Source organism: Macrobrachium rosenbergii, chromosome 3 (genome assembly GCF_040412425.1).
Source record: "Macrobrachium rosenbergii isolate ZJJX-2024 chromosome 3, ASM4041242v1, whole genome shotgun sequence".
In the NCBI taxonomy this organism is placed as follows: Eukaryota; Metazoa; Arthropoda; class Malacostraca; order Decapoda; family Palaemonidae; genus Macrobrachium; species Macrobrachium rosenbergii.
In genome coordinates this window covers 66,564,377-66,621,876 of record NC_089743.1, presented here as the reverse complement: position 1 = coordinate 66,621,876, position 57,500 = coordinate 66,564,377, and the positions used below count along the sequence as shown (strand labels likewise).

Genomic DNA, 57,500 nt, shown 5'->3' with positions numbered 1-57,500 from the left:
CCACATTATAATGAGATATGAATTTCTATCACCAGAAATAAATTTCTCTAATTCTTCATTGGTCGGTCACAGGATCAAATGTGGCCCCAGCAGAGTGCTAGCCGATAACAATACCAACCCGTCCAATGAGGAACTATACCAGACAGTAAGAAAGAGAGGGATGCCTATAGACCTAGGAGTGATAGGGTTTTGTCCAGTAAGTGTCTCACCTTTTCTGGGAGGGGTTTTTATAAGTCTCAAGAGGAAACACATGTGGGGGTAGAGAGCTGTTCCCTGTCTTAATCTCAAAATTGAATTTATCACCTGCTAAGTTTTCGACTTTTTGTGCTGGCCAAGCCTTTTTTCATACTCCCTGGTAAACACTGCAGCCGTGGCCTAAAGCGATGCATCCAACAACAACCGCCACCCAGTGAGTTCAAGACAGATCAACCTAGGAGACGGTCAGAACGGGTACCCTCTGCCCGACAGGCCCCAGAGCCAGGGCGACTTTTGGAACTCACAATTTCTCACGCTGGACAGAAGTGCCAGTTCCCGGGCGTCATTGCTAACTTGGATCACATGGACATAAGGTTGTGTTTGAACACAAAACCAGGAAGCAACGAAGGTAATGTGCCCCAGTAGGGGAATTGGTTTGCCAGTATCTTTTTCTTTGACTCATTTTATTGTCTCTCTCTCGCATTTCATTGCTCAAGTAACTTCTTGTCTCATCAACTTAAACAGTGTATCTACATCCCATGTGTAATTTCTTGACTGTGCATAACATAAGTCTCACTTCTTGTTAGCAAGTGAGTGGAGTAAAGAATCTCCCTCCAGTTCTTGCATTTATTCAGTTATTGAGAGTGTAATCTCTGTGTTAGTATTACCAGGAATTTTCTCACTTCCAGGAGTGTTATTAACGCTGTGTTTCCCGATTGCCTGAGGAAAACAGCCCCTACTGGGTAATTAAGAATTCTTGCGTAATTGGTTTATGGGACTGCTTGCAAGTGTCCAGTATTCATAATTGTGACGCGCTATCCAATTCACTCAGTGATTGCTGTTGTGCAAATTCTCAGCCTAATTAATTTAGTGAGGGTGTCCAGTTTCCTTGGCAATTTCTTCCATGGCAACGTACCATTTCTTTTTTATTTTTGCATTTCTTTAGGTTATGGAGTTATGAGGGGTTTTCTTGTAAGGATGAATTATTGCTTCATGGCCCAGTACACACTAACCCTCATCTAAGCCCGTAACTATATATGTAATATATATATATATATATATATATATATATATATATATATATATATATATATATATATATATATATATATTATATATAAATAGAACATTTTTTATATTTTTGAAAAGTAAAAACATTTTTTTCATTTTTGAAAAGTAAAAAAATTCTGCTTTCAGTTAAGTTCAACGAGTCATTCTGTCCAAATAAATTTGTTGTTTTCCTCTTTCAAAGATACAACAATAAAACAAATTTTTGACCTTGACATTATCAAATTCTACATTCTGTACTGAAAAACAAATATGCAATAAAAAATAAAGGCAACTTAATCTCCAAAGCTTGTTAGCAGTAACAAGCGTAGTTCTACAACAGACTTGTTTTGAACTCCCAGAAATCTCAAATGGTAAATCAGCCATGGAGACAATACGGCCCTGAATTTCACTGATATCTGTTACCCCTACCCAAAAAAAAAAAAAAAAATTCCCAGTGCGGTGACCCAGTAATATTAGACAGAGATGTGTTTTTTATGGGTTAATTATTATTCTCTTCGAAAAATAATATCAAATTCGTCTAAATTCAATAAGGGTGTCAATCTAGGCAGGGAGTTTAAGTCCTTTCATTCTCATCTAGATGCCTATGATTACTTTATTGAATCTACTTTGAAGAGTGCTGAAGGCTCGATTCCAAAAACAAAAGGCAAACCTCGTAGACCTGTGGTTCCCTGATGGAATAAGACATGTGGTATTCTGAGGAAAGTGACTAGGAAGTGCTGCAGACGTTACAAAACTAGTGGCTCCCCTCAGTCCAAATTAATCTACGAACGTGCTTTAGCCAAGCAGCGGCGCTTTTATAAGAAAACCAAAAGAGAATGTTGGCTTTACTATATTAATGGAATAAACTCCAAGACTCCACTAAGAGTTGTGTGACGCAAAATAAGGAAACTGAGTGGAAAATTTGTTGCGTCACCATTATCCTCATTAAAAATAAATGACTCTCTAATCACAGAGCCCACCGAACTTGCCAATGAGCTAGGAAAACACTTTTCTAAAGTTTCCAGCCCTAACAATTATTCTCCAGAATTTCAAAGAATTAGGAATTCTGAACTGACTCTGAAATTTGATTCGGGAAAATCTGAACCATACAACTACAAATTTTCCTTAAGAGAATTTCGTGAGGCGCTCTCCTCAAGTGAATCCACAGCTCCAGGTGAGGATACAATCATATATGAAATGCTGAAACATCTCCAAGATGATGCCAAAAAATATTTACTCAAGATTATATACAAAATATGGGAAGCAGGAATTCTACCCAAGGACTGGAAAATATCCATAATTGTTCCTACTGAAAAGCCTAATAAAGATGCTTCCCAAGCCACCAGCTATAGACCAATAGCTCTTACCGGCTGTGTGTGTAAGCTGATGGAGAAAATTATCAATACCAGACTAGTTTGGCACTTGGAAACCAAAGGATTAATATCGCCATTTCAGTTTGGTTTCAGGAAAAACCGCTCCACTCTTGATCCCTTGCTGAGTCTGACCAACCAAATCCAGCAAGGATTCGCCAAACAATGTCAGACCATCGGCATATTTTTTTACTTAGAGAAAGCATATGACACTACCTGGAGAATTGGCATCATGAAACAATTGCACAAGATGGCCACATGTGGAAGAATGATCAGGTTTATATATTCCTTTTTAACAGGCAGATTTTTTAAGGTAAGAGTGGGAAACTCCCTCTCCCAGCCTTTTATGCAGGAGGAAGGAGTTCTCTAAGGAAGCATTTTAAGTGTAACACGCCTTTCAGTGCCAATAAATAGTGGTTAAAAAAATCTCGCCCCCTGTTAAATGCTCGCTTTTTGTCGATGACCTTGCAATATACTGCACAGGGTATGATTCCTCGTCTGTATGTAAACATTTGCAAAGGTCTATTAATGCTATTACTAAGTGGGGTGATGAGAATGGTTTTAAATTATCCTTTTCCAAAACAGTTGCAGTAAGATTTACCAGGTGCCGACGTGTGGAAGAGGTTCCCACACTTAGTCTAAAAGGGTCTATTATTCCTTACGAAAATGAAGTAAAATTTCTGGGGATGACTATAGACCATAAATTAACATGGGCCAGCCACATAAATGGCCTAAAGATTAATATTAAACAATCTTTGAATATTTTAAAGATTGTTTCTGGGTTTAGTTGGGGGCTGATAAGAAATCCCTTCTGAGGCTATATGACTCTCTGTGTCGATCTAAGGTAGACTATAGCTGTCAAATTTATTCCTCAGCTTATAAAACCAAGCTAAAGGAACTGGATGTTGCACACAACGGTTGAGAATATGCTCAGGGGCTTTTAGAACTTCGCCTGTTGAAAGCATATACGTTGATACAGATAATTTTCCCCTTGATCTAAGAAGGCAAGAGCTAGGGATGCGATACTTGGCTAGAATGAAAAGTGCTCCCAAAAATCCCTCCTTCCAAGTACTAAAGGAAACAGACTCTCGAATTTTTCTTGTACAAGAGCTTCTAAACCATTCCAAATTCGACTGAATGAGGATGTTAGGAATAATTATCTTAAATCTCAGAAAGTCCTGGAAGTAGAATATCCTGTAAATCCTCCATGGCTTATTCCATAAGCATTAGTATGTAAGAAATTGTTTAACAAAAAGGACTGCACTGAAGAAGAGATTAGGGGAAAATTCTTAGAGCACGACGTTACCCATGCTAATTTTACAAAGATGTATACAGACGGGTCAGAGTCAGATAGTGGTTGCGCTGTTATCCTTGGTGATACAGCGTACACAGCTAAATTACCTGACTGCATCAATATTTACTGCCGAATTAACAGCCGTAGTCTCTGCCCTAGATTTAGTTTTTCAAACTAGTGACTCTAATTTTGTCATATACTCAAGACTAAAAGCACCTTAGAAGCTATTAAAAAATTTAATAGCTTTCATCCATTAAATCAAAAAAGTTCAGGAGTGGCTTTTTCGTATCTATTGTAGGCGTAAATCAGTCTCTTTCTCTTGGGTTCCTTCTCACGTGGGGATTCGCGGAAACGAGATGGCAGACAGGGAAGCGAAAGCTGCTAGTATTTTATCAGAAACCTCTTTCAGAAAAGTGCCTCATACAGACCTAAAAGGTCCTATTAGACCTTATGTTTTAAGTAAATGGCAAGGAAGGTGGACTTCTCTTCTTGCCAATAATAAAGAATATAGAAATATTAGAGATAATATACTGCCGTAGTCTTCGTCATTCCAGCTTGACAGACGAACAGAGGTTATTTTAACCAGATTAAGGATTGGGCACACTTGTTTAACCCATCAGTTCATTTTAGAAGGAAGCAGCCCTCCAGAGTGTCCTTACTGTGACGAGACACCAACAGCGGAGCACATTCTGGTGGTCTGCCCCATATATTTTAACCAAAGAGAAAGATCCTTCCAGGGTAAACCCCTCTCTGACATTTTGGGAGATGAAGCTGATATTTCTGCTATCATCTCTTTTTTAAAGTGTATAAAAATTTTTAGCGATATTTAATTTTTTTACCAATATATTTATTACATCACACAGAATTTTAATGACATTAAATTTTTTATTATGTATACGGTATATCGCACCATTCATTAAACTCCATATCTTTATTTATTGGTCACATCACTTAATTTTATTTATTAATAATTTCCTTCATTAATTCATAAATTCATTTACCTTAAAAAATAATTTATTTTCTCTTCATTACGGCCCTGAATGGCCTTCTTGGTCCCAGTGCCTGGGGTTTTGCCCTAAATATCATCCATCCATCCATCCATCCATCCAAAATTCCTTTCTCGTATTTTCCTTTCTGCCCCAAAATTTCTTTCTCATATTTTCCTTCCTGCCCCTAAAGTTCCTTTCTCATATTTTCCTTTCTGCCCCCCAAATTCCTTTCTCATATTTTCCTTTCTGCCCCCAAAATTCTTTTCTCATATTTTCCTTCCTGCCCCCAAAATTCCTTTCTCATATTTTCCTTCCTGCCCCCCAAAATTCCTTTCTCATGTTTTCCTTTCTGCCTCCAAAATTCCTTTCTCATATTTTCCTTCCTGCCCCCAAGATTCCTTTCTCCTTCATGCCCCAAAGATTCCTTTCTCATATTTTCCTTCATTCCCCCAAGATCCTCCCTGTCCTTCCAATTCTTGTTTCACTCTCGTCATGTAATAGAATTCAGAATTTGTTGATATCGTTGGCAATAGTGAGTAATTCTCTGCCGAGTTAAGCTCATGACCCTACTGTTACCAAGATTGGAGAAGTGAATCGGTTGCTCGATTAATATTTTTGGCAGTTTGTCGTTACATTTAGAAGTTCGAAGTTCGCCAGGAGTGGTTTTGCAAAATATTTCATGCAGTGAAATATTGTTTTCCTTTTGTAAATATGGTTTATTCCACAATTACAGAGTGGTACAATACCTTGAATTTAATTTCGCAATAATTTTACTTATTTTATTTATATTTCGCATATGAATTATGGATCAGATTCTGATAGTATTTGAATAGGTCTTCGAAGCTTCCTGAGCCTTTGAATATGGTTTTAATGAGCTCCAACATGACAGAATCAGGTTTGACACTTTTATATGGTAAATTTTTTGCTTAATTTCATTTTGTAATTTTCCCAGTTAAAGAATGCAACTTAAACATTTTCATTTAAAGATTTCTTTGAAGTATGTTGTTCATGCTGTAACACCTTCGTTATTCATTAGTCGCAGTTCATCTATTACCAGTATGCTCTAATATAATTAACTCTTAATTTGTTATAAAAAAAAAAGTGGCATAACAGATGCTAGGATCAAATCAAGTGCAGATGGTCAAACTCGCCTTTTCCAATTTCGTGGCTGCCTTTGATGCCTTCGTTGTTATCTTTGATTTAAAGCAATTATATAATTATAATTAAAACGTCCAAGTGCGATATGCGGAAATTGCTATAAGCTACAACCCACATATAATACCGATGTTAATTTATTAAAAAGCAAAATTCTGGAATTCCTGACACTCAAGTTCATTTCCATAACTTCATTTTCCCGTTGCAATGCGTATAATCATTCATTTAACTTGGTTTGTATATACTTAAACGCGTACAAATATCCGTTTGGTTGTCTTCGTAGAGAGAGAGAGAGAGAGAGAGAGAGAGAGAGAGAGAGAGAGAGAGAGAGAGGAAAACGCGAATATTCGGGCGAGAGGTGGGCGCAGGAAAAGAAATTGGCAGGTTAGAATACAAATGAGGATTTCCCTCAATTAAAAGGCACGTCTAGTGTTCCCTTCGGAGTTGGTTTCCAGCTCTGCTTTCTTTTCCTTTTATCCGTCTCCTCCTAAAGGCTAAGTTAGTTACGGTAATTGAGATCTGCGTTGGTATACATGTATATATGTGTGTGTATGTATATATATATATATATATATATATATATATATATATATATATACTTTATATATATACTGTATATGCATACATATACATGTGTAATAAATATATATGGCTATGAAATATTTTCTGTTAAAACAGAATGTCGTCTAATAAAGGGAGCCCATAAAAATGCCAAAAGGTGGAAAGTTAATGTATTAACTTTTCTACTTTTTGGCCGTTATATATATGTGTGTGTGTGTGTGTGTATTATATATATATATATATATATATATATATATATAAATACATATATATATACATATATATATGTGTGTGTGTGTGTATTATGCAACAGAAAGTGATTGTGTCTGGGATAATATAGTGCTTGTGGCGTCGGTGAGAATCTGGGGACCAGTGGAAGAGTACCAACGAGTCAGTACGAGAAATTATGGGTAAGTGTGTCCATACCTCAGTAAACCATGTCATAAGCACACGTCGATAACTAACGACAGAAACATCACAGAGGTAAAATGCAAGTAAGTGACTCATTGGTAGTCCTAACCAGTGCTATGTAAGATTATCGAGCATTTGCCAAAGATTCGTTCGCCCCTTACGGTCGTTTGCGTGTTGTCAACCTGTTTGTGTTATGTATATGATTAATTTCAGTGTCGTAACTTATCACGCAAATATCACAAGCATGTTGAAAATAAGTCAGCTACTGTGAATGCAGAACGAATCTTTGTCCAGGACTAGGGAATCATATGAAACACTGGTTGGGACTACCAACAAGTCGTTAACTTTTATTCAACCTATTCATAATGTTTTTGCAATAAATTACAGACGTATGTTTATGACGTGTTTTACTTTGGTGTGAATGCAACAAGAGTAATGCTTGTAATACTGAATGTGTATAGGTGACGACTGTAAAAATGTGTTACTATTTTGAGGAAAGTTTTAATCTGTGTAGCAGAGTCAAAATTTTCATGTAACTCCCTTGATGGTTGAATACATAGTCACTGTAACCCTACTACCAGCCCTAAAAAGACTTAGGTTCAGGTGCCGGTCAGGATACAAGGACTTTTCTTTTATACAATTCCTTTTAGTTTTAAACTGAAAGAGATTATTACTACCAGGCTTTATGATAGCCTTAGTAGCTAGCTGACTGTTTTGTGTTGACCAAGGGTAGAGAACGGCATTTTGCTAACAATATCGTACTAAACGTCTTTCTGAGCATACAGTATGACCTGCTAAAACGTTTATAACATATATATATATATATATATATATATATATATATATATATATATATATATATATATATATATATATATATATGGCAGTAAATATGTGAAATCAAGGAATTTCACGAAATCCCTAGGGAATTTGTGAAATGAGCAACTCGCTTACGAACATTTGATCCCCAAGTACTAGTACTAAACACGGCAAAACAGTGATTCATCTACACTGTTTTGCCGTGTTTAGAACTAGCCCCTAGGGGTTCAAATGTATATTGCTGTGTTTAGTACCAGTCCCTGGGTGATCAAATGTCCCTAAGTGTTTTTGATCCCTAAGGGGCTAGTATCACTGTTTTGCAGTGTTTAGTACTAGCCCTCGATCCTTTGTCCCTGTCTTTTTTGTGCAAAGAACATACTGCCCAGATTAACAAACTGTAACCCCGTCCCCACCTTCTGTTTTTGTATATAAATCTCTGTCAACTTCTTTTGTATTTAGTGTGAACTTGAAAATGTAGAATAAACTACGAAAGTACTTGTTCAAAGTACCGGTTTTCACTCACCTTCCTACGTGGATTTAGTGATATATATATATATATATATATATATATATATATATATATATATATATATATATATATATATATATATATATTTATATATATATATAACGTAAAGAACGTTATGCCCTCGTCCTTTTAATCACTTCATCGAAGTAACGTTGTGTCTTGTCGGTACTTGGATGGGTAACCACCAAGAAAAGACAGACAGTCAGTACAAAATCACCTTGATCTTCCGTCTTTAGCTACCCCTTCGTAGGGGAAAATGATGTATGGTGATATATATATATATATATATATATATATATATATATATATATATATATATATATATATATGTGTATATATATGTGTGTTGTGTGTGTGTGTGCATATCTCGACTTCTGTAGTCGTAAGTACCAAATTATGTAATATCACTGGTTACGTTAGTAAGTTACTGAAATGGCAGTGTAGACAACATCTACTGTAATAATAATACATCATTATGCAACGTTGACGGTTATATCAATGCTTTCACTCCCATCGAGACCGTGAATTATAAAATATTCCCCCCAGTAACATTTTTCTGCTCCATGCCATATCCATAGTAGTATTTAATAAAGAATAATGACGTTCACCTAAGACTCGTAACAGAAGTCTTACGTCCCCTTCAAAAGCGCGGAGAGGAAAGTCGACTCTCATGATTGTCCTGTTTCACTTCCTCCTTAGCAGGACTTCAGAAACTACTGTTTTTGGATTATTTCATACGGTGATGTGGATAATCTTAACGAGGTAGCTTATCATTGGGTAGCAGAGGTATACCAACGATAACGTGGTAATGTTGTCCACCATTAGTGATCAAAGCAATTCCTTTGTTCACATTTCGTTATTTGAGTTACAAGTAGGATATCAACAGATTCTTCCCTTTAAATAATCACTTTTTAATTTCGCAGTTTGTCTTTATTCCATAATCGTCCACGAAATAAACTGTGAACCGAGTCATTCTGCTGAAAATAATGCTATCTATGCTAATTGTGTTTGACGCTGAAAGGCACCTGTGTCAAGAACGTGGAAAAGGGAACAAAGAAACGTCCAAATACAGGCCAGATAACTGTGCCGATTTTAGAGATGCCCAGTGACCTTACAGAAAACACCAAAGAGCATGACGCATCAAATGACTTATACTTTCAGTAAACAAGCGTAATCTGCAGTATTTAGCCCTTACATTTTTAAACTAAATACTGTAAATATGTTCAACTCACTTTTTTTAACGATTTGTAGACAGTCATTATTGCCGTAAATTTCAATAATTAATGTCAAGATTTCTGCTTTAAAAACCTGTTTTGGTTTCCATAATATAAGATACATTTCATTGATATAATTATTGAGAAGTTTGTTTAATTGTCAATAGTAATGTCAGTTCAGCTCAGGTCGAGTTTTATCGGAGGGAATTTTTGGTTTAAAAGTTTTTTTTTTTTTACTATTATGTTCAAAATTAGAATAAGAATAGTGGAATTATAAACGAATTATAGCAAGCTGAATGGAGGAAAAATTTAGGTATCCAGATTGTCCCAGGGGTCTGGAATGCTCATTCCGAACACCGGGAGCTTTCTGTTTAGATGAAACATCGTGGGGTTTTTCTTTTATTTCTCAATACTGAGCATCTTGTTTTGAGTTAATGAATCCAAAAATACGTCAGTGCACCTCATGTGGTGCACTGCAGGCATTACTTAAGGTTCTTTGCAGCGTCCCTTCGCCCCCTACCTGCAACCCCTTTCGTTCCTTTTACTGTACCTCCTTTTATATTCTGTTTCTTCCATATTACTTTCCACCTTCTCTTAACAATTGATTCATAATGCAACTGCGAGGTTTTCCTCCTGTTACGCTTTTCAAACCTTTTACTGTCAATTTCCGTTTCAGGGCTGAATGTCCTAATAGGTCCCAGTGCTTGGTCTTTGGCCTAAATTCTGTATTCAGTTAAATTCAATTCATAAATAATTAAGCGTAAAATTAAAATCTAAGAAACGTATTACTTTAATTCCTTAAGTCTCCGAAACACAGACGCAACATAAACTCTGTGGCTCTTCAACATTTGAACTTCAGCTACCGTGCTGTTGTCAGCAATTTTCCATGGAAGGAACGAAAGACTTAATGTAATGGGAAGCTTGACAAAGACTGATCACGCTTTAAAGTGCCCGTTTGAGGAGATGTTTCGACCGCTGAATTATTTTCGCAGAAAATTATCAAAACTACAAAATTCTGGTATCAAGAAACTTTAGTTTCCCCATTTAGGTAAAGGTGGTTTATTGTACAGGTTGTAGTTCCATATATATATATATATATATATATATATATATATATATATATATATATATATATATATATATATATATATATATATATATATATATATTTATATATATATATATATATATACATATATATATGTATACACTGTATATATACATACTGTATATATATATACACTCATATATTTCCGGGAGATAGCAGGTCACTAACTTATAGTAGTAAATCTGTCGGTGTGAGCGCGCCACTGTCTTACTCCCCAATAATTGAGATTGTCAAGCAGTAGTTCACAGTTCACACACTGCCACAGGTACCGAATGGCTTGGAAGGTGGAAACAGTCTTTTCCGTGCGGTTTCAGAAGAAGGTGTTCTTACTTGGGGTTAGAGGGAGGGAGGTGTAAGTCATTCTTTGAGAATTAGCAAAGCTGGTGGACTCTTGTTTCTATTCACTTGGATTCGAAGTGTGAAAGTTGATAGTTCATGTTGTGTGCTGTCGTATCGTGTTGCGCAAAATTTGTTTGAAAACTGATGTCGGTAAGTATTGCAAGTTGTGCATACCAGCAAATGCAATGATCGTTTTGAAATTGTAGATTACAGAACTAGCCTGTCTTATACAACATGGGTTGCGTTGTGTTGGAACCTTACTAAAAAAGGACTAATTTTTAAGTGTGTGTAATATATACAGTACATATATATACATGTATGTATATATATATATATATGTGTATATGTGTATATATATAATATATAAATATACACAATATATGTATGTATATGTATATATATATATATTTATATATATATATATATATATATATATATATATATATATATATATATATATATATATAGATATATATAGATATATATATATATAGATATATATATATTATATATATATATATATATATATATATATTATATATATATATATATATATATATATATATATATATATAATATAAATATATAATATATATATATATATATATATATATATATATATATATATATATATATATATATATATATATATATATATATATATATATATATATGTATAGGCCCGTCCAGCCTGAAACACTTTTGACCTCACATGTGACGTTATTAGTTGTCCATTGTAGTCTTTGAATAATATTTAGCTCATAATTATTCCTTTCGATTTCTCACCTACGTAACATTAATTTTCTACGTAAGGAAAAGAGCTGGAAAAGAAAGTAAAATTGGTGGACTGACTGTCACAGTTGCCATATACCATATGCGATTAGGATACAAGAAAAACATCAAATAAGTGCGTATTAAGCACAAGTGCGCGTCCTCAACGCTGTTCTTTATCAAACGAGGGCGGATTGCTTAGGAAAAGGGGATTTTTTTTTTATTGTACCCTATAGATAGACTGACTTTGGCTTTATGGGTGAGGACTGTCAAAATTTTTCCTTGCCTCTTGGAATTGATCCTGTCCTTTGTTGTCCTAGCTCTAGGTTTTAATTTACGATATAACAAATTGAGGTATATTGTTGGTTGCATGCTTAGGTTAATTCTGATGCCATTATAAATTAAAACGAACGGAAATGAGAGGAATTACCCCTACACTAGGCACCGGGATCCAAGAAAAATAGGCGGTATATAGGCTAAGAATCCATTTACGATGTTTGCATACCACGGATGGAACATATGAACAGGGCCGAATTGATGCTTTCATTCTCCTAAATCTCATTCCTGCATACTAGTTTGAACTTAATACAGCACTTCGTCAGATCTGAAATGCGTCCATCTCTCTCTCTCTCTCTCTCTCTCTCTCTCTCTCTCTCTCTCTCTCTCTCTTACATCCCCATGTCTGTTTGACAATATTGACGTTTGTTTTATAACTGTCATTGCAATAAACTGTTAGTTAAAGGTTGTTCCTTCGAGAATACCAACTTTCATCTTTTCTATGGCTGCGCCTTTGGCTGTGGATGGTATTGTCGTTGAAGCATGCTAATTAAGTGGGCAAATTGGCGAAAGTTGTGTGGCGGCATTACTGCCCACTCGCCTGTCTCAGACTTTACTTTAACTCCTTTATGGCGAAATCCCTGTGGAATAAATTAAAACTCCTTCATGGCGAAATCCCTGTGGAATAAATTAAAATTCCTTTATTGCGAAGCCCCTGTGGAATAAATTAAAACTCCTTCATGGCGAAATCCATGGAAAATAAATTAAAACTCCTTTATGGCGAAATCCTTGTTGAATAAATTAAAACTCCATGGCGAAACCCCTGCGGAATAAATTAAAACTCCTTTATGGCGAAATCCCTGTGGAATAAATTAAAACTCCTTCATGGCGAAATCCATGAGGAATAATTTAAAACTCCTTTATGGCGAAATCACTGTGGAATAAATTAAAACTCCTCCGTGGCAAAATCCCAGTGGAATAAATTAAAACTCCTTTATGGCGAAATCCTTTTGGAATAAATTAAAACTCCTTCATGGCGAAATCCCTGTTGAATAAATTAAAACTCCAAGGCGAAATCTCAATGGAATAATTTGAAACTGGTAATATTTATATGCTGCTTTGTTCCACCTTAGCAGTTTTGAAAAATAATCATATAATATTTGAAAGCATAAATTGCATTCAAAATAATATCATAAACAGGTAAAATAAATATGTAATCCTCAACAAAAATATGCGGGTACGTGATTTATACTGTTTTCGGTTTGATTATGACCTGATCACTGAGTGTCATTGTTTTCATATTATAACTACTTTGTAAACTACCTAGTCCTCTCGCTGTTCCAGTATTTAAATGAAGAGATGTGTTAACAATATTTGACTGGAATTTCGCACTTGTTAGTTTTCTGTAAAAGAACATCTATTGAAATGGCTTTGTCTGTCTGTATGCACTTTTTCTGTCCGCCCTCAGATCTTAAAAACTACTAAGGCTAGAGGGCTGCAAATTGGTATGTTGAGCATGCACCCTCCAATCATCAAACATACCAAATTGCAGCCTTCTAGCCTCACTAATTTTTTTTTATTTAAGGTTTCATGGGCAGCGGGTCGTACAGCATTATACACTGTACAGAAAACTCGATTGCGCCGAAACAGCTTCGGCGCATTTTTACTTGTTAGTTTTCTGTAAAAGAAAATTTTTGTGCCGGCTTTGTCTGTCGGTCCGCACTTTTTTCTGTCCGCACTTTTTCTGTCTGCCCTCAGATCTTAAAAGCTACTAAGGCTAGAGGGCTGCAAATTCGTATGTTGGTTATCCACCCTCCAATCATCAAACATACCAAACTACACTCTCTAGCCTCAGTAGTTTTTATTTCATTTAGGGTTAAAGTCAGCAATACTCGTGCTTCTGGCAACACAACAACGCAGGCCACCACGGCCGGCTGAGAGTTTCATTGGCCGCGGTTCATACAGCGTTATACCGAGACCACTGAAAGATAGCTCTGTTTTCGGTGGCCATGATTATACGCTGTAGTGGCTGTACAGAAAACTCGATTGCGCCAAAGAACCTTCAGCGCATTTTTACTTTTTTTTTTTTTATTTTATTCCTCTTTGAGAATGTCCAGTTTGCCCATGTTATGTTTTGTGGTAAAGCAGTTAACTCCTACAAGAAAGGTGATATTCCTTCATATGAAGGTATATTTCTCAGACTAACAGAATTAAACTACAGTATTATTCTACCACTCCCTCGGTTTTTTTTTTTTTTTTTTTTAAACCAAGATTGAACTTCAGTGCCGGTCCAGTTACCTCAGATTATACGTGTGAGTGGCAGCTGCTGAAATGACGGTAGCCTTTTCCATTTATAATCAACTCAGGATTGATATCTTGCAACACCACAACTATAGAATCTGTTAAAACTTTGCAGCATTCAGTCTTGTAACAATTTCTACAGAGGGAAAGAAAGCTTTTATTTTCATGAGGTTCTAAATTTGTTAAACTTTCCACCAAATTGTTTGTTAATCAGTTCCATCCAAACTGACGCATCAAATATAATAAAATTAGCATTTTGAGCTTTTTTTCGTATTTGGTAAAAGCTTGAAGCTTTAACTGAAGAAAGATTATCAGATATGGCTTTGATATATGGGGTTCTTAGAGCTTGTCGTAATCTTTCTCTTTGCAGAAATGTAAAATATATTTCTTATATTGGCCACTGAGCAAGAATATGATCAGTGCACCACAAGATTGTCAGTCACCCAGCAGTCTTTGGGGTTCACAGTCTGCAAAGTGTTAAACTTCTCCATAACTCTTGCTGATTATGTGAAAACTTGAAATAGCTACAAATATCATGCATTAACTTTTAGGCCACTGTCGACCATGCGACAAGTTTTTTTTTTTTTTTTGTTGGTCAAACCGAGACTTGAAAGCATTGAAAAAAACAGTGTTTATAATCATAGGTTCTCGTGGGTTTGAATTTCCCTAGCAGTTATCTTTCAACTCTACTGAAGGTTAAGATAGCCACGTGGTTGCAGTCCAGTACATTGGAAGTTAAATTTTTCCTTCCTGATTTTACTTAGAAAACAGTAATGTCATAGGGTTCTAATTTCTACTGGGCGATAAGAGAAGTTATGGCAAGACTGACTTCCTTCATGGAGCATCACCCTAGTCCTCCATTAGACACAGATGCATAAAAGTGAGTTGGACTTACTGCCAAGGAAGATCTTTTCCGTTCATAATCAATAAACTGGGTTGCAAGAGGCACTGGATTGATATCTTTTCATTGTCATGTTCATACAAAAAGTAATTGTACTTGTATTCATATTTGTGTAGGTTTGAAGGACTGTCATTGAAGTTGTGGCGCACTATGAGCATAGTACTTGCATGAATGGTAAGCTTCTTTGGGAAAACCATAGAAATGAGAGAATTCAAAGCCTTCATTGTGACAGGCTATGTATGTGCTTTTACTGTAAACACACCTTGGCAGAATCAGCAACTTGTAGAAATGTTGAAACTCGTGGAGGTCTTGGGCATTATTCATTTGTATGTGATTTGTGTAGTTTCTGTTATTCTTGAGATATGCTTGGATGGTTTTGTTTTGGTTTCCACTACCAAATATTTTATGCTAGTATTTTATTTAATCTGTTGGGAATAAAATTGTTATTGTTCCAATTAAATACTGACGCAAAATAGAAAAAAAATTGAGATGATATGCAATCATTCCAATTATATTCTAATTCTCCTTTGATTTTTCCTTCTTCTATATCTAATTAACATAACTTTACCATAATTTTATACAAACCCCGTAGAATATATAAAACAAGGACTTCAACCAATAAAACAAACTGCTCACTATCTCACGTGGGTCTTTGTCAACTGCAGCTTATGCCCATACAACCTTACCAAAACCATCCAAGCATATCTTAAGAATAACAGGAACTTCATATAGCATGTACACCCACTGAACCACTGGTGTTCTCAAGAGATGTGAATTAACATCTCCCCATGTTAACAGAGAAAGGGGATGGGAATAATCTGTGGCATTCAGACAAAGATCGGAATTATAAATACTCTTAGACAACTGTCTGATGGAGTGAAAATACATCATAATTGATACTTGGTAAGAACATAACTTGATACTATTCCAAGAAGAATTAAACTTAGATGTGTCGAAGTGTAATTTACAAAATTGAAAAGTTAAATTTAAAAATGCAAATACAGACAATGCTTGGCCATAGTGTGTATTTCAGTGAATGTATTTTAAGAGGATTAAATTCAATGGGCTCTTGTATATCATGCTGGTGTCCCCAGAAAACCCCCAGAGGAGAGCCCCTTAGTAGAAGAGTCATTTTGGGATGAATACAAGTTTTGTGTAATAGTAATTCCTCAATTATCTAGATCGCTATTATCCAACACTCGACATTGTCCGACACACCAGACCAAGGCCCCAAAGATATATAATATATATATAAATTTTAAAAATTTGAAAAATCATCCTCCAGTGGTTGGAAATGCTGCACACTCACAAAAATGTTGGTAACACTGCTTACACTTAAATCAACTGAGAAAGGGTTGTTAGGGGGTGGGGGAGACCTCAAGAAGTTTCAAGGTGGGGGGGGGGGGCTTGGATGGCTGGGCACCATGAGAAAGGATGCAAAGTGTGGAGGGAGGGAGAGAGAACAATAACTTAGGTATGTTTTCATGAAGCCTAAGTACAGTAACACACACACACACACACACACACTCCTTTACTTTTTATTGATATTTTATGCTGCAGTATTCTTGTTCCTATTTTTTTCTGTATTTTCTAAATTTTTAATTTTTCCACACCAAAAGATAAATGCAATCATGTGAGAAGGGCAGTGATTCTTAACCTGTGCGCCACGGGCACCCTGCGCCGCGACTATCCCTCAAGTGCGCTGCGAAAATTTCATGGATAGGTATATGACACAGAAAGCAGTTATTTAGTGGAGGAGCAGACAGCATATGAAACCTCATTCAATTGTGGAGTCATATTTTCTTCCAACTTGTTGTGCTGTAGTGAAAACTTTGTTTGGTGATGAGGCTGAAGAAGTAAAAAAAAATTCCTCCCTCGGACAACGCTATTGGTAGACGAATCAAGGATATGTCGCCTGACATTGAAGAGACTGTCAGTGAGCTTATGAAAGATAAAATGTATGCTCTGCAAGCAGACAAGTCAATTGATATTGGAGGTAAATCCCAATTACTAGTGTTCACCAGATATATTGCTGATAATAAAATAATTGAACAATTTTTGTGCTGCAAAGAACTTGTGCAAACTTCGGGACAGGACGTATTCTCTAAAGTAGCAGACTATTTGAAAGAAAAGGGACTGACGTGGAAATTGTGTGGAATTTGCACGGATGGTTGTCCATCTATGGTGGGATCAGTAAAAGGTTTCGCGTCATTACGCGCAGAAGGAAAACCCACACCTAATTACAACACATTTTTTCTTACATCGTGAAAATCTTATTGCAAAGACACTTGGACAGGAATTCGAGCTTGTGCTTGAAAGTGTCGTAAAGATGGTAAACTTCATAAAGAGCAGGAAAGCAGACAAGACTGTTTTCCATTCTCTGTGAAGACATGGGACCTGCCACTAAGACCTTCTCCTCCACGCAGAGGTCAGGCAAAGTGTTGTCGCGAGTACATGAACTGAGACAGGAAATGCTAGTTTTCTTTACTCTTCAGGGAAAACCTGAATTTTGTGAACCACTGGCCGATGAAATTTGGAGCACAAAGTTATGCTACCTGCTGGATATATTTGAACATCTAAACAAGTTTAAAACTAGTATGCAAGGGAAAAATGAGAATATATTAACATCATCTGACAAAATAAAGGGCTTGCTGGAAAAAATAAGGCTTTGGAAAGATAGGGTGAGTGATGGCAATGCCGATATGTTTCAAAAGGCTGCTGAAGGTAAAATATACAGACATCATTTCACTCATCAAGGAGCACCTTGAAATTCTAAAGGGAACATTAAAAAAATATTTCCCCAATAGTTCTGCTGATCAGTATGATTGGGTAAGAAATCCTTTCATCCATGATCCCTCAAGCAAGCCATAACTTAATATCCTTGAAGAAGAGGAACTAATTAACGTCCGTAATGACCGCATGTTAAAACTGCAGTACTTGGATATGTCACTAGAAAGCTTTTGGATAAAAATTGAAAAGGAACACCCTCACAGAGCCCTAAAAGCTCAGAAAATATTGCTGCAGCTCTCGGCCTCATATCTGTGTGAACTAAGATTATCAACACCCACAAACAACAAAGCAAAGAAGAGGTCCAGATTGCTGAGTGTTGAAGAGGAAATGAGAGTGTGCCTGTCCAGTGTCCCTCCTAACGTCGAAAGGATATGCAAATCCAGACAGGCGCAAGTGTCCCATTAATCAGGTATGTTTAATCTACAACTGGAATATATGTTGTATATCATTCCCATGTGCTCATTAATGCATTCATGTATAATAATAATAATAATAATAATAATAATAATAATAATAATAATAATAATAATAATAATAATAATAATAATAATAATAACTATAGTTTGTGCTATTATTACGGTATTACTTCATTATTACAATAATTACACGTGTGCACACACACATTCGCACTAATATTATGGCTAGCCCTAGTTTGTACCTTTATATATATATGTCAGTGGAATATATATATATAATATATATATATAATGTTTATATATATATATATATATATATATATATATATATATATATATATATATATATATATATATATATATATATATATATATATATATATATATATATATATATATACTAATTACACTGACTGTACACTTGGTGCGCCGTCAAAGTCCGGGATATATCATTCAGTACGGCATTAAGCAATATTCACCTTTTAAATATTTTTGCATTGATTTGATATGAAATATCAACAATGATAAAATATTCTCTTGTGTGCTGTCATGTTAAGTGTGATAACCACACTACGAGTCAACTAAACTTATAATGAAATACGGTACAGTACATTAAACAAAGAAAAAAATAGCAACATATACGTAGGTATGCACGCACTCATTCGATGGTATTGTGAACTTCCTGGAGTTTGTTGAGTTTCGTGTTTTTATGTTTACGATACAGTATTTCATATTTCATTAAAGGACATGTATGGTACTGAGAGACAGAGAGAGAGAGAGAGAGAGAGAGAGAGAGAGAGAGAGAGAGAGAGAGAGAGAAACTATACCGGATGTATGTTCACATCGAAACGTAATGCAGTAACACACACAGCAGTTCTCTATTTTATTTATATTTTATGGTACAGTATTCTCATTTTTATTTGTAGTGTATTTTCTAATTTTTAATTGTTACAAACTAAAACATAAACACAATCGTCTGCGTTGGGTACGTAAACATACGTAAGCACACACTCATCTCATGGCGTCAGTGAATTTGCTATAGCCTATTAGTTTTGTGTTGCCTACATATCAAATTCGTATTTTTTATATTTTTACGGTGACTGGAGATGAAATATCAATATTGATAAATTATTCTTTTGTGTCTTGTTATGATATGTGCAATAATCATACTTAGAGTCAAGGTACAGTAAATCAAGCAAAGCAAAAGAAATGGTGTCGAGAACTTCCTTGAGTTTGTTTAGTTTCGTGTTTTTTTTTTTTTGTTTTTGTTTATGATACAGTTATTCATATTTCATTAAAGGATATGTACAGTACTGAGATACGGGAGAGAGAGAGAGAGAGAGAGAGAGAGAGAGAGAGAGAGAGAGAGAGAGAGAGAGAGAGAGAAAACGACAGGTTTTTTTTTACATCGAAGCCCAGTAAAGTAACACACACACACACACACACACTCCTTGGCCGTTTTATTTATAATTTATGTGTAGGGTACGTACATACACACAGACTCATTAATTCCAATAACTTTTTAGTAGTGCTCTGAAAATTAATTTGCTTTGAGTAGTCATCACTGAGAAATGCCCTATGTACTAAAGATGTAGACCCAGGGTGTTGTAATGTAATGCACAAACACTGTGTATTACAAACCGAATGAATTTCATTTTCAGTAGATTGTACTATGCTAGGCTTTCAAACAGGATTATCAAACTTATGGCTTATGTAACAATTCATAACCATCACTTATACTGAACAATCACTCACCAAAGAACTGACATAAACAACATCGAGTATGATGTAAACAAACGAATCAGGAAACAGTTGTTTAGTGATTTTAAGGGATTTTCCTTTATATAAAGTATGTTAGTTTACCTTTGTATACCCATTTTACATTCATGTACAAGAATAAAAATAATTTTGTTAATACATCCGTTTCTTTTAACAGTTAAAAATTATTCTCAATTCTTTCACTAATAGGCTCAATCATCTGTCTTAGAACATAAACATTAGAAATGGTGGGATGATCATTTTTTTTTATACAAATTACGATGATGATATAACAGGATAGCAATACAATATAAATGGATTCTATAAGTAAAACAACAGTTTCATTACCATAACCTTTATCTTAAATACAGCTGTAATAGCCTATTTGACTTATGCACATTGATACTGTGAGTGTAACACTTAGGCTGGCTGAGGTCAATAGTTCACGCATACACATTTTGTATCGTGTATGGTGATACAATATGGTAACAGCTGATAAGAAAGTTGCTGTATAAAAAATACATTAGTGGATGTAAAATCATGGTAGGCTGTGGATAAACACAGGTAGACTACCTTTCTACTGAATTGTCTCTTTTATGAGAGAGAGAAAAAGAATTGGTTGATTTTTTTCGAAGTGTATTTATGTAGTACGTGTGGCAAAAAAGTGATTGTATGGACAAAGTGGACTGTATGTTGAATGTTGTTACTTGGTCAAAACCCGTTAAAAGCTTTGCGTAGCAACAACACCACGCTCCCTTTGTGGTTTTTAAATTATGGGGAGATATCTCTCAACCCAATTCAGTATTAACAAGGATGACACACTAATATACTCTTAATAAATAGTGCCACAATTAAATCTTCCACTTACTGAGCAGTCCCTATTGACATGAACTCGGATCATAAGTTGCTGTGAGATGCAACATGAAGTGCTCGCGTCCCTCTTTCTCTCTCTCAAAATCTTACGAGTATTCATGGGTCGATATAATATGTCACCTTGTTTCTATAAGAGTTATGCTTAACTCTGAAGTATGAACACAATACAAAGTTTAACAGATCAGATTATATTCACCATTTACCAAATTTGGAGTGCAGGAAAAATGAAATAAAATGGAAGGGTACTGAAATGCACTTGTTGAATTTAAACTTGAAATTAATTTAATAGCCAGAGGTTCAACATATTGTCACAAATATATGCTGCTCTTGTCTCTCTGTTCTCTTAACATAGGGTTCAGATTGCAATCCATTGAGGGGTTAGTACCCCAGACCCAATGATATGGAAAGCAAAGCGGTAGTTTGGTTGCAGTTTTGAGAGAAAGGTCAAAGCAGGTAGACGGATTAGATTAGTCATGTGGAGGGTAAGCATACTAGTAGTTGCTTTATATCCTTGACCAAAGATCTATATCTGTGCACTCCTTTCTGCTGGTCTTAATTATCTTTTCAAGAATGTCGGCGCACCCTCCTTTAGCTCTCGCCGCTTCCGTAGCTTGAGGGCTTATAGGTTCACCAAAATTCAAAATTCGGCCAAGAGAACTCAGTACCTACTCGGTCCTCAACCAGGCCGGACCTGTGCCAGCCATGTCCCGAATCCCGGGCCGGAACTTTTTCTTGGCAATATGCCACACTGGGAAACATTATTTAATTGAGGACATATTGGACAATCTAGGTATTCTTGCAATTGTGCACTTGCAACTGGATGAGTACCACTTACTGTTTCTCTCACTAAATCTCTCATTTTTTTTCCTCTGTTTCTCTCACTAAATCTCTCATTAGTTTTCCTTAGAATTCATCTCTCAAAGAATACTAGTATGTGTGTTCCTCATATAGATTAACTTAATAATGAAATAATCCTTTGCTCAGTGACATAGAGTAAACTAGCCCTTCATGGTGATAGACTACTGCAAGTGAGAGAATCTTTTACGCATGAATCCTTAGCTGGGAAATCTACTTCCAGATACATGTTATCTTGTCCCCTTGTGTTTTCTGCCACCGACCCCTGGGAGAAGTTGCTTAGAAGACAATTATTTCAACCTTGCTACAAGCAAAACTGCTTCTGCAACTGAGTGTTAGATTAAACTCTGCACATTCACGAGCCACGGGCTCCATTCTGCATTAACATTGTGTAAAATTTCTTTGTTCCTACACAAATACAAACCCTCGGTCCTTTACATATGGGGATACTTACGGCGTAGCTGAACATAGGCCACAAAAGACTTACAAGGCATTAATTGGCATCACTTCCAGCTGGGCATGAGGTTGGCAACTGTAGGGAACCCACGGGACTAACTGCCCAGATTCACGCGTCAATTCTCTTTCTGGCCTTGTGTAGGACGGACGTGTTTTCTGCTCTCTCTGTTCTTTCCTGGCTGTGAAAGCTACAATCAAGGTGTGTTCGTTCCTTTTTGTGTTTGTGATCTTGTGTATTTGTGCGTGTTTGAGATGGCTAATCCCTCGCAAACCCATGATTTAGATAAGTTTTGGCGCCAGATTTGTCCTGGTAAAGACAAAAAATGTGGCACCTTCCTCTGTTCTGCAGACTCGGATCCCCACTCCCTTTGCCTGAAGTGTCATAAGGGGAGCAAGGATTCCCCTGATTGTTCTGTGGATGTACCATGTGATGAGTGTAGGCTCAGGTCCCCCGAGCAGTGGGATAGGTACTTGTGTAGACCCAGATATAGAAGGAAGGACTCCAAGGCATCGCATGGGATCCCTTCGTCCCCTTCGACCCCCATCGTGGTCACTTCCTCTCCATCTTATCTGAGTCCCAGTGGCCTCCCCGTACTGCCCGTGATGGATCCTGTCTCTCTTTCCCCTGTGCCCGCATCTGCGGCCCCAGAGGAGGTGAGATCGACTGACCTAGCCTGCACTCTCTTATCTCCGGGTTGTGGGGGGGGGACCTTATTTGCCTTTATCTCCTCCCGCAGGTTTGGGACTTGTACCGGGGTTGAGTCGGGTGTGGGAGTCACTCGGGATGGTTGCCAATCCTGATTTGTCCTCGCTTCTCGATCACATCAGCTCGGTAGGGCGGGGAGGGGTATTGCCCCCTTCCCCCACTACCCACACGGTGGTTGCTCGCACGACCACCACTATTTCTGCTGTGCAGCGGGGGAGAGTAGTGACTTCAGTGGGGACGCATCATGCATATGGCGCAGTCCCTACCCCTGCCATCTCAGTGTCGACGCTGGCCGGTCCAGTCTGCTCAGTCACTCTGCCACCTCCCAGTTACACTCACTCCTTCACCCTCGCTCCCGTTGTTACCCATGCCCACCCTGGATCGTTAGGCATTTCCTGCGGCACCAATCGTTTCCGACAGTGGACGTTCTCCAAGGGACCCACCTCGGTCTGTTGCTCCCGCTTCAGACCGTACCCCTGCTTCCGCCGACCCCGTGTGGTCTGTCGTCGGTATGCTGGGCGATGTGGTATTATCCCTGGTTGACAAGACGAAAAAGAAGAGGAAGAAGCGGGCTCGCCGTCCGTCTCCATCTTCTTTTTCCTACTCGTCGTCGTCGTCATCATCGTCTTCGTCTTCTTCCTCCTCTCTCCCTCCCTCTTCTAAGCCCAACTGGGCTGGAAAGGGGAGGGCGGGGTCTTCCTCCTCTCCACTTTCTCCCCCCTCCTCTTCTAAGCCCAACTGGGCTGTGAAGGGGAGGGCGGCTCACCCTCCCTCTAAGAAGACTCGCTCTGCTGGCTCTCTCGCCGAGTGGGGCACTTCAGTACCCTCCTCAGGCAGTTTGGGAGCTCCACCCTCCTGGACTGGTTCCGTTTCGGTGTCTACCAAGTGCGTGCCGCCAAAAGCACGATCCCCTCCAGGAGATCGTGAGGGCTCGAGCTCCGTCACGGGCTCGAGCACGGAACAGGAGAAGGGGAGAAACCAACGTGCTTCTTCCCCACCCAATCCGTCCCCTTTGTCCAGGTCGGATAGGGGTACGGCAGGGAGAGTGACCAAGGACGTTCCACCCCTGGGGTCATCTGGGATGTCAAAGAATTTTCCCCCACGACCTTCTTCATTCGTCTTGGCACCGAAGAAAGCCGGAACATGCCCAGACGGTAGGGACAGCGGCCCACATGCTGCGGGGAGGCCGTCCCCTGATAATCATGACGGTCTCTCACCCTTATGAGACAGTCTGCCCAGATCCTCACATGACCTCCCATTGCAGGGAGGGAACCGTGAGGAGTCCGCCACCACCACTGGCCATACCAACGGGCGCAGCGGTAGTGTTCGCTCTGTCTCCCCAATCCCCTCGGGTTTCTCTGGGAGGAAACAGGGGACGGTAGAGATACCGGAGCTGACGCTCTAGGGCAATCAGCTTCAGGGGCATCCGGGCCTCCTCGCTCCACGCGAGCAGGAGGTCGTACACTTCCATAGTGCGGGACAGAGATGAGGGATCAATCTTGGGCTCACCTGCCGGTGGGGCTTTCCCGGATGACCGCCTCTCAGAGGGCCCCCTACCAAGAGACCCAGACACTCCAGAGATGCAGAGGGCGTTCGTAGAGGTCTTGGCGCTGATCCATCAGCACAACGGCCTGGAGGAACCGTTTCCAACCCCATTGGAGGAACGTTTGTCTAGACTGGAGGAGTTCTACGCTGCCAGGAGGGAACCCAAGCCCTCTCTTGGCCTCCCTTGGTCTCCTCTGGTGGACAGCGTTCTCAATCGGGTGAACGGTTTAGTCTCTGGACAGTCGTCATCACTTCACTCATCTCGAGCTACGTTGTTGTTGTCTCCCCCTCTCCCGAGACACAAGAAATATTACGTTCCGTCTGAAGGCAGGCTACAGACGAAGGTCATGGAACCAGGGCTGACTCGCCTGGCACCCGGTGCTACGTCAGCTCAGCTGCTGGCGGAACACGCGTTTTTCTCACAAGCGGAGATGAGCACTTTGGAGGGCACAGCTCTGTCGGCCTTCCAGGCGGTGTCTTGGCTTGACAACTGGGCCTTTGCTCTGTCGAGGATCACAGCCTCGTCTACTCAGGGCGAGGATCCGACCTTCAGGAGTCTTTGCCAGTCGGGGGTTAAGGCTGTTTCCTCCCTCGCCCACCAGAAGGCAGACCTCTGGGCCAACCTAGTACTGAAGAGAAGGGATGCAGTGCTGTCCCGGATCGCCAGGTCTCTAGGTACGGAGGCCGCAGTATCATTGCGAAACGGTCCTATCCTGGACTCCACCTCCCTCTCCCCCAAGGGGGACGTGGATGCTGCGGTAGACAAACAGAAGGCCGGTGAATGCAACCGCCTTGTCCACCAAGCAGCGACGAAAGGTGTCACGCATCCCTCTTGTCCTGCGGCCCGGCCCTCGACCCAAACTAACACCCCAGCCCCGAAGGAGTCTGGTGCTTCGACGGTCGCTCGGGACAAAGTCCAGCCCCCTTCTTCGTCGCCTCCTCGGAAGGAACCACTGGGTCCCTTTCGTTAACCTGTTCCCTCCAAAAGGAAAGGTAAGGGCAAGAAGAAAGGGATGAGGAGCTCACTAGGAGCAGTGAGCCCCCTCAGTTGCTGCCGTTGGTTGGGGGGATGCCTTTCCAGCCATTGGGCGGTGTGGCAGTGGTATGGAGCGGAGACCTGGGTAGTGGATGTCCTCCGGGAGGGATATTCCCTACCTTTCATGTCCCCGCCTCCCCTCACCGACACTCCAGTCCATTTTCCTTCCTACCTCCAAGACCCCCTGAAGAAACCAGCACTTCTTCAGGAAGTCGGAACGATGTTGGGCAAGGGCGCCATCGAAGTCATCGAGGATTGATCCCCGGGCTCCTACAGCAGAATCTTCCTCGTGGAGAAGGCCTCTGGCGGCTGGAGACCAATGATCGACCTCTCTCCCCTGAACCGTTTCATTCGTCAGACAGTTCATGATGGAGATGGTGCGTACGGTACTGTCTGCAGTCAGGGAGAACGATTTCATGCTGACGGTCGACTTGATGGACGCGTACTTCCAAGTACCAGTTCATACGTCATCTCGTCGGTACCTTCGCTTTACCCTCGATGGGGTGGTTTACCAGTTCAAGGTTCTCCGTTTCGGTCTGTCGACCACTCCACAGGTGTTCACGAGGATATTTGCCCTCATTTCGGTTTGGGTCCATTCGCACGGGATACGTCTTAGAGGTATCTTGATGATTAGTTAGTTCTGGCAAACTCCCGCTTGCAATTGCTACAGGACAGGGATTGTCTCCTCAGATTGTGTCACGAACTCGGGGTCATGATCATCTTTCAGAAGTCCAATCTAATTCCCAAGCAGAAAGTTCAATACCTGGGCATGCTGGCGAGGACATTGCCAGCCCTCTACGCCCCCGTGCTCACGGAATCAGGGGGATTGCGCCCTCCCTAGCATTCCTGAAGAACCTGTCGGTCCAGCAGGTACTAAGGGCGGGGATGTGGTCACGCCAGACCACATTCACCTCTTTTTACCTAAGAGACATTACCCATCGGTCCTTGGACACTTTTTCCTTGGGTCCAGTGGTGGCTGCTCAACAAGTTGTGTAACTACCCAGCTCCCGTAGGGACAGAGTTGCGGCTCATCTGTTGTACGTGAGTGAGTGGGCGTGAATGGTGAGTGACTGGCTCCCCCTTCCTCCCATATCATCCTACCCTTCTTCCCTCGGGCGTAGAGTTGGGCCGTACAAAGCTGAGCCAGACGTCTGATGCAGTTGAGTTTCATTACTTGAGTGTCCTGTCTTTGTTACCTTTCAGGTATTCATTGATGTAATGTCCCCCCTTTCCCCTGCAAGGCGGGTAGAGGGGTTGCGGGCTATTTACCAAACCCATTCTTTATGCTGGTCCTTAGTCCCCAATGTTTCCCACTCACCTCAAGTGTGAGCGGGAATGGTCCTTCCTGGCTTTCGTCTCGCTGTGCGATCGCTTACTACCGTAACCTCGCCACAGCAAGAACGGTCTAGTAGACTGGCTGGTAGCACGACGGTTCTCATAACAGTGCTCTCGGTCCAGTGGCCATGTCCCCTGGCTCTTACCCCAGGTGTACATGAGATGTGTTGAATTCCCAGTCATTCAGAGACCTCCACTCAGATTCCTCCCACCGAATCTTGAGTCCCCATATGTAAAGGACCGAGGGTTTGTATTTGTGTAGGAACAAATCGCATTTTTAAGGTAAAATGCATTTTTCCTAACATACAAACCCGAGGTCCTTTACTCAGGTTACCCACCTCAGCCGCCCCACAATATGCCCTAGACCAGAAAGCAAATTGATGCGTGAATCTGGGCGGTTAGCACTGTGGGTTCCCCACAGTTGCCAACCTCATGCCCAGCTGGAAGTGATACCAACTAATGCCTTGTAAGTCTTTTGTGGCCTATGTTCAGCTATGTCGAAAGTATCCCCATATGTAAAGGACCTCAGGTTTGTATGTTAGGAAAAATGCGCGTTTTACCTTAAAAAATGCGATATTTCATTCTGAAAGCCAGTTGATTGTAAATATTGTCGTAAGATTATTGTCGCACTTGCTTGGCTGGGTTGCATACTAGTAATGATTTATTTCCCCTGCTTGAACTGTGTGAAATTAAGTAATTTAGTGGAACCACGGTTTTCATGGCGACCTGTTCTTTTGTTCGGATGTAATTAGATGGTAATTCATCCCTTTTGCTACATTTGCTTACAGATTTGGCTCCATAGGGCATCTTCTAAAAAAATATTCATTTCATCTAGCCAGACCCAACGAAATATGTAACACTATCGAATGGGTAGTTATTTGAGATAAATGAAAATTAATTACTCAAGGGAATTACAACTCAAAGGCACTCAAATGAACCAAAGTTAAAACAAGGTTCAAAGGATAAGGGCAGTTGCCATTTCTAAAGCACACACATCACAACATGATACCAGATAAAGTAACAACTCCAAAAAATGAGACAAGAAGCTATTTGTTATGTTGTGCATTTGGATGTTATTGGTGAAAAGGAGACAAGTTATACAATTTATGCAAATGCAGAACTTACGAAGTTCACATTAACATAAAAAAACTTGAAGATAATTCTCAACTTCATTATCGAAAATAATTTAAAAACATAATATTCAGGAATTCCAACATATTTGCTAAATATAATGGATTAACTGGTGGTATGTGACAGTACAATTTTGGATGATGCCATGCCCATACAGTACAAACAATTACCCGCACACATGTTCTCAAATATAATGCTGGAAAGCGCAAAGTGACAACCGTCGGGCATCACTCAACTCTCTGATGCAGACGTAAGCATCTTTTTCATAAACATACCACAAACTCCATAAACATACCACAAACTCCCCTCCAACTTTCAATTTTACCTTCTTCACTAGTTAATAAAGGAATGATTTAAGCAGTATCATAAAAAATCAAACAAAATAATGTAAGATTGTCATTCTTGGATAGATGTGGCCCCTTTAACCTTATCATCATGCAATAGAGACGTACATATTTCTACAAAATTCGTAAACATGCAGATGCATATGGGTTTCGCATGAATAACAGATACAAACAACATAGTTCTCGTCTGTTGGTTACCTGACAGAAGGCAATTCACAATAAAAATTCAAATCAGTGATTTTCTTATGATAACAGAGGAGACTAATAACTCTACAGTAATAGATCGTATGAAAATATGTTAATACACAGAAACATTATGAAAAGATTGTTGTGCGGGAAACTTCCCACCGTATGTTTTGTTACAGTTTATAGTGTGATTGTTGTAGTTTATAAGCATACTGAGTGTTTACAGTTATCTGGTATTGACAAGGTTAGGTGAGGAAGTGTACGAGTTGCCCTTGAATACCCCTAGATTTTGTTACTCGCCATTATCCTGATTTTGCCACTATCCGACAGGCCCTTGGCTGTATTAATCCAGATAATTGAACGATTACTGTTGCATTTCATTTGTGAGGATATTTAATCATTAAATTAAATGACAAAAAGATGATTTAGAATAAGGAGCTCTGAAAGTATATGTTGAGAACATTTAAAGAATGAAATACTTAACTACTGTTCCTATGAATGTACTGTGAACAAATGCAGGATTCCCTGAATTCTTTTTGCAGGGTGTTTCATGATAGAAGGTTGTGTTGAAGAGGCTGCCTGTGCTATGGAACTGTGCTGGTTCCACTGGATGGCTAAAAAGGCAGCACTTGCTAGGTAGAGGGACATGGGTAATGCTAGTTGCCTAGAACCAGTAGTATGCCAAGCAAATTATTTGTAAGGGTTTTGTGAATGTGTTTGTTATTGTGCCTATGTCTGCTGACCTTTCTACACTGTCTTGGCATGTGGAGAGCTCCTGCTCCTTCTGATGGACTCTAATAGCCTTCAGTTCTTGGCTTCAGTGAGGACCAAATTATTAGACTTAAAGCTTCCCTAATGACTCTGTGTTGCAATGTGTCTCACTTAATGAGGTCAAGTATTCATTTATCCAAGCAAATCGATGAGTGTTCAAGAATCTTATTTTACTGAGTATAGCTATGGGTAGATCATGTTCCTGTTGAGGTTTTGTGTTCATGCCATTTCATGAGTAGTTGTGTGCACAATCCAAGGGAGGGATGAGGTCAGTGGATTTCTCTTGTAACATTTTGGCATGCCTAGGAGGATTTTTCTGGTTCATTATTTAGGATATATGATGATGCATAGTTTTAAATGAAATATTATTCTTAGCTGCAATCACTGCAAGCTCAAGCAATGAGAGTTTTTCCTATGTTAGTCATCTTCCAGAGTTATGACTAAACTATGGCAATGAGTATCATGAAGAATCCCCTCATCCATGGTGGTTTAGTCATTTTAAGCCTCCATCTCAAGTTCCAGTTGGTAAGAGGATTATCTGATAGCAGTGAAAGGCGTGTTCATGTTGCAGTTTAAATGCAATTAATGAAAATGTACAGTGTGTCCATACTGGGTAATTACATACCATGTAGACTTGGTGCACTGTCATTGTATCAACCCATCATAGGTCATTTATAAGCCTAATTGTTTAACCTACTGCAAATGTCCAATTGGATTCCAATTGTCGTATGCCCCTTCAGAACAGGAAACATTTGCCCATACTTGATCTGGAAGAGCATTTCATTGTTATAGAAATTAAAGGAATAACCCTTGGTCAGAACTTGTAAAATGACATAACAGTCATAAGGCTTTTTAAGCATGAACTGTGGGACCAGTCACACGATTGTTGGCAACTACCATACTTGCAGTAGGGCGTGCCCAGTGCCTCTTGCATTGGAAACTTAGTACTTCCTAATCCATGCAAGGCTCTTCAATTAAGCTGGCTTGTTTCTCAACTGTTCAACAGAAACATCCTAGAAACCTCTTACAATGAAAACAGATAGTTTGGTCTGCTGTCCAAACATCATTGCTAAGGACTAAGAATACCCAGTAGACCTGGGAATCACTCAGAATGATGCATTCTCTCATAAAGATGGTAAACAGCTGAATAATCAAGTACATAGTCATACCGTTATTGGAATTTTCAATACTCCAACATGTTTCTGTTGGGAACAAGCTGACAGTGACTTACATGGATGTTATGAATCGGCCTTCATTCATGGCTTATATTACATAAGTGTAAGTGCCATAAGTCTTTGCAGACTTGTATAAAAAGACAAGTTGTACTCCTTAGCACTTTTGCATCTTTATTGGGATGTCAACACTGCTGTAGATCTCAGATCTGTGTTTTAAAATCTAGACTTAGTGATTTTCTCATTCAACATCAGCACACACTAGAGCTTAGTACAATTTCCCTTGTAAGGTAAGAAAGAAAAAAAGAGAGGGATGGGATCACAAATTCGTGGCTGATAATGAAACCACTGCCATTTTTTCAGTAGACTTTGTAGGGCTTATAATTCTGAGAGGGAAAAAATGTTGGGATGTCTCATGTATCCCAGGTTAATCCTTGATTTTTTAATCTCTTAAATATCCAGTTGCATGTCATGCATTAAATTTTCCAACATTCCAACATGACTTTCTATTCTCTGAGAGTTTGTTGGGTTTATGTTATTGCTGAATCAGTCATTCAGTGGCTTAAGAAAATCTCATTCTGTGACATGTGATGTTGAATAATCTGATTCAGTAAGAAATGGGAACAAGTGGCTGCAAAATAATTTCAGCCTTTAGCCTAATAGTCATTATTCTGTCAATATGCTGCAATACTTACCAGAGGAACCTCATGAAGTTACAGTTTGATCCCTGAATTCCGACTTTCAAGAAGGCCACGGATATGTTGACTACAACACAGATTTTTGCAGTTCACATAGGCAACCATTCAAGTAGCTTCCATATTTTGATTCCCTAATGCTGACATTGAAATCAAACCTGATGGGTGCTGTAGGAGAGTCCTTGTACAGCGTGGTAAGGAAGGTAATGGTGCAATCCATTCTCCGATTCATGATGTTCAACCTACATGATCAAGTGAAAGTTGAGGTACCCTTGGAAGAAGCTTATATATATATATATATATATATATATATATATATATATATATATATATATATATATATATATATATATATATATATAATTTATATACATGTATATATAAAATGAAATTTGATTTATTCTTGCAGGGTGCATTTATACTCGTATATATGGTACAATTCTGTCTTCTTTGGAATCACTGCTTCAGGGAACACAACTGAACCAGATCTCTCTGGCATCCTGTAATGAATGTTCAGTTACCGGGAAGGCCAGTGTGATGCTGTATTTATTCCCCTCCCAAGGATGTTTCTGTTGAACAGCTTGATCATCTTTATCTCAATATGACAATGTTCCTAAGGCCCTGTGCCAGTGGTAATCTACATGCATTGGCAAGAGACATCTGTTTTCTCAAAGGTTTAGCCACTATCATGATCAAGTTGCACTTGATCGACTGTAAATCAGTTGGCTAATGTGTTGGTACAATGAGAGTGGTGTGGTCCAAAGATGAAGGCATCTGTGTTGCTTTGTAGTAAGTAATACTTCTCAAGCCATGTTGCCTTGTATACAAAGGCATTGAAATAATAAGTGCTGATAATCATGCTCTTTGTTATCAATAGTGTTGGACTGGATGTCTGAGAAGCCAGAGGTACTAGCTTTCCACACTATTGCTGGTTGAGTTATGTAGTCTTTATAGTTGCAACCCAGTGCAGATGAAATAAACTTTTTTCTTCTGACTTTACTGAGAGACAGTAAAGAGTTTAATTTGCATTGGGTCATAAAAGATTTTGAGACAACATTGATTAGACTTCATAGAGCATAGCCTGAGTTGGTCCACAAGATGCAGGAAAGGCCCAGGTTTCTACCTATGTGGTCTTGTTCTTGAGTGTAAATGTCACCATGAGGAAGGTAATAGGACATAGGTAGAATATGAATGAACCGGCCTTGTGACTGCTGACAGGAGTTGCAAGAGGGCACCTTGGTGTAGGTGTTGGGTCGTTGCTTTCTTATGTTCAAACATTCTTCTAGGCTGGGACATGGCTGCATTCTTATATGTGCAGTTTTGAATAACCCTTATGGACAAAGAGGTGAGATACCTTCCATTGGAGTTAAGGCACTTCATTTGCTTTTGGTACTCTTGATGAATGGTAAGATGCCTGAAGAAACCCATAGCATAGTAGTCTTAAGACTTGGTTGGGACAGGCTTCATGTATGGTTTACTGTAAGTTGTAGTTGCCTTGACAGAATCTGTTATCTTGAATGCTGTGGGTGGGTTTTCCTAATAATGTGAGGACGATGTTGAGCAATATGACCACTTGTAGAGGTCTAGGGCATTCTCGTTCCTGATGATAAGTGGTTCTTTGGGTGCGTGCTGCAAGAAAGGTATTATTTTTAAGGGTTAATTTAATGTGTTGATTTAGCTGAATGGGTGCAGGCTGCTATTACGAAGTATCGAGAGAGACTAAGAACAGTTTGTTTTAGGAGCTAAAACTCTTGCTTTATTTGTGTTATTTGATCAACTGGGATAGGATATTTTATAATTAATATAGATACATACATATTTCCTTGGACAAAGAACTTCTGATCATTACTCCTTCCATTACAACCATCATATTGATTAAATGAATGATACCGGTGAATTACAATTCAGTTCACCAAATTTATGGTGCAGGTCACACACACACACACACACACACACACACACACACACACACACACACACACACACACACACATATATATATATATATATATATATATATATATATATATATATATATATATATATATATATATATATATATATATATATATATATATATATATATATATATATATATATATATATATATATATATATATATATATATATATATATATATATATATATATATATATATATATATATATATATATATATATATATATATATATATATATATATATATATATATATATATATATATATATATATATATATATATATATATATATATATATATATATATATATATATATATATATATATATATATATATATATATATATATATATATATATATATATATATATATATATATATATATATATATATATATATATATATATATATATATATATATATATACATTATATATATGTATATATAAATATGTAATCTATATATATATATATATATATATATATATATATATATATATATATATATATATATATATATATATATATATATATATATATATATATATATATATATAGATGTAATATATATTATATATATACATATATATATATATATATATATATATATATATATATATATATATATATATATATATATATATATATATATATATATATATATATATATATATATATATATATATATATATATATATATATATATATATATATATATATATATATTATATATATATATATATATATATATATATATATAGAGAGAGAGAGAGAGAGAGAGAGAGAGAGAGAGAGAGAGAGAGAGAGAGATTTTGCATAAAAAATTGCTAGCATCCGGGAAAGCTAAATTTAGTATTCTTACATTTCAGGCTGTTACAATGCACAAGCATTCGTTTTTTTTTTTTTTTTTTTTTTTTACAACACCCTTTCCCGTAGTCATACACTCGGATTCAATATCGGCATTTTTCTTAATAGCAACGGCTTTGCGATTTAAAGGTTTAGGCTAACGCTTATTTCTGTGTCTTTGTAAAGGAATTTGATTGCCATCATCAATATAAAAGAACCATACTCTTTCCTCCATCCTTTAGAGCAAAATTGCCCTTTTTTCTTGGATAAGAGCGGTTCTGTTTTGCTTTCCCTTTTCTATATACAGTTTGAATATTTCCTTTTTGAATATTTCCTTTTTAGAATAATCACTGCTCGAGCTTTGAATTTTCACTTTGAGATTAGAGCCAATATACACTGACTTTGAAGATTAATGATTTTCAGTTAAGAGAAAATTACGTATGAGTACAGAGATTATTATTTCTCTTGTTTTTCTTTTTAAATGATAGCTTGTCTTTATTCGAAAAAGGGTTTAGTTGATGCTGTCTGACATGGTAACAGTTGACCTGAAACAGCAGATAGTTGCTAATGCATTTAAAGATCAGCTTTGTCATTAGAAAAACTTTTTAAAAAGTAAGATCCATTCCAAATAACCGTGTTGGTCTTGGGGACATATTTTTAATTTTGAGTTAGCGTAACTGTTTGATGTGTAGCGTTTCTGCCTATCAATTATTCAGTAATTATTTGACTATCCGTTTTGTAGGGAAACTTGCGAAGAATAGCAAAGAATAGCAGGCTGAGGGGGATAAAAAGGTGGGTGGGGGGGGTGGGGGGTAAATGCCGCTTGAGTGGCTCTACTAGGAATGTTTTTTTTTTTTTTTGTGCTCTTACTGGGTTCTTATGAAATTTGTGTTTATGAAATCTTCTGAAAATGTTCATTGAGTCATCATTCCAGATGGGTAACTATAGGTGGGTAGCGAGGATTTGATGATTTGTTGCTATAGACACCAGAAATTTCTTATCTTCAAGGAATCGGCCAATAAAATGTTTGCACCAGATTTTCGCCGAAAGATTCTTTCAACCGTTCACGAGATATGTCAAATCATTAACTCACGGGTGAAAGACCCCAGTAGTGTGCTCTAATAAAGCCGTGCCGAAAACCGCAGAATTTCATTTGCCTTGGGGAGGTTTGCTATGCTATGGCTGCCAATTCTATATTAACACTGCAATTTACCTGGTTCCATAGAAAATGAATCCCTCCTAGTGTATGGATTTAATATTTGCCGTTATCGTAGCTTTAGGGATGCCAATACCTAACAGAAAGAAATAAAAATAATTTTTTCTTTGAATCTTTTATTCCCCATAACTGATTTCATCTAGACGTAGATTTTGTTAGTTACTTAGAATAATAGTTTTTGTAACGTTTAAGAAGGGTAAAAATTGCACTGCCAATAAAACAGGATGGAGTATAGTATACCTCCACTTTCCAACTACCATTACCGTTCGGTACTATTGTAAAGCAATCCTTATTCTTTCTTTCCCGCTATTATGTCAAAAAAGAATTGCAGCATTATGAAAATAGGCAACTTTCTTTTCGTCACGAGATCTTGTCCAATAACCTTGTGGCTGAAAATGATTTATTTTCATCGTAATTCTTAAGAAGTATCTTACTTAAGTACGGCATTTCTTATATTTCATACGCTCTTATAACTATAATCTTAATAAAAAATTTGTTTTTCAGGTCCGCGTTTGGGAAGACTTCTCTGTCAACTGCTGATATGAAATCACCTTGGAGATATGGTAGGAATTTTGAGTTGTTCTGCTTATATTGGAAAATTTAGTTACTGTATTTTTCACGAACTCTAACCTGTGAGCTGTTTATAGGTGAATTATCAACTCTCCTTCAGACGACGTTTGTGAAGTTGTTTGCTCCAAACCATATCTCGATTAATTTTGCTGTTGTTTCCAGCTTGCATATTTTCTCTTTCATAAGTGTCTGAGCTTTTCCGTTTTGAGATATCTAGTTATAATTTTGCATTCTCCCGAAACAGGTAAAGACTTAGTTCTTTTAAGTATACATTAAGTCATACTAATGTTACTCATTTAACTTTGCTGTCGTCTATCCATATTTAGCCTGTAGCGAAATCATCAGTTAAACTGTTCATGAACAGTTATTCATTATCTCAGCGCGTTTGAAATTTACATAAGTAACTACCTGAAAAAATCTCCCTTCAGTAAAATTGCCTGTGTTCTCGTGAAGGGTGTATAATGTCTACTTAACCATCATTTTCGAAATATGGAATTTACTGGCCACATTCACCATGTACAACAGCCAACTGTGAGGAAAAAGCAGCATCTTGTTACTAGAGTGAGGAGAGGTATATTTCTGGGGAAGAAAAATTCATGTGAATTCGGCTGATATATGTACTGTACATATTAGATGGGAGAAATTATTTTCCCGCCTTAGCGTGTGGGATAATTCGCTGAACCTCTGTTCTTTTATCTCAGGTTGGAATTTTTACGTGGAGGAAGAATTTTTTCATTCCATTCTTTAATTCGGATTTTATGTTTTCATTAATTGACGTATTGTAAGGTATCCGGCGTCTCATCTACGAAGGTCACTGTCGATGAATAGCTCTATAGTGCAGTAGATATGTGGAGAATATCAGAAGAATTGTTCCTTTTAGTATATAAGCATGAAATTTTGCATAAAGATAGATAAATATAAATAGTAACACCTCAGATATAGACCCATTCTCAAAATTGCCCGTAACTCCTGTGGCAGCCATATTTGTTCGGCCATTACCGAAAATTTAAATTTTCTTGATATCTGGGGAACTAAGGAAGATAAAGGGTTCATAACTGTGTCTGTGCCCCTATTTTAAGGGTCTGGCTATAGATGGGTTGATATAAAAATAGTCTAAATTCACTCAGTTTCTTTAAAATGCGATCATATCATATTTTAGCAAATTATGCATCGAAAAATCGGTATCAAAAGTTTTAATATATCTGCAAAAAAGTACATTGGTAACTTATAAATATAAAACAATATTGATCATCATTTGTACCAATATGAACTACCAAAATGTCTTTTTTTTTTACCTCTCTTAGATTAATACTATATACTGGCTTTGCTGGCAAACATAAATTCAAACACAGTGGTAATCAAAGAATCTCGCACATCCTATATACGTTAAATGAACCAAGAAGCAATAATCTATATTAATCCATAATTCAATTTCCAAAAAAAAAAAAAGACAAACACTCGTATATCTGCATGAGAAGAAAGTCAGTTATATCTAATCGATCATGATGCTGCTGAAACAACAGTGACAATAACGATACATTAGTATTCGCATTCACCATCACACTTGCATAATCCAGTACATGGTAAAGCAGCTTTCTTGCATTTGCAGTTTGCTCTGCATCCTTTGATGCACCCACATTTCAAAAGTTCATGAACTGCTTTGCTTGGTGGTGGCAGAGTGGTCCACACAGGTTTCCATTCATCAGAAATTGTCCATCCCCACTCCTCGGGTGATGGATACAGTGGCGGTGCCTCAAGAGCCTTGCTCCAGATATGACCCCCTTGGTACACAGCTCGACGAATATGCAAGATCAAAGCATCCTTTGTGGGAGGTATGTTGTCCATACCTCTGCCTTTCTTCACAAACAATTCATAACGAGCCTCGTTCACATCTAAAAGCATGCTGGTTCTGTCATACAACAGGATAACAAAGCGTTCAATAGCCGATATGCTCTCTTCTGAAAGAAACTGTGGATTAATGGCTAGATTCCTCAAAATTGGCGAAAGGTCTTGTATGCTTCCCATGTTTCCCAGGCCGACTTCTTGCCACGATTTACAAAGGAGGAAACTGTGTCACAGCCTGTCAATGCATGAAACATGGGGAGAGCTTTAGCTTTTTCAGAACCCAGTTTGGCTGCAATTTCATGTGCTGGAGTATACCTCAGGTGCTGACCAGTCCCAAAAGCATTCCACAGCTCTGTGAGGTGTACCTGATGAATGACTGATATTGCCAAAATTACCACATCTGTATCCACAGTTCTGATCAAGACCTTTTTGAAGCCTTTAGTTACAACTCCACTTTCATGCAGCAGCACCCGAGTGTCGGCTTCCTCATGATTACAAGGGCAAAGGTGTGACAGGTCATCAACATTGGTTGATAACACTTGTTTCTCAATAGTGGTCACAACTTGTTTTTCTGTCTCAAAACTCACTATCTTCTGTGCCAGAAATTTGAAGAGGTTAGTCTTGTTCTCACTTGAACGCAGGAACTGCTGCCAGTTTGAAGGCACCTTTGTTGAACCATTAACTTTGATATGAGAACCACAACCACGATTTTGTCTTGCGTAACTCTTCAAGCTCTGTGGAAAGTATTGATCCCAAATCACTTCTATTCGAGTTGTAGTTTGCAGCTGTTTTTTGATGTATGGAACAAAAATATTGTGAGCATAATCATCAAATGTTTTTGAAGCACCAGGTTTCAACATGTTTACTATTGCAGCTCCATCTAGCATTGTTTACTTTCACTGGGCTCTGAATCCCTAATTATTGCAGTCGTGTTGTGTACTTTTTGCTTAATTGAGCAAGCTTAAATACTGGAGCCATTTCTGCTTCTGTTGAAATCTCTTCAATGTAGGAAACCAGCTCTGCAAAAGCCCTACTGTAAACACTTCTGTCATCATCACCGTTAGAATATATGGCATCTAATGCTTTTGCTCTGTTGTAAAAAGCGACCAAGCAGTGCAAATGGTATTTGGCCTCAATTGCAATCATATCTCCCTGACTGAGTTCTGCTATTATTCTTTCATCTTGCAACTTGAGTGCACACTGTCTGACCCTGCTGTCCAGCTCAAAAGTCGAGGCATCATGTAATGTGTCTGAGGGAGTATTTTCATCACAGTTCATTGATCTTACTTGTTCCAGCTTGTCTGGTATACCTCTTGGAAGAACAAGGTGTATCTGCATCCTCCATTGTCCTTTTTGGTACTCTTTCAAGTCTCATGGAACTGAATTTTAGGAGGCAGGTTTTGTGCCACTTTGCTCCATTAATTAGAAGAGTTTCTGCAATGCCTGGTCCTTCGTCAAGTCTTTGAATGTCTAGTGCTAAGGGCAACCTCCCAATTTCATGAAATTTTAAAATGTTTTCAGAAAAAATATTGTACCCTGCCCCTTTATCTTTTCGTTTGCTGTCAGCAGGACACACAAGAATCTCTGAGCTGTCACTCTGACACAAAGCACATTTGGTCCGATCTGTCTTTTCGAATTTAGGTGAAGTTTTTATGCAGTCATGCTGTGGATCTATTAATTGAAATTTACTGGCCATTTTCAATTTCTCGTTAATACAAGCACGGAACTACAACTACCAACATGCAAAACACAGCCACCACCACATTCTGTTTTCCACCACCATACTTTTAAGCACATGCATCTGAAAAATAAAATAATATAACATATTTTATTTTATTTTAATTGATGAAATTGGAAAGTTTGACCATTTAAACATACGTATAGGTGAAATAAAAATAAAATTCCTATCATTAGTTTCAAAGATACAAGCAAAATTGTTATTTTAGGTAATGGCGGAACAAGATGGCTGCCATTTCCGCTATGTAGCATTTTGAAGATGGGTCTATATCCAGTATGATAAATGGTAGTCTGGAGAGTGTTTGTGCAAAATTTCATGCTTCTATACATAAAGGAACGTTTTTTTACACATATCTACTGCACTACTAGCGAATGCGTTCAGTAGATTCCACAATTTTCTTTTTTATGTCACCATAAGTAAATATCTAGGATCAGATAACGATCACTGAAAACTAAAATTTTCAAGGAGGTATGCATTACTGAAAGTTAGCTTGAGGTAGTAAGTCTTATGGAATGCCTATGATGCATGATTTTCAGTCCTCAGCAGCTTAGTTGATTATTTACAGTGATCCCAGTGGTGCATTAGTATCCAGAGATAAGATTATTAAAATACTCGTAAATTATTTCAGTGAATGAATAGCATTATGATCACATTCCGGAAACGATCTGAAGGCTTCAGCTGACTGGAGTGATAATGACAACCGAGAAAACTTTATTTTAAGCACCAACCGACATCCCGGTGCCTGGCCTTTTACCACAAAACCTTCTACTCAGTCACTAATTGATTAATTTAATCTTCCATTCACATCAGTTAAACTTAAAAATGCGCAAATATTTCTAGTATTTTGTTGATTTTAACCATCCCTTCATATCAGTTAGACTTCAAATTGCGCAAATATTTCTAGTTTTTTGTTGATTTATTCATGGATTTCATCATGCTGCTTCTGAAATTAATGATTACCCATGGCATTTTTCTTATTGGAAAAGTGCAATTTCTGTATATTTTTTGGTTTGTTTAAGTAAAGTACGATTTTAAAAATTCTAAAAAATGAGTGTCTGAATGGACTTGAAATGGACACGAAAAACGACAACGCCTCCACACAGAAGATAAATAAGTGCTTTATCGATCAAATTTTGTTTGTTAATAAATAAGGTTTCATCATACTAATCAGCGTTACGATAATTGAGAGAATGTAACCATTTTTGTAAGGGGTTACAGAAAGACCAAAAAGGACTTGCTCTGTATTAGAGGAAAGGGAAAATCAAAGGTGTGGTTACCCCCGGTATTTGGAAGTTCCGATTTTTTTTTTTCTGCGCTTTATTTAAGTGCATTAGGTTTATAGAAAAGCTTTAAAGTATTTTTTCGAAGTAAATCATTAGAATTTGTTTTAGTTAAGGTTAGAAGTTGCTTATTTGTTTAAATTAAAGATATATATTTTTATATACTTCGAGTTAGGCGAAATACATTTCGAATTTTTCATTATCAAACATTTTCTTACTCATTCCAACAGGCATTTATGAATTTTTCCTTCCAAACGACGCAATTTTACTAAGAGCACCATCTAACAATTTTCCACCTGAAAAAAAAAATTATCATCAAACAGTTGGTCAAATTTATTTAATGCTTAAACATTTAAAGCTGTTTTGAAATTCATTGTGACAATTAAAGGTAAATTTTCACATATTTTCAGGCTTATCTCTAAAGGTAAGTGAAGTTATACCAAGATGCTATTGGAGTCCTGTGGATTTTATGGAGTTTTAAGGTGATAACGATTTTTATAAGATATTTTTTTTATTAAAATTAGTTGTCATGGAGCAGTTTGAAGTTATGCTCATATTTCGAAACTAAGTTGAGATTTAGAATATGAGGTTATGGCATAATATGTAACACCGTGGTGATAAACTTAGATGTATCCTCATTTATAAAAAGGTTTCATAGGAAATTAAACTTGAATTCGCTCGAAAACTCTGGTTTAAGGCGATTCATTATCATTATGCGTTATGTTAAGAATACCTCACGTGCATATGTGGTTCTATACATGCATTATCGTGGTTTGTGATCTATTGGGAAATTGTTATGTGAAAACTAATGTGAACGCTTTGCAACTTGTTTTGAGTCCGAAGTTTCTTTTATTTTTTGTATATTGTATGTAATTTTTGCCTCCTTTTGTATGTTGTTAATTAGATTGTTCTTTTGCTGTTATTGATATTTTGTATGTGTATGTGCACACATTGTTCACCTCATCCTAGAATGCATGAATAGGATAAAGTTTATTCAATATGGGATTTTTGACTCCAACAGCGCTTGGTATAATGCTCAGGTTATCCAGAACGATGCTACTATAAAGACATTAATTAAAAAAAAAAAAAAAACAGATCTTTTTGAGGCGAAGTCGTCATTCTTCCGAGTAAAACCTGACATACATTCTGGACTCTTTTGATGTCTTGTATTTCTGCACAATCCCTGTTGGCAAAAGGGGTTTAATTTGCATTCGTTGCACCTCGTGCTGAAATATTGAAACGGGAAATGGAAGTAACACTTACCGAATGATGTTTAACTTTGGCGACTTACTCTTGTTTAAAATTAAATTTTGGCTGTTGATTCGGGATCGACTATTACCTGTTTTATTCGTAATGTTTTTACAATCCATAAGGTTGATTATTCCTGTAACGATACCCCTGATGATTTTCATGGTCAAAATTCTAATGTGGCTTTGCTCAGAAAAAACTATTAAATAACGATCTCTTATAAGTTAGTGAATTTTTCGTTCGTAAGAAGAAATTTGACCCATAATTTTAATTTTATGATTAAAGTATTTTCATTTTGTAATCAGTTTACTTCTTCCACTGCAACTTAATTTTCCCGCGCTAATGAAATATTATTCATAAACTATATATAAAATTAGTACATCAGAAATTTCTTTTTACATTACTTATTATATATAAAACAGCAGAGACTGAGATTCGGTTTCACTCTCTTATGACTAAGAATTACCGTGCTTCTAAATTTGTTTATAATTTAGTTTTGAAATTTCGAGTCATTTTTCAACAGGCTTATAAAATTGCATCTTAATTATTTTATTAACCATCGTTCTGGATAGCCTTCTCACCTACAGCATCAGCAGTATGGATACTTCAAAGGTATGGAATATTCTGTATTTTTAACTCCTGTTATTTATATTTAGGTTTGTCAGTTAAACAGACTATATTTTCTTGTTGTATTTTTCAAGTATGTCTCATTTTTCTCGGGAAATATAACAGCTTTTCGAATTCAAGAGATTTTGATTAGTGGGGCTTCATGGTTAGGTTGCTTGATCTTTAATTTAAATTTTCGTTGGATTCAGATTGCCTTTGTACTGGCTTTATTTTTTTATGGTTTTCCTGTGAGCCAACATCAATATGCAAAGTCATTGAAATTATGGTTCAAAATGAATAGTTTATAATGATGTTTGTGGGTTAGGCTATTAACTCTTGAGCAAATAGTAAATCAGCAGTTCTGGGGAATTTTTGCTGTGAACGTTAAAGATAATGAAGAATATAGATTTATCTAAAGAAGAAACTGAGTATTTAAAGTTAATACCTGTTATGCTCTTAATGTCTTTTGAGGTATATTTTAACACAAAAAAAAAAAAAAATTTTCCGTAAGATTTAGCCGAAAAATGTGCCTTAAGCTGAGGTGATTTCATGTGCAATTGATACTACTTACGATTGTCTGCCAGTTACTTATTACATTAAAGTAATTGCTAGGCAATTATAGGTAGTATCTATTGTACTTGGGATCAGCTTGACCAAAGGCAAGACACTGGTTGCATTCCTGAACCATCAACCGTATATTTGTACACTGTATCTTTTCTTGTAATCGTTTACACCTTTAAGTATTTTCAATCCGGGAAACTTTTTTATTCTCAAATTCAACTACCCACAGGCAGAGCACTTGCCTGTGGCCATGCACTTGTGACTTACAGTTCTGCTTATAAATCTAACTGGGATTTGTTGTGTTCGGTATCAAGAATCTGGTAATTTTATGGGCAATAGAAATTCTCTGGAACAGAAATTCTCTGAAAGTCTAGAAATATAACTCAATAAAAAACTGTATTCAGTGGCACTTGCATCTCGTAGTGTCAAATTATACTTTGTTGCTTCTGGTGAAATGAAAATACATGTGGAATACAATATATTATATGCTAACTCATATTGTGAAAAACACATATATTAACTCAAAATAACATGCAATTCAGCATTTTATTTTTTTAATAAGGCTTCTCCGTTCAGAACTTGCTGCTATGCTGTGAGAACAATATTACTCAGGATTTTTTAAAGATTTTTTTTTTAATGAAAGAGCTTTTATGCTTAGATTGGATTTTCCTTTTTTTATTATCTGCACCCCCCTTAGGAATACAGAATAGTTTAGTATCAAAAGCTTTTGTTATTGGGAGTTAATTGTTGTTTACTGTTCCTCAACCTATATCAGCCTTTAACTGTTTTGGAGGTGAACTTTTAAAATTTAGACTTTATGATGTCACTTTCATATCATCACACAATATAGTTGAAAGGAGTCAGAACAGTTTATCCATTCGCATGAACAGTTGAGTGATCACGGCTTACACTCCTTACAGAATAACTGTTACTCTCACGAAATCATTTTGCCCGGAGGAACAGATTTCATAACGATTATAATTTGTAAGGTTTGTTTTAGGGCTGGATATCAGTATCTGAATAGAATGAATTTTTGGTGAAACATAGGTAACTGAATATTAACCTTCACAGACAAATTTTATATGACCTTTCTAGTATCGATGACAGTAATTGTTGCAACGCCACCCTGTTAAGATCAGCAGTTCAGTCTTCTAACTAGCACAGCAGACGTAATTGTGGCAGTCGTATACGTCACTGCAGTCACAAGCTTTACTAGCTATGAAAGTCGTCTGAGCATTGGTGGTCTGCAACTCAATGATATGCCTTGACTGCTGAACAGGTTTCCATAAGTCTCTGTTTTGTAACTGTTTTACTACTTACGGTATTAAAAGCCTTTCAAATAACCCACATTCGGGTGAAATGAACTGGTTTTTTTTCTATCTCTTTTGGGCGTAAAAATAAGTAGGCATTAAAATAATTCACTATACCACTTTTTTGCCAATGTTTAGTGAGTTTATTTGCAAGCAATTTTTACCAAGGTTGTATTTACAAACAATTTTTACCAAGGTTATCACCTTCGTAAGGGGCTAGTACCGTCAGTGTACCTCAAATGTGCACTGTAGGCTTTGCTAGAAGTTTTTTGCTGCGTCCCTGTGGTCCTTAGCTGTACCCACTTCTTAGCCTTTTACGTTACCTCCGCCCCAACTTCCTTTTTTCCATCTTGCTGTCCAACCACTTCACCTCCCTCTGATTGGTTGCAAGAGCCTCAGTGTTTGGCCTTATAGCCTTATTTTCTTAAATTATATGAATTAGTACCCACATTTGCTTTACTAATATTCTCACAAACATTCATATCTGTTTTGTTATATTAGCGTAGGTATTCTCCACACGTCTAAGTACTTGTTTCAGCACTTATTCATATTTTATATTCTAAGCTCTGGGCATCCATGTTTAGTATATATAGTCATTAGCTGTTTCTATATCTGTATGATAGCAGGATCTAGTACAAAAGTTCGTTATCTGAATAGAAATTCAAAGTATTCAATCAGAATCACTACCCCATTCCCTTTTCTCGCACTTAAAAGCACAAAAAACAGCGCTCCCTCCCTTCATACTTTTGAGATGAACATCAAAAGTTTTGAATAGTGACTGGATATCTGAAAAGAATGTTCGAGACTATTCAGGTGACCCCAACAAGAAGGGAAAGGAAGTGGATTTTGTGATGTTGCCAAGATATCTGAAGATGAATGGTTCTCGTCAGATTCAAGTTTTTTTCCTTGAAGGTCTTCCTGGCAAGACGCTTGGCGATTTCTTATTGTGATTTTGTATTTTGGAATTTCAAGAAAATATTTCGAGCCCCATTTAAATCCTGGTAATTGTATATAGTTGTTCATATGATTATGTATGTATCTTGAAACCAGCGTGCCTATTAAAAGACGAGAGAGAATTGTTTCTCTTCTGCGTTGTATAATGTTGTGGTCGACCATGGTTATTTTTCACTTTCTCCTTCGGTTATGAGACCTGCCAAGTCTCCTTTTCCGATAACAGAGAATATGTCTCACCACGGTAAAGTGGTGATATTTAATGTTATAATGGATGAGGACGAGGGCGGGATAATCTTCTTATGATTTAAAGGTTCCAAGATTTCATGAGGTTTCTTTGTTTCGGTTAAGGCATCCCTTAGAAATTTTGGTAACGTTCGGAATGAAATATAACATTTGTGGAAAAGGGAGAAATCTATTTATCTTCGTGAATTTATGGCTGTGGATGAAACATTAATTAAAGAATCATCTCTCCAGGTGCCTGACACTCTTCCTTACTTCCTTTTGCGCTCTCTTTGTGTGTGTGTGTGTGTGTGTGTGTGTGTGTGTGTGTGTGTGTATTTCGAGGTTAAATGTTCGTTAATGAACTCTTTGTCTCTCTTTGGATTGACGTTTTCGTTTCTTGTTTTCTTATACATCGAACGTAGGTGACAACAACCGATTGACTGAGATTACTGGCTAAATGCATAAGATGTATTGGATCTTTGAGTGTTTCTTTCTTGTAGTATATTATATAGTCACTGCAAAGTAATTTTATAAATAGAAAAGTTAATTTGCCCTTAAGCTCACGCAAACAATGGAATGGCACCTGCAGGAACAAAAATATTCATACGCTCGCACGTTTGAATGTACAGTTCTGATCAAAGAAATGTGTTCTTGGGAACGGCAGTTGATTTTAGTCCATTTTAAGGTTCAGTAATAAAGATTTGAAAATGTTCAGACCACTGGTGAGTGTTGTTAAATATTTTATATCATAACTGTTGTTCTTTAGATTCAACACACTAAGTGGTTGGGGATACTGTGCAGAAAGCAGTGACCTGGTATTAAAGTTCATTCTTTGTGGCAAAATACATACGTGTGAATATATGACTGTAGATCGAGTATTCACCAAAGTTTCGTTTTCCACTTAGGGCAATTGACTTGTGTTCAACCGGTTTTGTGATATATATATTCAGTAAATTCCCGACGTGTATTTATGACATGTTCTGCTGTAGCGTGGACGATCCATTAAAACCATTTGTGTAATTTCGGATTCTGCCCGAAAAATCAACTTGCATTGAGATTTTATCCATTGGTTTCAAGTTTCTCTCATTGGAATATTCGTCCATTAGACAAAAGTAAAGGATTTGTTCCGGGATATTGACCCCTTGTGATATTAACAGCGCATCCATTTTAGCCAACAGAAGAAAATTTGCTCGTTGGGATTAGTCTCATTACGCCTGTCACAATAAATTTGAAGGTTTCTCTTTTAAGCTTTTGTTCTTCAAGTAAATTAGGGTTTTCAAAAATAGCTCTTAAAGGCGTTAAACTGAAATTACAATAACAGACGTTTATGGGATTTTATCATAGAAATCCCGTGGTTTTGGCGTGATTTAATTTTGTACCGGCAGATCAGTATTCAAGTCTCCTGTTTTTAATGAAGTTCGTTTAGATGTTTTGGCATGAAAATATGAATATTATATCTCATCATTGTTCATTTATTGAAACCGTTCAGTTTTATCTGCAAAATTATTACAACTTTCGTTTGCTTTAATATCACAAAAATGTTCTATTGTACTGTTAAAAAAATCCTCATTTGTAAATCATCGATTGAAGATATTGTCAGTGACGTGTTGAAACATTTTTAGCGTAAACGTAGCCAACATTTGATATAAAAACAGTTTCCTTTATTTCCTCGCCATTTGCTGGTGTATTGGAATAGTTTGAGCTTCATGTGTGATTAATCAATAAATTTCGAGCCAAGACAAAGTTTATAAATTCTTTTATTGTATTCTGGTAGAGTTTCTGCATATACATTCATGTCTGCGGATGGGTGGTTTAGAGGGAAGGAAAATCCATTGCATTTTGTCGAGTTGTGGATTGAAAATTAATTGGTATAAGAAAGACTGCACATTTTCAGCTGCAGAAAGTTTACAGGACTTCACTGATTATTTTTCATTTACAGTATTCCACCACCTGTGACACGAGATTTTTAGACCCCCCCTCCTCTCTCTCTCTCTCTCTCTCTCTCTCTCTCTCTCTCTCTCTCTCTCTCTCTCTCTCTCTCAAACACACACACACACACACACACACACACACACACACACACACACACACACACACACACACACACACACACACACACACAAAGTTACATTCTTTAGCTGTTGATTATAATGAGAAAAAGCTTTAAAGAAACGCTTGTTTGTATATCTGCATCTATTTTATGATTATTTTTTAATCAGCTGGATTTAAGAAACTTTTATAGAAGCCATGCTAGAGTGTTCATTGTTACGGGAACAGTAAATCTGTCCTAAAAGTGTCTGTGCGCTTGCAGACGTTTTCTGTGTGGTACATACATATTACCCTGTTGAAACTTCCGAGTGACGATTACTTTAGCTGGGTTGATCGTTCGGCTTCTTCCTCAAAGCCCTTTGAGAGTCTTGGGTCATTTTTCTCGGCCATAGCCTCCGAAGTCTCGTTATAAACCTCTGAGGCTATTTTGTTTTGTGGTCAACGACTGGGGTCTGTCTTGACGATGGCATTTTGTTTTCTTTGTGAAGAAATGTTGCTCAGAATGATGTTGGTTGGAGTCGTCTTCTTTCCTTTGGAAGTTTCGTTGTTTTTTGGTGAAGTATTTCATCCCCTGTTAGGGTTAAGTTCCCGTAACTGGAGATTCGTTTAACAGTTGCGGAAAGTTTTCTCCAATTTCGAAAGCAAGCCATTAGAGAAGTTTTGATTAATCTTTGATACAAAGTTTTCTTGGTGCATAAAACACGTTTCTTGAACTTATAATAACAAAATTAAAGTGTACTAAAAGATTTTTATTTCTAGCTTCACAGTTTAAATCTCAAATAACTAAGTTTTCTTCCGGAAAAATGACCGCACATTTTTTTCCCGTATACAGCATTAGTTTTTTGCTTCTACTGAAATTTAAGAATAAAAATTTGGCAGTCCAGTGCGATCCATTATGATTTCAATGTTTATTACGAGTGGTTATCGAAATTTCCCACCAAAGTCATGTTACCGTTATTTAGAAGCGCAGCGCATCTAAAATTAAATTCTCTTTAATCCTTAAGTAAATGCTTTTTATTTAGAATTCCTGGTTGAATAATTATATTACGTTCACTCTTTTTAAAAGTTACGATTGATGACACTGTAAAGGGAGAGAGAGAGAGAGAGAGAGACAGGAGTCCGGAGTAGGGCTAATTTAATTTCTTACAATTGTTTATGGTTAAGCGGGCGTTATGTCATCAAGGGCTCTTGCTGATAGAAAAGCCCGTAAAATATTGTTTCCTGAAATTTACTTGTTTTGGTTGCGAATACGGATGGATAAGTAGTGATAAGTATTTGACTGGTCATGCGGAATGAATACTTGTCACATGTAAGCACAACAATGCGGGGATGCTTCGTGATTGGATGCCGAAGTTGGCTGCTAAACCAGATGTTGGCAGTGAAAAAATGAAATATGTACAAAAAATTAAATTTAAAGACATACTATACAGACGATTATACGTTGCTATGACTAAATTGCAAATGATATATGCAGTTTCAATATACATTTTAAAAGCAGCTTGAATTATTATGGTGTGCGACAGTTCCACACCCTTACTAGGTCGGTGCCATTCAGGGTAGCGATAAGGTACTGGGTTTCTACAGAATTGATGATGTAAAATATGTTAATAGAATATCACAGTTGTATTTACAGATACAAGACAAAATACACAACCATTCCACTTCTTTTCTAAGTAGATACCTTTCAGGTTCCGATAAGGTACTAGATTGCTTTTTACAAGATATAATTTTGTTAGAGTTTTTTTTTTTTTTTTTTTTTTTTTTTTAGATCGGACTTGAGGTATATCTAATTTAGAAAAGGGGACAGTGGGGTTGGGGGGGCTGGCGGTCGTCAAGTTCAGATAAGTGAGACCCATTTCTCTTGTTGATGGGGTTGGAGCCTATAGGCTTGTTTTTTTCCTGTAGTTTACCATTCCTGAGAATTCATGGATGACTTTTATTACAGTTGTCATGGACTAGCCTCAGTCCTGCAGGGTCTTACAAAAAAAAAAAAAAAAGACTGGGACTGGAATGACTGACAGAAGCTGCGACAAACAAAGGAGGAAGGAGCTAAACCTTAATAATGGTTCATTATTATGTATAATATATTACAATATGTACAACTGAGTCAAGGTTTAGCAAATATAAATAAATCATGATCAAAACATAACAGGGGTCGGTAAATTAAATCCAGAATCAAAACAGATGTAGAAAAACCAAGCTTATTTACAATAAAACATCATAGTAAAATAACAACACGAACAATATACATTAGTTAAACAAATCAACAAACACACAGCTGCATCAAAAAGCATAAACCACAACGCAATCAAGCTGCATAATCCAAAACAATGAACATAATATAAAACAAGCAGCACACACCACAGTAATAAATCATTAAGCAGCATAAATAATATCAGAATCATGCAGCACCAATAATAATACATATTCACTAAACAGGCAGCATAAATAATAACATCTATACCCCAGCGGTAATACAAATTCTTCAAGCAGTGCCACACACAAGAAAAAAACACACAATCTCTTTAGAGACGTCGAGACAGACTCTGTTGTCCAAGAGGATGTACACAATCAGACGATCACTGTCGATTCATCGAAACAGCCCGTGACTGTTGACAGGAACACATCTGAAAACACAGATGACTATGGCTAAGTCGAAGAGACATCAGTTTGTCTGTCTCACTGGAAACAACTGCTCCACAGATGAGTACATCCTCCAACTGCCGAAGACAACAGGTGACCAATACCTGCTGTTCAAATCAAGTAACCATGCTGATTTGCTGTCGAGAACCTGACTCGCTGCTATCCCAAACCTGTCACTGTCACTGACACTATGATAGATGTAAACTCCACATACAGAGAAAACACACACCACTGGTTAAAGAGCACACTCCCATAACAATGAAACAATCAGCAAATGATTGTCTCAGAACAAACAACTATTAAACCTTACACCTCCTTACCCAGCAAAAAAAAATTTCCCCCCAATTTTTTTTTTCTTTTACTTCACACTTTCTTACACACTCTCCTCCAATGCTGCTATAATCCTGCCAGCCAAAACAGAACCAGATCCTGGCAAGGTCGCCAAATGTCATGGACTGGAATTCAGTCCTGCAGGTTCTTTTACAAAAAAAAAAATGGGACTGGAATGACTGACAGAAGCTGTGACAAATGAAGGAGGAAGGAGCTAAACAAAACCAAAAAGGGTTACCTTAATACTAGTCCATTATGTAAAATATATTACAATATGTACAACTGAGTCAAGGTTTAGCAAAAATAAATAAATCATAATTAACAGGAGCCAGTAAATTAAATATCAAAACAGATGTAGCAAAACCAAGTTACTTTACAATAAACCATCATAATGAAATAACAACATGAACAATAGACATTAGTTAAACAAGTCAACAAACACATAGCTACATCAAAAAGCATAAACCACAACACAGTCAAGCTGCATAACCCAAAATAATGAACATAATATAAAACAAGCAGCACACACCACAGTAATAAATCATTAAGCAGCATAAATAATATTAAAATCATTCAGCAACAATAATAATAAATATTCACTAAACAGGCAGCATAAATAATAACAACTATACCCCAGCGGTAATACAAATTCTTCAGGCAGTGCCACACAAAAAAAAAACACTCAATCTCTTTAGAGACATCGAGACAGACTCTGCTGTCCAAGAGGATGTACATAATCACATAATCACTGTCGATTCATCGAAACAGCCCGTGACTGTTGACAGGAACACATCCCAAAACACAGATTTCTACGGCAAAGTCGAAAACACAACAGGTTGGCTGTCTCACTGGAAATAAACTGCTCCACAGATGACTACATCCTCCAACTGCCGAAGACAACAGATGACCAATACCTGTTGCACAAATCAAGTAAACATGCTGCTTTCCTGTCGAGAACCTGATTCGCTGCTATCCCAAACCTTACTGTTGCTGTCACTGACACCATGACAGATGTAAACCCCACATACAATAAAAACAAGCACCACTGGGTAAGGAGCACACTCCCACAACAAGGAAACAATCAGCAAACAATTGTCACAAAACAAACAAGCGTTAAACCTTACACAGGGGTGTGGAGCATTTCCTGATGCCTGATATCTAGGTGGGCAGGGGTAGATACTGTTTGCCAAGACTTGATGATCCAGGAATTCAACAGTGGAGGCCCTGTTGACATGTTTGGTATGACAGGCCACCAAACCGTTATCCTTGAGTAGAGAAAGGATGGCACTAACATACTTATGATGATCTACATTCTGTAGAAAATGAGGATGTTGTTGAAGTAGCAGAAAAAGGAGAGGATGTAGGAAATGTAGTCAATCAGTCTTTGGAACATGACCTTTGAGGTTTGGAGCCAGAAGGTAGAGTCATGGAAGAATGTGATGATCACTGGTTTTGGGCCGTTAACATGGTGGTCAGAACTTGGAAGTAGCCCTACATCAGGTTGAAATTTGAGGAGATTCTTGCCCCATGGAAAGGTATTGTCTACCATGTTGGAAAGTGGGTAGTAGTTGGGCATCATTTGTAGGTTAAGTTGCTTGTAGTCTATGATGGGGCAACAGGATCCATCAGTTTTCTTCTCCACATGGAGTGGGCAGGCCCAGTGGCTGGAGGCCTTCTGGCAAAGGCCACTGCATTCCATTTTTTAAGTAGATCGGGGATACTGTTGTGTTTACGTTGTGGTAATTCCCACACTTTCCTGGGATGCCAGGAGTCTGCCTGAGTCGTGGAGGGGACAGAGGTCTGTGGAACCCAATGAAGAGACATTCTTGAGCTGAGTGGTGTCGTCTGGAAAGAAGCTCAATCCGGAAGGTGGTGATAAGTGATATCCACCAGCAGACTGAAGTATGCAGAGAAATCAGTGCCAAGTAAGGGCGTTTTATAGATTTTTAGTACAATGAATTCTCATCATTGTTTCTTCCCCAGTAGGTGGTTTTGGTCTTGGTCATTCTTGGCTTAACAGATAATGTGGATGGCATGTTGTGAGCCCTTGGAGGCCTCTTAGCAACTCATCCTCCTTCTTCAGTAGGTCTGTCATCAATATTCCCTCTGAGTTGGTTGGGAGACAACAAAGCTATGTTGTACATGTTTCATGTCAACAACGCTTTAATGCATCTCGTCCGAGTGCTCACGCTTAAAATTGTAACTTAATGATTTTAAAGAGAACACGATTATGCTTCTCCCGTCTGCTATAGAGTGAACATTGCTTCTTTCCTTATAAATAACGTAGAAAATTTAATAGTAAAAAAGTCATGTCTCCAGTGGAACCACGAATAAAGGAAGGCAAGAGTGGAATGAGAAGTGAAAGGTCAAATACATTAACAATAAAATTTTTTAGATAAACTGTTTATATTGGTTAACATTTTTATTTCGTTGCTTTGTTATCCGGGTTACTATAGATTTCATCCTCTTATTATTTTTGAGCTCTGATATTGGCTATTATTATTATTGTTATTATTATTAATTAGTGTATGTATGCGAATTCTTCTTCTTCTTCTTTAATAATAATAATAATAATAATATCAGAGCACGAAAACAATAAGAGAATGAAATCTATAGTAACCCTGATAACAAAGCAACGAAATAAAAATATTAACCAGTATAAACAGTTATATAGTTACTGTTTATCTAAAAATTTGTATTGTTATCGTATTTGTCCTTTCACTTCTCATTCCACTCTTGCCTTTATTTGTGCTTTCACCGGAGACATAACTTTTTAATTATTAAATTTTCTACGTTTCTTATAAAGAAATAAGCAATTATTATTATTATTATTATTATTATTATTATTATTATTATTATTATTATTATTATTATTATTATTATTATTATGTAGTGTATGTATGCGGATTCTTAAGTAAATGAGTAGCTATATCAGTTTAGTTACGGATCGTAAACCATCAATACAGCTTTAGATTTTAGTACTTTGAATCTTTAAACTAGCCTGAGACCGATGAAAAATCACTGGAATTGCGTTTTAGTTGAACTTTCAAGACTTTGGGAATGAAGAAATGTTGAAAATTGGGGATCGGAGAAGAAAGGCATCCTATTGCCACCTTATGAAAAAAGCTAGGTCTTAACAGAGCCAATTACGCTGTCATGTCTCTGGGGTCTACAGTGAAATGACCAATTCACCGTTTTCAACTGGAATTGTCTTCTTTTGATGAAAGTAATTTATCACACGGTTCTAAGGCTAATTTCCTTTTTTTCCTCATCAAGTAGATTTACACTTTATTTCCACGCTCGAAAAATTATATCCCTCATGATGTTTAATGTTGAAATAAGGTAATTCCGAAAAAAATGAAAGGGACACTCTATTTAAGCAAACCTTCTTTCAGTAAAAGAATTTTACGTTTTGAAATATTTTCACGTAATTTTATTCATGTTTCGTCCTAAGGGGTAAAAAGATACGTCTAGATTTTTTGAGGGCTGAACTACTTCAGACTTTAGTCTGTGGGTTATTGGTGTGTGTACGTTTGTGGGGTGTGGTCGGGTACTAAGAGTCCTAGAAGATTATCTGGCTTGACTGTCAACATCAGTAGAGGAAAGATGATAGTATTTTTGTTCTGATACTGCTCCCAGTAAGTCGGTTAGGCCTACACTTGTACCTGTCGATCTTTGTGTTTTAAGGGAAGGCATTCAACGCAGTTGCTGCTGTTGTCGGTGGTGATGGAGCTTCATGAACATTTTTTTCTTTATTATGTTCAAGCAACTTTCCATTTTTACCACCTAATGATCCAGTCTGATTACTCCATTGCCACACTTGGACCCTTCAAAACTGCTGTGTCACCCGCAAACACCCTTCAGGAGTCATGAAAATTCTTTTTGAACTGCTTCCTCCCAACACCATCGACGACAAATGAAGTAGCAGAATTGTAATTAAATCTTCCACTACATTAAAACACCGAGGAATAATAAAGTCACAGTTACAAGTAAGATTTTCCTGGTCTTCTTTCTTCGAAATACCTGTTGTAACTCTAAGTCTGAGAAACTGTCACACTGAAACTTGTGAATCTCATGTAGGCATAGTCAGGTGCTATGGAATGGGGTATAAAGAACATGAAAGGAAATAGCCTTTGGAGAGGCTGGTTATTCTAAATCAAGTGTAAAGCTGTTGGCTCTGGTAGCTCAAGGCTGGGTTTTCTTTTGAATTTACTCAGCGTTTAAGTCTATACTTTTCCAGTTATAAGATTTAGTTTATTCAGTTCATTTCTTTATTTTCCAAATACACAAACTGTACATGCATATATTTAAATTGATGAAGGGTTATTTCCGTCATAAGAAGACCAATTGTTGATCATGTCACTTTTACACAAGTGTGCACAGTGATTCAGAATGACTTGATTAATAATTTTACATTTTCACAGTTAATTGGCCATGAGATCTGGTTAGCCACACATAGCCGATCTATGTGAGACGAGCAACCACTGCAATTACAATCCTACCAGCTTCCACCGGGTGTGTTCCATAGTCACACTATCAGTATGAAACAACTGTAAACTAAAATGGCTGACATTACATCAAATAATAAAAACATTGAGATGCATCATTTTTACTTGGCTATGACTATTTGGACATCGAGTTGTTCTCGTCTGGATATCCACTCTCCATCTATTATTATATGTATTATTAACACTCCACCTGCATAATTATACAGATATTTACTTTATCAGTCTATTTTATATAAATAATATACACTTCCTCTAAAATATGCAATTCCTCGTCCAGCTGGGAAAAGTTATACCAAAGTTGTTGTTTAAAGAGCACTACTTGTTTGTTTCATATCATTATAGCATTTAGCAGGGTAGGCTAAGTGTTCTCTATACAGTTATCACTTTCTTCATATCTTGATTTTCTAGTACTATAGGTAAAATATAAATTCCTTTTTATATCAGCAGGCATCACCATAGTTAGTCTGTAGTTTAACCCAAAAACCGTGCGTGGTCTACCAAGGATGACCTTAGTGGATTTTTGTATCGGCAGGCGTGGCTGTAGCTAGTGAACTGAATTGTGTGGTTTGGCTGGGAAAGTATATCGATTTGGTGAAGGACTACCTTGTGCACTCAAGAGAGAGCAAAGCCAGGGCTGAGACGCTATATTTAGCCCATTATTGGCTTCTTTTTAGTAGGGAACAGTCGTATTTAAGTCGTTAGCCACCAGGGATTAGGTTTGAGATCCATGCTGATGTACCAGGTTCTTTCCGAGGTCCCAGTGTAAGGCAGTTCATGCACGGGATGTGGGTAACCCAACTTTATTAGCGAGCTCTGGCCCATTTTAATATAGCCTGCAGGCCACATATTTGCTATAGATGACCTGATACACACATGATTGAGGCAGTGTGATGGTATCACAAGTAACACATGAGTACGTGGCTGTAAGACCACTTCGTGAGAGGCTGCCAAACCTGACAGCTAAATGTGGGTTCAACAGTAAACTTCAGAAGCTTACAATATAATTTCAGGGTTACTTTTGACCTTGGATGTGCACAGCAGTAAGCCTTGTACATTTTAAGATTTTTTTAAAATTTTTCTCTTTACCATGCATATTATGATGGTTTGATAGATAAAGGTAAAAATAAAGCAAATTTTTTAATAACTGGATGCAGCATTATTGATAGTTTTTCATTGTGCAAAGTCATAGAAATTAAAACTGAACTCATGGCTGCACCTTTACATTAGGCAACATGAATATGGTGTAAGGGGTAGTATGTACGCAAAATAAATTAAAAACTTGTTTTGCAGCTGTTCTTAAGTTATACCTCCAACAATCAGCAGCAAAATAGTTATGGGCACTGGCTTTATAAAGGTACAAATGTAATCAGATTTGAACTTGCAATTCTTCCCAAGACGTTCATACTTCTGACATTAGAAACCAGTCAGCATATGTATGTTATATATACCACGTCTTACTACTTCGCCATTACTGTCAGGAATAGTTTTCCGAATAGAATGAAGTGGCAGTCCCAGTTGCAACAGATTTCTCAGATAACAAGCTTATCCTCTATACTGTTACTTTGGTAACAGGTTTTTGTCGATATACACATCAACCACATGAGGTTTCTCATATAAACATTACAAATCATTATTGCCGGTTTCAGTTTCCTGATCTGTTTGTTACAGCCTCTTCTTTCGTGCACTGTAAAGTATCGTGGTAGCGGTATTATCTCTGTTGCTTGTATCAGCAAAATTTACATCACCACCACTAGAGGCACACCTTGTTTCAGTAATTAGAATATCTTTAAAGCCTTTAACAACCTTACTTTGCTTCATAGTGAATTGACTTGAGGCCAGCATGGATCTCATTATTAATAGATTCTTTCCTTGACTTTCTGTGCAAAACTTTTATTCATCTTCATTGCAGTTTCTAAAAGTTCCACTATCTTCATATTAAGTCAGCGATATGAGGAAATTACTGTTGTCAACTCACTCAGCTCTCCTTTACCGCATATCTCAGTTTCATGCCTCGCCATAAGGATTGGAATCAGCATTCCTTTATATTCTTTCTCCTAAGAATTTAGGACAGAAACACTTTATTGTTCTGATATCATTGATACCAATAAAAAAACATTTCTTACATACCATTAATCACTTTCACATCCTATCCACTCCACGCCGTTTCCTTTGTCAGACTGGCAAATGGGACAAAAAGTATTCTCTTTTGCTAGCCTTAATCCAGTACCCTTGACTCTTGAATTCTTCGACGCATGGTTTTTCCA

General features: G+C 37.3%; 1 long non-coding RNA gene across 1 annotated transcript; it reads left to right on the top strand.

Moving 5' to 3' along the window:
- Positions 1 to 10,977: 10,977 nt before the first annotated feature.
- Positions 10,978 to 42,012, top strand: LOC136825086 (uncharacterized). The gene is made up of 3 exons (XR_010849243.1): positions 10,978 to 11,184; positions 35,877 to 35,935; positions 41,216 to 42,012. It is a non-coding gene; the product is annotated as an uncharacterized lncRNA (long non-coding RNA).
- Positions 42,013 to 57,500: the final 15,488 nt, after the last annotated feature.